Below are 72,089 nucleotides of genomic sequence, written 5' to 3'. Positions count from 1 at the left end.
TAGTCCATCATGGAACTCCACAATTATGAACCCACAATTTTCCATTTTTCTGACAGCATGTATAAAAACACATTATGTATATGAACAAGTTTTACAAAAGTTTTAAAACAAGAAAAGTACTATTATATTTTGTCTACAAGTCGTAGTCGTAAAATCGTAATCAAATCGCCCTATCACAATCAAGTTTTCTTATATATTCTTGACTGTCGTTGGTCAATTTGTTGTACGACCTTATAACTACGACTCATTGTAAACGACGCATTAAACTACATGTTTTAAGGGAAATATTGCAAATGTATTTTTATCATTTCCATACGGAATTTTCCAAGCTTTATATAGTAAATTAGTAATTGGCCAGGAACATATATTATCATTTCTTATAGTCATTACTTTAATGCCGAATTGGCTTGATTCACAGGGTATATCATACAAATATTTAACATGTGTAAGTATCTTACCAATGAAAAATATATCATTGTTCTCATTTTTTATTATATTCATAACTAAAATGTACGTATCATCTTTTAAAATGCAACAATTATTAGCAGAATTTTTACAATTTACGTAAAAACGATCATTAGATATTTGTAGATACTGCGATTTAACATTATAATTATTACATATTGGTCCATTGTTATGCAAGTGTTTACATAAATATAATTTTGTATTATTAAAATTACTTTTTAATGATAATATATTATCAACCTCTGCGTATCTTTTTATTAACTGCTGTAAAGGTTTCTCATTTTTTCTTAATTTCTTTTTTATAGATTGCATAAAGTTTTCAAACCGAAACGCACTAAAATTGTCTATTGGACCGAATGTCCTAACATCTGAACATAAATGTAACAAATTATGTACGTTATGAGATATATATTTTCTACCATATAATATTTGAAAAGACCTCACAAAATTCTCTAGTAAAGCCTCAGCAAAATCCAAAAAATATCCTTGACACAAATTTGGACATGTAAGAATCGTCATAGCTATATGAAGTGTAAGAAAGTGATTATAAATATCATTCCTTAATATATTACGTAACACTACAGGCCCTGTATATAAAAGAAAAGTTCTAAATTCTACTGCTTTCCAATGCTTAATATCGTTGGTAGACCTTGGTTTTCTTACAAACTCTTTGGGCGTTGAACTTCTAATTAAAAGCAGTAGGTGTGATATTTTATTTTTCGCTCTGCTGTTTAATCGGACACTCCAAGGTCCTTTGTGTAACCAAAGTAAAATTAATTTTTTTACAATACCTAAACATACTAAATGCATGTAATCTAATGGTGTTCTTTTTATAGGTAAGAATCCGGGAATCTTATTTAAAATACTGTAACCGATTGGAAAATCTTTGTAAGCATTGATAGCGAATAATTCATCTGTTCTTAAAGGATATAATTTTACAATTGGAAAGCAAGTTCTGCCCTTTATACTTTCTCCTTTGATAATGCATTTCGTGCAACTGTGAAATCCGGTATGGCCTTTTGTGCATAATACAAAAGATTTCGCAGGAGCATCACATATCAAAGCTTCCAAACTAATTTTTACCACACTATTATTTTAAAAATAACCCTCATTTATAAAATAAGTTAAATCGTTTACAAAAGGTTCCAAAAAAACGTTTGAAATTTCAGGTTTTTTATGACCAAAAAAAGCACCAACTAAATACACATCATTATGTGTTACATTAGAACATAAAATAGGCCACAAAGATGCATTTGATGATTTAGATACAGGAAGACCATCAATGTTCAACATTAAACGAATATGTTTACTATTACATTTCAATAACATATTTTTAATTATATTACTTAAACCCCAATAGAAATATTCGCCTCCACATATTTCTAAAACTTCTGTTTGGCGTGGAGTTTTTAATAATGTTCTTACGTCTTTGAAAAAATGACAAGGTGTGTGTTCCTGTAAAATCTTTAACAGTTTATTACATGCATTGTGACAGATATTATATTCTATACTCCATGTAGCTATGGCGTTTCTAAATGCTTTATCATCTCTCTCATCAGTTTTTGTGTTATCTATATTTCTATCATCTATATCTATATCTATATCTATATTTGGACTCAGCGATCTATTATTATCATGTTCTTCTACATTACTTCCATGTTGATAAATATTATCTAAAGTAAAGTGTATAACATCATGTGTAATAGTTTTATTGAAAACTGGATTATTTCTTTCGTCATTTCTTACGTCATTTTTTTCGACAGAACCATTTAAAAAAACATGAGTTTGTGTGGATGTTCCTGCAATATCTATTGCAGTTTTATTTGCAATAATTCGCCTAGCATGACGTTTAGAGACATTAATATTTATTTTTTGTGTATTAATCATATTTAAAAAATTAATTTGTTCATATACAATATTTTGCTGAAAAAAAAAATGGATATAAGAATATATTTATATTTATTTTTAAAATATATTTATTTTTTATTTATTCTACATTTTTTTATATTTTATACGTATATATACTAGAGCTCGGAAAAGGAACCGGGTAACAAGAGAACGGATACTGCATATCACAACTGCGAAATATCAAAAAATGTCGCGAGACTCTCGCTTTAAATACAAGTTGAATTCCGATTTATATGCTTGATTTACCAAAAGACAAATAGGATTTATGAATATAATAAATCGCAAAATAAAAATTGAGACATATCTAAAATATATAAGTTTAGATTTACTGATATTTAGAATATTAGAATATATATAGATTAAATACCATTAAACAAGACGAACATTATAAAATTTATCAAGGTGAGAGAGAGAGAGAGAGAGAGAGAGAGAGAGAGAGAGAGCGCCGTAGTGGAGATGTTTCTAATCATGTCAAGTATATGCTGCGATCCGTACAATTCTTTTATTAGCCGTGCTCGTTTAACGACTTCCAGCATTGACAAAGAACAGAACAGCCGCATACCGCTAATGTCGCGCTTTGATTAGTTTGTCTAATTAAGTTTTGAACAAGTAGCACCACTCTAACCTTAATTTCGCCAAGAAGTTCACTCGTGCGTACAGGTTCCTGAATATGCGGATACTAGCGGAACCGGTGCGGAACCGTATGTGCAAAAGATAACAGGCGGGCGGGCGGGTACCCGGTTATCCTGGTATTCTGAGCTCTATAAATCGATTTAACCTTAGTTCGTCATACTTACTGCGTAATTCAGCTACCGTTACTTCGAGCAACACCACTGATATGAAATACAGTACCAGCTAACAGTGAGCCTTCTTCTTCTTAGTTTAATTGCTCTTCTCCGAGGACAATATGGCTCTAACAGTGAGCCACACCCGTAATAATTTGACTTTGTTTTGTCTCGACTCGTCTCCACTCGTCTCGATCATCACCATATCACTCGCGGCTTGCGGCACTGCTTCCTGCCACTCGTGCCAACTTCGTAATTTCAAAATATGGCTAACATTTAATATTGCGTATTTAACACTTCCGCAAGCAGCCTGAATCATTTCAGGCAAAAAATTATAATTGTATGTCTCTATAGTATTTCTGCAATCATTTCGGCGAAATATTACAATTGTATGTCTCTGTAGTATTTCTGCAATATTACATTGTAACGTGAAATGTTGCAACGTTTCTGCAACGTAACTGAAAACTTTTGTGCTGTATGGGTGTTATGATACGCAACATATTAAAAAAGATGCTAACAAATCCATTGGCTCAACAGTTCAGCAGGGCTGGAAGAAAAAATAAACATAGTTTCAAAAACTTGAAACTGGCAAATATAATCACACGTAAGTTTATTTTGTAATTTAATTGTGCAATTTGTTTTAATTAAAATTAAATATTTTAATTAACATTTATTTAGTATCATAATAATACAAAAAATATATAAGTTATCAATAAAATTATTTTGTATTTAATTGTATTAAATTTATGAATAATCCTAAGCAACAGCTTATATGTGATATAATGTAAACATATTGAAAGTTAGCCTATATCTTTCAAATTTCAAAAAATTTCAAAAAATATATATATATATACATAATATATATATGTATACATGTATATCACAATTTTATATATATATGTATATATATATATATATATATATATTTTACGTATACTCCTATTTTTAATATATTTAATTATAATATAGCATTTTTGTATTATAGAAGCTGTTCGTACAGTACACAGACAAATAACCGATGCAGAAATCGCAAATTCTATATCGAAATGGCTGAGTCAAGGAACTTTAAGATTTCAAAGAGAAAGTTGTTCAAAGAAAAAGTACGTTTATTGTTTACACATATTTGTTCTATTTATAATATTTTAAACAAAATTTCTAATATAACAGTAACAAATGCAACTATAACGCAGATATATGTTTTATACAATTATTTCAAATCTTTGTAATGAGTTTTATATATTTTTAAAGCCTACTCTAAATTTCTGACAGAAACAATCATAGTATATAATTTCAAATTTTAATTATACTATGCATTATTAAATATAAATTATTTTGAATAGATATATAATAAAAATAAAATTTTAATTTCTTTTATTAAACATTTCTAGGCATAGCGCTACGCAGAGGAAGAGCACGAGCAAATAGCTGCAGAGGAAGAGGACGAGCAAGTAGATGCAGAGTATTTATAAGTAAAAGATAATAAAATATATGAATGAATTTAACGTAACGGGACGCGACGGACGCGAAGTAACGTAACGTGAACTTAAGAAATTACGATCGCCGTAATTTAAAAATAACCTTAATCTTAACCTTCTATTCATACCAAGCTGTCAAATTATTTCTGAAATGCACGCTGCTTCACGTTACGGCGATCGTAATTTCTTAAGTTCACGTTACGTTACTTCGCGTCCGTCGCGTCCCGTTACGTTAAATTCATCGTAATCCCGGCATTACTTGTTTACGCGGGATGAATTATCATAAGTTGCTACAGAATCTCCATTTACGTGGAGGAATTATCGTATAAGTTACTACGGAAGTAAAACGCTCGCGTAAACATAGTATACGTGACAGATAGTGTGCGTGCGTGCGTGCGTGCGTGCGTGCGTGCGTGCGTGCGTGCGTGCGTGCGTGCGTGCGTGCGTGCGTGCGTGCGTGCGTGCGTGCGTGCGTGCGTGCGTGCGTGCGTGCGTGCGTGCGTGCGTGCGTGCGTGCGTGCGTGCGTGCGTGCGTGCGTGCGTGCGTGCGTGCGTGCGTGCGTGCGTGCGTGCGTGCGTGTGTGTGTGTGTGTACTACGTTTACGCGAGTGTTACTTCTGTAGTAACTTACGATAATTCACTCGTTTACGCGGAGTAAATTATCAAGAGACACGGTAGTGTCTCGCGCCAAGTACACGCGGAGCGAGACCGACCGTGACTCTTTTACGCGACGCGACGGGTTGCGAGTACCCGAGATGTTGAGATCTCGATAACGAGTGAACGGATCAAGTTCTAAGTAGGCTTGATCGATAGCTTGGGGTCTAATTAGGGGGGGGGTTTCTCTCATAATATTCCGCTACGTGCCTTACGAGCGGAGATATTGCGACGCAAAGTCCAAATGTGAAAATTTATTTTTAAGATACTCCTCCTAACGCTCTCATTCAATATTATTATGATTATCAGAGAAACGTCCTTTTCACTTTTTCGACGCTGGCGGCGCAGGTATCGCAAGTTTCGATATCGCGCGCATATTTCAAAATTAGGTCGATAAACTTATCGGTCAGGAGGAAGATTTCTATTTAAGTAAAAATTAGGTATATATATAATAAATATTGAGTCAACGGAAAAGTAGGTTCTCTATGCTTGGCAGAAAGTGCCGCTAGGGAATTTTTAAGTCGATTCTTATGAATCAAGCTTGAATTTGATGTCTATGTATCCCAGGTTGCCGATGACAAGGTCCAGATAGTGCGCTTTATAGTTTTCGGTGTCCAGGTGTAATAATACGTTGAATTCGATGTCTACGTGTCCCAGGTTGCCGATGACGAGGTCCACATAGTGCGCTCCGTAGTTTTTGGTGTCTACGTGTATTAATATCTTGAATTCGATGTCCACGTGTCCCAGGTTGCCGATGACGGGATCCAGATAATGCGCTTCATAGATTTCGGTGTCCAGGTGTAATAATACGTTGAATTCGATGTCTACGTGTCCCAGGTTGCCGATGACAAGGTCCACATAGTGCGCTCCGTAGTTTTCGGTGTCTACGTGTATTAATACCTTGAATTCAATGTTCACGTGTCCCAGGTTGCCGATGACAAGATCCAGATAGTGCGCTTCATAGTTTTCGGTGTCCAGGTGTAATCGTACGTTGAATTCGATGTCTAGGTGTCCTAGGTTGCCGATGACGAGGTCCACATAGTGCGCTCCGTAGTTTTCGGTGTCTACGTGTATTAATACCTTGAATTCGATGTCCACGTGTCCCAGGTTGCCGATGACGAGGTCCACACAGTGCGCTTCGTAGTTTTCGGTGTCCAGGTGTAATAATACGTTGAATGCGATGTCTACGTGTCCCAGGTTGCCGATGACGAGGTCCACACAGTGCGCTCCGTAGTTTTTGGTGTCTACGTGTATTAATATCTTGAATTCGATGTCCACGTGTCTCAGGTTGCCGATGACGGGATCCAGATAATGCGCTTCATAGATTTCGGTGTCCAGGTGTAATAATACGTTGAATTCGATGTCTACGTGTCCCAGGTTGCCGATGACGAGGTCCACATAGTGCGCTCCGTAGTTTTTGGTGTCTACGTGTATTAATATCTTGAATTCGATGTCCACGTGTCTCAGGTTGCCGATGACGGGATCCAGATAATGCGCTTCATAGATTTCGGTGTCTACGTGTATTAATATTTTGAATTCGATGTCCACGTATCCCAGGTTGCCGATGACGGGATCCAGATAGTGCGCTTCATAGTTTCCGGTGTCCAGGTGTAATCGTACGTTGAATTTGATGTCTACGTGTCCCAGGTTGCCGATGACGAGGTCCACATAGTGCGCTTCGTAGTTTTCGGTGTCCAGGTGTAATAATATGTTGAATTCAATGTTTAGGTGTCCCAGGTTGCCGATGACAAGGTCCACATATTGCGCTCCGTAGTTTTCGGTGTCTACGTGTATTAATACCTTGAAATTGATGTCTAGGTGTCCCAGGTTGCTGATGACGAGGTCCACATAATGCGCTTCATAGTTTTTGGTGTCTAGGTGTATTAATAACTTTAAATCTGAATGGGTGCGTTCAGCCAATACTCCGCTAGCCTAGCAATCGTGAGCAGTTGCTCGTTTTTGCTCGTTTCTTCTCTTTTTAATCCAGTAAGTCAAAAAAGAGGAAACGAGCGAAAACGAGCGACTGCTCACGATTGCTAGGCTAGCAAAGTATCGGCTGAACGCACCCAATGTAGGACACGTAGATATCGAATTCGAGGTATTAATACATGTAGACACCGAAAACTACGAAGCGCACTATCTAAATTTCATCATCGGCAACTTGGAACACGTGGCCATCAAATTCAAGGTATTAATACACCTGGACACCGAAAACTATAGAGCGCGCTATGTGGACCTCGTCATCGGCAACCTGGGACACCTAAACATTGAATTCAAGCTTGATTCATAAAAATCGACTTAAAATTTCCCTAGCGGCAGAATTAAAATTATGTCATGACATAATAAAAATCGCTGAATTAAAATTATGTCTAGACATATAAAAATTGGACAAAAATTATGTTTAGACATAATAAAAATTGGATGAATTAAAATTATGTCTGACGTAAAAATAATTATCAAAAATATCGATACCTGAAGATATCGGTACATATACAGTTGCGAACAACATTCAGTAAGACACGCAAATAAAAATAAATAAAGAATTTTACAGTTAACGACTTATTAACATTAATCATGCTTTATTGCGATTATGTTTTATGTTGAAATTGAAAAATATATACAAGGTGTACAACTAAAAGGGTTACAGATTATTATTTTTAAAAAACTGAGCAAAATATTAAATTGTTGTTTTCTTTAGAAATAATAGTCCGTAACACTTTTAGCTTCATACCTTGTATTATATACGGTTTATGAAATTATAAGATATATTGTTTATAAGATTAAGTTGCGTAACACTACAAAAAGGCGTGATATCCGTACAAAATTACCTTTTAAAAAAAAAGGTAAAATGAGCGCCAAGTACACGCATAATAGTGTATATGTATTATGTTGTTACCCTGTTATGTTGTTACCTCGAAAAAAACAAAGTGGTAGTATTATACCTCCAAATAGCTTTATCCTGTACATACTGTTTATACAATGCGTAATATACTACAAAAAGGCGTGATATCCGCACAAAATTACCTTTTTTAAAAAAAGGTAAAAAAAGGCGCCAAGTACACGTATAGTAGTGTATATGTTGTTACCTAAAAAAAAAAGAAAGTGGTAGTATTATACCTCGAAAAAACCTAAGTAACAAGTGGTAGATCTTTATATCTCGAAAAATCTCGAAAAAATCTAAGCAGTAGTATCTTTATTTCCGAAAAATTATAACCCAAGTGATACACGTCACAAAATTATGTTACCTTATCAAAAAGAAGAGTCGCGCTTCAAGTGATCTATTACAATTACAAAAAAGAAATGATATCTCTTTAAATTAGAGCGCCAATTACAGAGAGAACATGTATATTGCCTCAAAAAATAATTGTTGCATTACATTGAAAAATCTTTACATTGTGTCAATTAGAAAAGAATGTATAATAACAATTTTATAAGATTAAAAAATTTTATTTAAATTTAACAAGGGAATACAAGATATTTAAATACAAAGTTATTTACATGTGTATTTTTTAATGGCCACAAAGAATTACAGAAGTAACAGTACAAAATAAAAATATTTTATTAAAATACATAAATTTTTCTTGTAAAAAAACTTGGCGCTGCTAGACCTCGAAATTTTAAATAAATAAATAAACTTATTCTATACTTAATTATAAGCCGCATTATCCGCCGTCCGCGTAGTCACGCACACCCATATCACTCACTCCCACATCCACGCTGATAATCATTTAATATTACTCCCATTGTATTCTTCTCTGAATTATTTTTATTTATTGTTGTTTTTATTTATTTAAAAGGTCTAACAGCGCCAAGTTTTTTTACAAGAAAAATTTATGTATTTTAATAAAATATTTTTATTTTGTACTGTTACTTCTGTAATTCTTTGTGGCCATTAAAAAATACACATGTAAATAACTTTGTATTTAAATATCTTGTATTCCCTTGTTAAATTTAAATAAAATTTTTTAATCTTATAAAATTGTTATTATACATTCTTTTCTAATTGACACAATGTAAAGATTTTTCAATGTAATGCAACAATTATTTTTTGAGGCAATATACATGTTCTCTCTGTAATTGGCGCTCTAACTTAAAGAGATATCATTTCTTTTTTGTAATTGTAATAGATCACTTGAAGCGCGACTCTTCTTTTTGATAAGGTAACATAATTTTGTGACGTGTATCACTTGGGTTATAATTTTTCGGAAATAAAGATACTACTGCTTAGATTTTTTCGAGATTTTTCGAGATATAAAGATCTACCACTTGTTACTTAGGTTTTTTCGAGGTATAATACTACCACTTTCTTTTTTTTTTAGGTAACAACATATACACTACTATACGTGTACTTGGTCGTAAGTTACTACAAAATCCCGTTTACGCGAAGGAATTATCGTAAGTTACTACAGAAGTAAAGTTCGCGTAAACGTAATGTGTGTGTGTGTGTGTGTGTGTAATTAAAATTATTTATATTTATATTATACATGTATATAATTTATTTAGTATTTATAGGATGATCGGCAGCAGGATGAGAAAAGCGGAAAAGCGACAACAATATTTCGATAGATTCGAGTATGGATGACATGCCTTTTTTAGAAGAGGATGCGTAACACTACAAAATGCCTGATATCAGTACAAAATTACCTTTTTCAAAAAAAGTAAAAAAAGGGCGCCAAGTACACGCGTGGTTGTTACCTCGAAGAAAACCAAGTGGTAGTATCATTAATCTTAATTCAAAAATAAATAAAATATATTCTAACCTAGGTGGTAGTAGCTTTAATTTTTCTTAACAAAATTATTAAATTACAAAATTGTTACTTTATTCAATCCAAGTAATATCTACTTCAAAAAAGCTTATATGCACCTATGCAAGTTTGTCTAGGTTGACCTTGGACAAAGCAGCGCCAAGTTTTTTACAAGAAAAATTTATTTATTTTATTTTAATTAAATATTTTTATTTTATAATGTTACCTTTTTAATTCTTTGTGATTAAAATAATTCTTTGTAATATTATAATTTTATCAAGGAGAATTAAAACTATTATTACCACTTGGGTTGATAGAAAGACTCTCAGGAATACAAAGATACATACCACTTGGTTTTTTTTTAGGTATATATTCTCTTTGTAATTGGCACAGTATTAAAAGATTTCACATTTTTTTTTTTTTAATAGATACTACTTGTTATTTAGGCTTTTTCGAAGTAAATATCACTTGGATTAAATAAAGTAACAATTTTGTAATTTAATAATTTTGTTTAAAAAAATTAAAGCTACTACCACCTAGGTTAGAATAGATTTATTTATTTTTGAATAAAATTAATGATACTACCACTTGGGTTTTTTTCGAGGTAACAACCACGCGTGTACTTGGCGCCCTTTTTTACCTTTTTTGAAAAAGGTAATTTTGTACTGATAATGTAAACATATTGAAAGTTAGCCTATATCTTTCAAATTACAAAAAATTACAAAAAAAAAATATATATATATATACATAGTATATATATGTATACATGTATATCACAATTTTATATCTTTATGGTTTGTATAATGTCGGGACCATTTCGGAGGTGCAATAACACATACCAGGACTTTTGGCACATGCTGGGTCCGACCCAGTAATTTTCTATATGAAGGGTAACTTATCAGGCCCGGTACTAGTTTATACAAAGATATGTAACGTAACAAAGTAGGACCATGTTTCTTTCCTAACCATTGTGAATTATAAGGACCGGTACCGGTAATTAGATACATGCAATGTAAAATACTGGGACCTTCTTATCTGAACAATTTTACTGAATTAAGTTGTAACATCATTCTTCGAGCGTATTCTTTTTTATATATAAAATCCATAATGTTTAGAGAGTCCAATCAAGCTGTTTATATACTTATTTATGTATATTTAGCACATAATGTATTATTTATTCATAATAAAGAACATCTACCAATATTTTACTATTTAAAAAGAAATATACATCAAGCTACTAAATGTACAGTGTGCTTTCTAAAACGCTATCTTTTACTAAAAATTATGTTAAAAATAATTAAATCATTGTTACTGCGTTGCTTCATAAAGTTGTAATTATAAATTTAAATTAATCAATTTAATTAAAATTAGAATTTAAATAATTAACATCAATAATAAACTAAACAATTAAAATGTTACGAGGTCCTACTTTTTGTTGTTACAGTAAAGAAATTGATTTCCATACAATCTTCTACGATGATACATTGCAGAAAAAAGTTTTCTTCACTGATTTCATTGATATAATAGCAAATAACAGGACTCAGACCAGTTATACTTTTCGAATAATTTCATGTTCGGTTACTTGAAATTTTCAAATATTATATTTAGTGCATTATTTAAGAAAAAACTCACGAAAATAATGAAAACATAAGTAAAAATTATAACTGAAAAAAAACTTTTACTAGACGTATCGTCACATGCGAGGACCAATTTCCACGATATAATGGATAATAGCAGGACCGACCAATTAAATTATTCTTCGACAAATTTTACGTATACTTCGCATAAGCATATTTTATACAACAAATAATTTAGGGATTAAAAAGCGAAAATGATGGACTGCGAGATACCAAGAGATTACAGCCAAATCAAAGTTATACTCGTATCGTTACACGACGTATCGTTACATGCGAGGAGCGTATTTATCGGTGCAATGATAAATAGCAGGACCGCCCAGTTTAACTATTTTTTAATTAATTCATCTATACGTTCGGTTATATTTGAGAACTTGCAATATTCTACTCGGTGCATTATTTAAGGATTAACACACGATGTTGGCCCACAAAATACCGACAGATTATAGCCAAATCAAAACTTATTCTAGGACGTATCGTTACATACGTCGTAGAGTGTACATTTTGATTTGGCTGTAAGTTTTTGGTATTTTTGCAGTGCACATTGTCGCGAGTTAAACCTTAAATAATGCACCGAGTAGAATATTGCAAGTAAGTAACCGTACGTACAGATGAAATTAATGGGAAATATTTAAACTGGGCGGTCCTGCTATTTACCATTGCACCGAGGGAAATCAGTCCTCACATGTAACGATACGTCGTAGAGTACAATTTTGATTTGGCTGTTAATTTTTGGTATTTCGCGGTGCAATAATTTCGCGAGTTAATCCTTAAATAATGCACCGAATAAAATATTGCAAGTAACCGTACGTGCAGATAAAATTAATTAGAAAATATTTAGAAAATATTTAAACTGGGCGGTCCTGCTATTTACCATTGCACCGAGGAAATTGGTCCTTGTATGTAACGATACGTCGTATATAGAGTAAAATTTTGATTTGGCTGGCTAAGTTCTTGATATTTCGCGATGCAACATTTTCGCGAGTTAATCCTTAAATTATTAAGACTTTAATCGACTATACTATGGCAATGATCATAATCGTGGCAACGATTATAATCGTCATGACAAATCGTCACCCCGTTTCGACTATGAATTCTGGATCTTGTTAAAATAGACGTAATTTAGATGCATATATTATAAGCATCCTAAATTTATTTATTCAGATAGGATGCTTATAATATAAGCATCTCAATTGCATCAATTTTAGAAGGAGCAGAATCCATGGTCGAAACGAGGTGACACGACAATTATAATCGTTGCCAGTATAGTCGATTAAAGTCTTAATTAGGTTAGTTATTGATTGGTATAGTAAATGTACTTATTCGGTTTCAATCTTTAAATAATGCACCGAGTAAAATATTGTAAGTAACCGAACATACAGATAAAATTAATTAGGAAATGTTTAAACTGCGCGGTCCTGCTATTTATCATTGCACCGAGGAAATCGGTCCTCGCATGTAACGATAGATCGTAGAGTATAAATTTTGATTTGGCTCTGTAAGTTTTTTATATTTCGCGATGCACCGCGAAATACCAAAAACTTACAGCCAAATCTACGACGTATCGTTACATACGAGGACGGATTTCCTCGGTAAAATGATAAACAGGACCGCCTAGTTTAACTATTTCTTAATTAATTTCATCTGTACGTTCGGTTATTATTTGAGAACTTGCAATTATCTACTCGGTGCATTATTTAAGGAATAACACACGAAAATGTTGGTCCATGAAATACGGGCAAACTACAGCCAAATCAAAATTTTTACTCTAGGACGTATTGTTATATGCAAGGACCGATTTCCTCGGTGCAATGGTAAATAGCAGGACCGCTCAGTTTAAATATTTCTCAATTAATTTCATCTGTACGTTCAGTTGCTCGAGAACTTGCGATATTTACTTGGTGCATTATTTAAGGTTTAATACACGAAAATATTGGCCCACGAAATACGGACAGACTACAGGCAAATTAAAATTCTTACTCTAGGACGTATTGTTATATGCGAGGACCGATTTCTTCGGTGCAATGGTAAATAACAGGACCGCCTAGTTTAACTATTTCTTAATTAATTTCATCTATACGTTTGGTTATTATCTGAGAACTTGCAATATTTTACTCGGTGCATTATTTAGGGATTAACACACAAAAATGTTGGCCCACGAAATACGGGCAAACTACAGCCAAATAAAAATTTTTACTCTAGGACGTATTGTTACATGCGAGGACCGATTTTTTCGGTGCAATGGTAAATAGCAGAACCGCCTAGTTTAACTATTTCTTAATTAATTTCATCTATACGTTCGGTTATTATTTGAAAACTTGCAATATTCTACTCGGTGCATTATTTAAGGATTAACACACGAAGATGTTGGCCCACGAAATACGGGCAAACTGCAGCCAAATCAAAACTTTTACTCTAGGACGTATTGTTACATGCGAGGACCGATTTCTTCGGTGCAATGGTAAATAGCAGGACCGCTCAGTTTAAATATTTCTCAATTAATTTTATCTGTACGTTCAGTTGCTTGAGAACTTGCGATATTTTACTTGGTGCATTATTTAAGGATTAACACACGAATATGTTGGCCCACGAAATACGGACAGACTACAGCCAAATCAAAACTTTTACTCTAGGACGTATTGTTACATGCGAGGACCGATTTTTTCGGTGCAATGGTAAATAGCAGGACCGCCCAGTTTAACTATTTCTTAATTAATTTCATCAATACGTTTGGTTATTATTTGAGAACTTGCAATATTCTACTCGGTGCATTATTTAGGAATTAACACACGAAAATGTTGGCCCACGAAATACTGACAGATTACAGCCAAATCAAACCTTTACTGTACGACATACACTGATTGTGAGAAAAGAAATGTTCTGCATTTTAGTAAATATTGGTTTGCATACAATTGTGACCCCATTACTAAAATAAAGAAAATTTTCCTTTTTTACATTAGTACACGTGTATTTACTGAGAGAAAAGCATACTAAAATAAAAGGAAAAATTTTTTTATTTTAATAAATAGAGTAACAGTTGTAGGCAAACTAATATTTATTAAAATGCAGAAAATTTTTTTCTCAGTGTCATCATTACATTTAAGAACTTTCCTCATTGCAATTTGTAAATAGTAGGATCGCCCAATTAAACTATTTGTTGATTGATTTCATCTGTATTGTCAATTACTGGCAATATTTTATTTGGTGCATTATTTAGAGATTCACACGTAAAAATGTTTGTCCGCTAAATATTAAAAGACTACAGATAAATCAAAACTTTTACTTTAAGATGTATCATTACATGCGAGAACTGATTATATCGGTGCAATGGTAAATAGTAGGACCGCCTAATTTAACAGAGAAAGAGAGAGAACATTAGACGCGTTCGGCAGACCAAGCCGCTCAGTAGCAGTCGAACGTGATTGGCTCTTACTTTTAGAACCAACTAATCAACGCAAAGTGTTGATTGGTTGGTTCTAAAAGTAAGAGCCAATCACGTTCGACTGCTACTCAGCGGCTTGGTTTGCTGAACGTGACCAATAAGACAAACTCAACAGTTGTGTCTGCTGAACGCGCCCAATGTTTCAAAGAATTATCTACGCGCTTGGAAGCTAGAATTTACAAATATAATAAAATAATGAATATATGAGAATTGTATTATTTCAATTTCCATATCTAAAAATACTACATATACTTTGTCTAAAAGTATATGTCAGAATATATCATAAATACGAAAGCAAGAATATTAATTCAAAAATTTCCATCAACGACGTAACGTCATATATGGGGTCCAATTTCTCCGAATAACAAAAATCAGTACCGGGCAATTAAACTATTACTATTTTAAATCTTGCCAAGATTTATGTGGTTTACACATATGAGCATATTGTTTTCATTATATAAATTAAAGAGTTCATTATCCGGTGGTAGGCTAGTTAAAAATTTGAAGATAAGATTTTAAAAATTTACATGAAAAATGTTGACTGCAAATTTTTAACTAGCCTACGAATAGACAATGAACGCTTCAATTCATATAATGAGAACGATTCGTTCATGAGACGCATAAATCTCGGTCAAATTTAATAAAAGCAATAATTTAATTGGCCGGTCCTGATTTTTGTCATTACATCGAAGAAATCGGACCCCATATATGACGTTACGTCGTTGATGGAAAATTTTGAATTAATTTCTTACATCCGTATTTATGATGTATTCTCACATATACTTTTAGACATAGTATTTGTACTATTCAGATATGGAGATTAAAATAATACAATGCTTATATGTTCATTGTTTTATTATATTTGTGAATTCTAACTTCCAAGCGTAGATAATCATTTGAATCGTTAACTTCAATAATATTTAATTAGCCTACGAAGCTAATGAATGCTTTAATTTACATAATAAAAATGATATGCCAATGAAACTTATACATTTTATTAAAAATTATCTAATAACCACATAGTTTAATCTGCTGAATCTGCTTTTCGTCGTTACATCCAAGAAATCGGATACTATAGTTGATATTATGTGATTGATGAAAATGTTTTGCTTTTTTTTATATATGCTATACCTTTGCAGAAGCTAGGATTCACAAATATATATTTGTATAGCATATATTAAAAAGCAAAGCATTTTTATCAATCACGTAACGTTAAATGTGGGGTCCGATATCTTCGATGTAACGATAAAAAGCAGAACCGGCAAATTACACTATTATTTTTAAATGATTTTTAACAAAATTTATAAGTTTTATTGGCATATTATTTTTTATATGTAAATTAAAGCATTCATCAGCTTCTCATAGGCTAATTAAATGTTATCGAATACAACGTTTCAAATGATTTATCTATGCTTGGAAGCTAGAATTCACAAATATAATAAAACAATGAACATATAAGCATTGTATTATTTTAATCTCCATATCTGAATAGTACAAATACTATGTCTAAATGTATATGTGAGAATATATCATAAATACGGATGTAAGAAACTAATTCAAAAATTTTCATCAACGACATAACGTCATATATAGGATCCAATTTCTTCGATGTAGTGACAAAAATCAGGACCGACTAATTGAATTATTATTTTTATTAAATTTGACCAAGATTTATGCGTCTCATGAACGTATCGTTCTCATTATATAAACTGAAGCGTTCATTGACTGTCCGTAGGCTAGTTAAGAATTTGCGGAGTCAACATTTTTCGTGCAAATTTTTAAAATCTTATCTTCAAATTTTTAACTAGCCTACGACCAAAGGATAAACTCTTTAATTTATATAATGAGAACTGTATGCTCATGTATGTGAACCGCATAAATCTTGGCAAGATTTAATAATAGTAATAGTTTAATTGGCCGGTCCTGATTTTTGTCATTACATCGAAGAAATTGGACCCCATATATGACGTTACGCCGTTGATGGAAAATTTTGAATTAATTTCTTACATCCGTATTTATGATGTATTCTCACATATACTTTTAAACGTAGTATTTGTAGTATTCAGATATGGAGATTAAAATAATACAATGATTACTTGTTCATTGTTTTATTATATTTGTGAATTCTATCTTCTTAGCGTAAATAATCATTTGAAACGTTGTCTTCGATAATATTTAATTAGCCTACAAAGAGCTGATGGATGTTGTAATTTAATTTACATAATAAAAATGATATACCAATGAATCTTATACATTTTATTAAAAATTATCTAATAACCATAGTTTAATCTGCCGAATCTGCTTTTCGTCGTTACATCAAAGAAGTCGGATCCTATATTTGATATTATGTGATTGATGAAAATGTTTTGCTTTTTTTTATATATTCTATACCTTTGCAGAAGCTCTAGGATTTACAAATATATATTTGTATAGCATGTATAAAAAAGTAAAGCATTTTTATCAATCAACGTAACGTCAAATATGGGGTCCGATATCTTCGATGTAACGACAAAAAGCAGAACCGGCAGATTACACTGTTATTTTTAAATAATTTTTAACAAAATTTATAAGTTTTATTGGCATATTATTTTTATTATGTAAATTAAAACATTCACCAGCTCCTCATAGGCTAATTAAATATTATCGAAGACAACGTTTCAAATGTTTATATCTATGCTTGGAAACAAGAGGATTCATAAATATATTAAAACAATAAATATATGAGCATTGTGTTATTTTAATCTCCATATCTAATAACTACAAATACTATGTCTAAAATTATATGTCAAAAATACATCTAAATACGAAACAAAAAATTAATCCAACACGATTAAATGTATTAAATGACGTAATTTAATATGTAAAGAAACACATAAAAGAGGAACTTCTGTCTCATATGTCATTTTTAGACAGAAAAAATAACACACTTGGATTTGTAGTGTACCAATAACCGGTACCTATTAGAATATATGCTATCATCTAGTCTATCTTCTTAATGTATCTTTAGAGTTCATTTTCTCCGTTTTCACAAACTTTGGGTTAGCCCATTATAACAACAAGCTCTTCAAATATCCTAATATACATTTGACGACTTTCTTCTTGTACAATTTTTAGAAGAATTGTAGAATTTTACAAATAATTTTAACAATATCTTTAGCACATAGAGAAATCTTGGAATGCAATTCACTTGTAATTTCTTTACGTTACGTATCCACAGTTTAAAGAAGTAAACTAGAATTTTTACGGTCCCATTAAATTACCATACAAAAGAAACTTCCTTTTTTTGATGTAATGTTTAATATAATGTATACAAACCACAATTAATTACGAAATACAATGTATATGAGTATCACAAAACTATGTATACTGCATTTTGAGTTATGTATATCATGTATAATCAGTTTTTAATGCATTTTTTAGTGGTACCGATAAATAACAAAGCATAAAAAAGGACTAAATTTTGATATATCTTTGTTTATAGCTTATACATATGAAAAATAATTACAAAATGTTCATTAAGATGTTGACGTATATCAATGTATACTTATGTATATGTTACTTATAGTTGGTCCTAGTATGTGTCAAACCATAAAGATATATATATATATATATATATATATATATATATATTTTTTACGTATACTCTTATTTTTAATATATTTAATTATAATATAGCATTTTTATATTATAGAAGCTGTTCGTGCAGTACACAGACAAATAACCGATGCAGAAATCGCAAATTCTATATCGAAATGGCTGAGTCAAGGAACTTTAAGATTTCAAAGAGAAAGTTGTTCAAAGAAAAAGTACGTTTATTGTTTACACATATTTGTTCTATTTATAATATTTTAAACAAAATTTCTAATATAACAGTAACAAATGCAACTATAACGCAGATATATGTTTTATACAATTATTTCAAATCTTTGTAATGAGTTTTATATATTTTTAAAGCCTACTCTAAATTTCTGAAAGAAACAATCATAGTATATAATTTCAAATTTTAATTATACTATGCATTATTAAATATAAATTATTTTGAATAGATATATAATAAAAATAAAATTTTAATTTCTTTTATTAAATATTTCTAGGCATAGCGCGCTACGCAGAGGAAGAGCACGAGCAAATAGCTGCAGAGGAAGAGGACGAGCAGGTAGATGCAGAGTACTTATAAGTAAAAGATAATAAAATATATTACATACAAATATAAAACAAAAATAATAAAACAAATAAAAATAAATGTTATAAAAAATGTATTTTTTATCTTATATATATATATATATATGTAAAAAAAAAAATAAATGTATGTGTTCAAATTGCTTTTATTTATACACATCTTTAAATTATTTATAAATATATTATTCCAGTAAAAGGTAATTATTTCATATATTGCCTCAGACATCTCATACATATTTCAACGAGTAAATATTATGAGCAGTGTACATCACAGATAAAAAGTGATACGTATAGTTGCTATGTAATTAAATATATATATATATATATTTATATTACATTTATATTAAATATATATATATATTTATATATTTAATTACATAGCAACTATACGTATCACTTTTTATTTGTGATGTACACTGCTCATAATATTTACTCGTTGAAATCTGGTGTATGACATGTCTGTGACAATTATGTGAAATAATTACCTTTCTTATAACGTGATATAATAAATAGTATATATTGCATTTCAACGTTGCCGCAAGTTTGCAGCAAAGTTGCAAAAATCTTTCGAAACTTCTGTGCAATGTTTCAGTGTTTCAATGTAATGTCACTGCAATGTTTCTGAAATCTTACTGTGCTGTATGGGAGTATACATTGCAATGTTGCTGTAATATTTCAGTGCAATATTTCTGAGGGCGGACATTTCAACGTTGCCGCAAGCTTGCAGCAAAGTTGCAAAAATCTTTCGAAACTTCTGTGCAATGTTTCAATGTTTCAATGTAATGTCACTGCAATGTTTCTGAAATCTTACTGTGCTGTATGGGTATTATTATTATGCAAAGCGGATAATAAAAATTTAACAGGAAATTGAATATAACCAATAATTAACCGCAAACATTACTTAATAATTTGTATGTTTTCTTCTTACTAGAATAGCTTAAATGTTAAAAATTACTCGTATTTCATTTTTAGATTTAACTTTTGCTACGCGGTTGTTGCAGAATGCAAAGGACTCAACCCAACAAGTACATTGTACTTTGCCCCAAGGTATGAATGATCTTAATTGTGTTATAAATAGATAAGCAATATCAAATTTCATGTGACATAATGTTAATAGTTTTAGCAAGTACCAGTAACAGTCGTGAAAAACCAGCTGTCAGTCTTGATACAAATGTACAATGTGCAGAAGGTAATCCATTAACATAGAAATTTGCATAATATTTAAATATTCGCATATGTATATATTAAGCGAAGAAATATCTAATTCTTGTTTAATCACATTGCAGGTGCACATGCATGGACCAAACAGGAAACTTTATTATTATTAGAATTATATCGTGAACATCAAACAAATTTCGTTGGTGGAAAAGGTACTATAAAAAAACATTGGAATAATATTGCAAAACTTATGCAAGAGAAAGGACATGATGTAAACGGTTTTAAATGTTCAACAAAATTTCAATCTTTAAAACGTACATACAAATGTATTACGGATCATAACAAGAAAAGTGGCAATAATAGGAAAGATTGGGAATTTTTACAGGTTAGATTATTAAAATTTATTTGTTGGTTAAATTATATGTGCTTGTGCTTAATACGATAATATATGTTTAAAATAAGTTCAACGTTTTGGTATTTACAGATAATGCAAGAGATATTTGGTGATAAACCCTGGGTAAAACCTTTGGCAGTAGCAGGATCGCACTTGGATGAAACAGAAAGTGAAAGCGACGTAAAAGACAAAAAAAAATCTTCCAGAAAAAGGTAACATAATATATGTCTTATGGTGGATATAAAATAATTGTATATGTGCATAATTATATATATTGTATATTTATAATTTCAGTCACCAAGAAGGGAAAAGTCACTGCATTAATAAATGATTACATATCATTTAGCAAAGAAGAACGCGCTAAACGAAGAGAAACTCGTACAAAACAGCATGAAGAGAAACTGCTCGCCTTTAAAAGATTGGAAAATTTATTAGAGAGACTGGTGGAAAAAGAAAATAAGTAAGGAAATGTTAATCAGTATATACTTCACTTATATATATAACGAGGTAAAGACTCCAAGAAGTGAGCGAGAAACGTGTGGTGCGATAACGACAGCTCGGACGAGTTTAGGACGGCAGCTAAGACGGCAGCTAAGAGCGGATACTCCTGGATTTTCAGCCGACCAGAAGACAAAGGAAGTGCGCGATAAACAAGCAAGGTCTGCTGGCGAAAATAAGCAGCTCGGATGAGGAGTCGTATGTGAGAGACAGCAGCAGGAAAGGTAATAGCGATCACAAGTCGCGTAAGAAGAGGGAGTCGAAGGAGAAGAGGAAGGAGAGTTATCTCGAGAAGAAGCACGAGCAGATGATTGTCAAGGAACAGAAAGCGATCGAAGAGGAAATTCTGCGAAAGTATATACTGATTATCATTTAATATACTTTACTTATATATATAAGTAAAGTATATACTGATTAACATTTAATAAGAAAACAAAGAAAAAAAGAAAACAAGATCTCAACAGATCGCAGCGTGGTAACTGCTCTACCGAGTACAACACCCCGCCAGGTACCTAAGTCGTCTACAGACGATTCCGAGTCTTGACATCGAACTCGCGAAACTCATGTTCGACCGTTAGACGCCGTGCCGTCGTAAGCGGTGAGATCCCGACGACGGGCAGAGGCGCCGTACGGCAAACCGGGCTCGTGCGACGACCAAGTCTCCCGTTTAAGGGGGACCGGCCGCCTAGTAGTGTGTCACATTGTTTTGAGCCTTTCGACTCACGAGACTCCTAGAGATATCATATCAGAGAAAACAAGATATATACTATAGTTTATAAAAGATATGTGATATCAAGAGACACGGTAGTGTCTCGCGCCAAGTACACGCGGAGCGAGACCGACCGTGACTCTTTTACGCGACGCGACGGGTTGCGAGTACTCGAGATGTTGAGATCTCGATAACGAGTGAACGGATCAAGTTCTAAGTAGGCTTGATCGACAGCTTGGGGTCCAATTAGGGGAAGGGTTTCTCTCATAATATTCCGCTACGTGCCCTACGAGCGGAGATATTGCGACGCAAAGTCCAAATGTGAAAATTTATTTTTAAGATACTACTTCTAACGCCGACGTCTGATATGATGACGTCATAATCAGAAACGTCACTTTCACTTTTTCGACGCTGGCGGCGCAGGTATCGCCTGTTTCGATATCGCGCGCGTATTTCGAAATTAGGTCGATAGACTTATCAGTCAGGAGGAAGATATCTCGATAATTTAGGTAAATTAGGTATATATATAATATATATATTGAGTCAATTGCTTCATGTTTATCTGGAGAGATTTCGTATCCTTACATTATTATTACTACCGCTGCCGGAAAAGAAGGTTCTCTACGCTTGGCAGAAAGTGCCGCTAGGGAATTTTTAAGTCAATTCTTGTGAATCAAGCTTGAATTCGATGTCTAGGTATCCCGGGTTGCCGATGACGAGGTCCAGATAGTACGCTTCATAGTTTTCGGTGTCCAGGTGTAATAATACGTTGAATTCGATGTCTACGTGTCCCAGGTTGCCGATGACGAGGTCCATACAGTGCGCTCCGTAGTTTTCGGTGTCTACCTGTATTAATACCTTGAATTCGATGTCCACGTATCCCAGGTTGCCGATGACGAGATACAGATAGTGCGCTTCATAGTTTTCGGTGTCCAGGTGTAATCGTAAGTTGAATTCGATGTCTAGGTGTCCTAGGTTGCCGATGACGAGGTCCACATAGTGCGCTTCGTAGTTTCGGTGTCCAGGTGTAATAATACGTTGAATGCGATGTCTAGGTGTCCCAGGTTGCCGATGACGATGTCTAGATAGTGAGTTCCGTAGTTTTTGGTGTCTACGTGTATTAATACCTTGAATTCGATGTTTAGGTATCCCAGGTTACCGATGACGAGGTCCAGATATCGCGCTCCGTAGTTTTCGGTGTCTAGGTGTAATAATACCTCGAATTCGATGTTCACGTGTCCCAGGTTGCCGATGACGAGATCCAAATAGTGCGCTTCAGAGTTTTCGGTGTCCAGGTGTAATTGTACGTTGAATTCGATGTCTAGGTGTCCCAGGTTGCCGATGACAAGGTCCACATAGTGCGCTCCGTAGTTTTCGGTGTCTACGTGTATTAATACCTTGGATTCGATGTCTAGGTGTCCCAGGTTGCCGATGACGAGGTCCAGATATCGCGCTCCGTAGTTTTTGGTGTCTAGGTGTAATAATACCTCGAATTCGATGTTCACGTGTCCCAGGTTGCCGATGACGAGATCCAAATAGTGCGCTTCAGAGTTTTCGGTGTCCAGGTGTAATTGTACGTTGAATTCGATGTCTAGATGTCCCAGGTTGCCGATGACAAAGTCCACATAGTGCGCTCCGTAGTTTTCGGTGTCTACGTGTATTAATACCTTGGATTCAATGTATACGTATCCCAGGTTGCCGATGACGGAATCCAGATAGTGCGCTTCATAATTTTCGGTGTCTAGGTGTAATAATACCTCGAATTCGATGTTCACGTGTCCCAGGTTGCCGATGACGAGATCCAGATAATGCGCTTCATAGTTTTTGGTGTCCAGGTGTAATAATACCTCGAATTTGATGTCTACGTGTTCCGGGTTGCCGATGACGAGGTCCACATAGTGCGATTCATAGTTTTTGGTGTCTAGGTGTATTAATAATTTTAAATCTGAATGGGTGCGTTCAGCCGATACTCCGCTAGCCTAGCAATCGTGAGCAGTCGCTCGTTTTCGCTCGTTTTCTCTCCTTTTAATCCATTAGGTCAAAAGAGGAAACGAGCGAAAACGAGCGACTGCTCACAATTGCTAAGCTAGCGGAATATCGGCTAAACGCACTCAATGTAGGACACGTAGATATTGAATTCGAGGTATTAATACATGTAGACACCGAAAACTACGAAGCGCACTATGTAGACCTCGTCATCGGCAACCTGGGACACCTAGACATTGAATTCAAGCTTGATTCATAACAATCGACTTAAAATTTCCCTAGCGGCAGAATTAAAATTATGTCATGACATAATAAAAATCGCTAAATTAAAATTATGTCTAGACATAATAAAAATTGGATGAATTAAAATTATGTCTGACGTAAAAATAATTATCAAAAATATCGATACCTGAAGATATCGGTACATATACAGTTGCAAACAACATTCAGTAAATCACGCAAATAAAAATAAATAAAGAATTTTACAGTTAACGACTTATTAACATTAATCATGCTTTATTGCGATTATGTTTTATGTTGAAATTGAAAAATATATACAAAGTGTACAACTAAAAGGGTTACAGATTTTAAAAAAACTAAGCAAAATATTCAATTGTTGTTTTCTTTAGAAATAATAGTCCGTAACACTTTTAGCTTCATACCTTGTATTATATACTGTTTATAAGATTATAAGATATATTGTTTATAAGGTTAAGATGCGTAACACTACAAAAAGGCATGATATCCGTACAAAATTACCTTTTTAAAAAAAAGGTAAAAAAGAGCGCCAAGTACACGCATAGTAGTGTATATGTATTATGTTGTTACCCTGTTATGTTGTTACCTCGAAAAAAAACAAAGTTGTAGTATTATACCTCCAAATAGCTTTATCCTGTACATACTGTTTATAAAATGCGTAATATACTACAAAAAGGCGTGATATCCGCACAAAATTACCTTTTTAAAAAAAAGGTAAAAATAGGCGCCAAGTATACACGTATAGTAGTGTATATGTTGTTACCTAAAAAAAAAAAAAAAAGTGGTAGTATTATACCTCGAAAAAACCTAAGTAACAAGTGGTAGATCTTTATATCTCGAAAAATCTCGAAAAAATCTAAGCAGTAGTATATTTATTTCCGAAAAATGATAACCCAAGTGATACACGTCACAAAGTTATGTTACCTTATCAAAAAGAAGAGTCGCGCTTCAAGTGATCTATTACCATTACAAAAAAGAAATGATATCTCTTTAAATTAGAGCGCCAATTACAGAGAAAACATGTATATTGCCTCGAAAAATAATTGTTGCACTACTTTGAAAAATCTTTACATTGTGTCAATTAGAAAAGAATGTATGATAACAATTTTATAAGATTAAAAAATTTTATTTAAATTTAACAAGGGGATACAAGATATTTAGATACAAAGTTTACATGTGTATTTTTTAATGGCCACAAAGAATTACAGAGGTAACAGTACAAAATAAAAATATTTTATTAAAATACATAAATTTTTCTTGTAAAAAAACTTGGCGCTGCTAGACCTCGAAATTTTAAATAAATAAGGACAACAATAAATAATTCAGAGAAGAATGCGATGGGAGTAATATTAAATGATTATTATCAGCGTGGATGTGGGAGTGAGTGATATGGGTGTGCGTGACGACGCGGACGGCGGATAATGCGGCTTGTAATTAAGTATAGAATAAGTTTATTTATTTATTTAAAATTTCGAGGTCTAGCAGCGCCAAGTTGTTTTACAAGAAAAATTTATGTTTTTTAATAAAATATTTTTATTTGTACTGTTACCTCTGTAATTCTTTGTGGCCATTAAAAAATACACATGTAAACTTTGTATTTAAATATCTTGTATCCCCTTGTTAAATTTAAATAAAATTTTTTAATCTTATAAAATTGTTATCATACATTTTTTTCTAATTCACACAATGTAAAGATTTTTCAAAGTAGTGCAACAATTATTTTTTGAGGCAATATACATGTTCTCTCTGTAATTGGCGCTTTAATTTAAAGAGATATCATTTCTTTTTTGTAATTGTAATAGATCACTTGAAGCGCGACTCTTCTTTTTGATAAGGTAACATAATTTTGTGACGTGTATCACTTAGGTTATAATTTTTCGGTGATGTAATACGATACTGTGATATTAAGCAACATGTATGTGCAAATTATATTAGTTCCTTTTGTTTCTTTTTTTGTTTAGTATTGTTTCTTTTACTTTAATTTAAGATCATATGTCTTCATTACATTGTTTTGCAACTATAAATTATATAAAAAATATAGTGCAAACTTAAAATAATAATAATGATATTTATATTACAGTAATATTAATTAAATGTTTTTGTGTTTTAAGAAAATATTTACATTCAATGTATAATAAGCTTTAAAGATTTGTAAGATTTATTGAAAATAACCCCTGTGTTCAAATGCAATATACCAAACTTTATTTTAATTTTTATGATACACATGTATATATAACATAAATAAACTTATAAAACATTTCCCGATAAGAAGTACATAATTGCATTTCTTTTATCTATACCTTCTGTTTGTGTGTCTTGTAACGGTTCTGCTTGTGCACAATTCTGTTCATTAACAATTACAGGAATGTCTATCATATCGTTTTGTAACAAACATATGTTAAGCAAAATGCAACATGCAATTATGTATTTAGGTATTAAATCGGGTCTATACAGTGGAAGTGTATCCAAAATGCTTCGAAAACGATTTTTTAAAAGACCTATTGAACGTTCAACCATCATTTGAGCAGACGAGTGAAGTGTATTGAAAAGTATCTGACGTTCATATAGATGACCGTTATCTTTAAATGGTACCATGATGTATTTTGTGAGACAATAGGCTGCATCACCCAATATGTGGCTGTCGTGCGGAAAATTATCATCTGTACACATCGTTTCGAAATTTGACAAACGGAAAACACACATGTCATGTACAGAACCTACTTGTCCTGTATAGCAATGTATGAATTGTAGCCGTTCATTGCAAACAACTTTTTGAAATATATGCATATATATTATATATGTGTCTATATTCTTAAAGCACACAGCAAGTAAAAACTATCAATGTTATAATATACTATAAATAATATCACAAATCCTCCTACCTGTAACTGAATAGAGTGAAACCCTTTTCTATTTATATTTATATATATATATATATATATATATATATATATATTCTATTTATAGTTTTTAAACATGTTTTCCATTTTATACATTTATGTGTGTATTCTATGTATTGTGACGTTGCGGCCCGCCGCTTCGTGGCAGCGCCCCGCCGCCGTCACAAGGCGCGGAAATCTGCGCCCAGGGACGAGCCAGAGAGGCGACGACGAGATCTCCAGAGGCCAAAAAGTCGATATCGTTTCCGCGTTTTGACTATTCTTTTATTTTCATGTGTAATTGTAATGCGTACGGCGCCTCACCCACACCACGGCGAATCTTCGAGGGAGTACCGATAACGAGAGGGGTCCGGGAGGACCAAGGACCGAGGAGGGGTGGCGAAAGCGGAAGCTACATGGATCCCGGGCGGCGAGAGCGACACGGCAGGCGTGCGGCGAATGAGGCAGCGATGGACAAGGCCGCCGATAGCGGGGCCCCAGGCGCCTGGGGAAAAACCCGGCCTCAGCAATCTGCCTTCACGGAGTACCGGCCCGCGGGGTGACTGATCACCGCCCAGAGGTCAAACCGGAGGCACACCGGCTAGAACACAGTCCAGTCCGCTGTCCAGGGACAAATCGAAGGAGTCGCTACGCCGCCGAAGGACCGTTGCGCGCCCCCGAAGGATCCCCCTTACGTCGCTCCTGCGTTAGAATATCGCGCGAGCATGCAAGCTCGCTCTCGATTGGTTGGCACGCCCCTACGGAAGGGGGTGCCGCATCGATTCCGTTATCGAGCGAATCTAGCGAGACACTCTCTGGTCGTCCGTCGGCGTGTCCGAACGTTCTCTTAAACTACGCGATAGCCGCCCCGAGTCGGAAAAATCTGTTACGCTGCGACGATTCTCCGTACGAGGTGACGGCGAGAAGCCCTACGAGGAGACATCACATCGGTGAGGTTGCCCGCAGTAATTAATCGCAAAATGTAACGCCACGACGCCGCCCTCCGGTGCACGCTCTCGTCCGGGATAACGTTGTAATATCGCGACGCGTGCGGTCCCTTGAGACCGCGTATCGAATGGCGATCGACAGCGAGAGCGAAGGGCCTCGGGATGGTATCGTGGCCGCGGAATTGAAGTAAAGACGCGATTGCGAGCCTCTGGAGATCGCGATAGATTCGTGGCGAAATCTGTTACTGCGCGTCCGTTTCGCATAATGTCCGCGCTCGTGGTTGTGCCTCGCGCCTTCCGTATTCCCGGCGTATCAAATTACCAAACATCGCTCTTGCGGCGTTTCGCATGCGTCGGCACACCCTTCGCGTTAATCGGCCGTGTGATCGCGTGTTATTATTGCTCGCGGTAATCCCGCACATGTTCCTCGCGTTTCTTCCAGTATTTCGCGTTACGCCGATTGCCTCGGCGTCTCATTTTCGCGTTCGGAAATCACTGAGGACAGTATTGTCTTTGCCCGAATGACTGGCGCTACCTTTGGTCATTTCTCGCGTTAGATTAAGTCCGTATTTTCGCGTTTGTTATAGTATTCCGCGTCTCCTTGCGATCGCGCCGAAATTGATTTCGCGTTATTGTGTTGCGTTTGGTCCTCATTACTTTGGGACGTGGCTTACGCCACGATCCATACTTGCGTTAGGCTTAAGCTAATTGGAGACAGAATTCTCGCGCGACTCCCGGCGTTGCGTTCACGCACTCCGAGCGTGAGGTATCGTCCTGTCGCGACTTTTCCTGCGGGATCTTATTTTCTAATTCCGTGCTTATTTCGTGTTTACCGTCGATGTTCCATATTACTTGTAAGTTTTGTCATACTGTTCTGAGATAATCGCAGCGCCTTCTGAGCGTTACTATACGATAACGCAGTACCTCGTTTATTCTGGTGTCCGCGCTATTACTAATTCTTTTGTTTCATTTCTGACGCTCGCGCGACTGATGATATGATTTGTCTGACCGACCGAAGCCGACTCGGCTTTTATTGGTTCACGCGTGAAATTCTAACGAATAAATGTTATTTTGATTTGTTAATTGCTTGAATTCGTGGCCTTATTTATGGCGTGTCACCCCGCCGAATATCGCGCCGCACTTCATCACCCCCGCCCCAGCCCTTAGGTCGAGCTAGCCGATTCCTCGCACATCCGCACGTCTCGCTTTGCGTCTCGTGTTGGCTTTCATTCGCGATTTCGCGGACGCGCGTTGACGCGTCTGGCGCCCAACGGTAAATTCGTTTCGCGAAGTGTCGGAGGTGCGAGGGAATCGTCGGAGAGGCCCGTCATCCCGCTCTCCTTACTCCTTTTGATCCGGCACACGTCCCGGAGCGGTCCGGGAGTGAAAAAAAGTCGTGACAGTATATTAAATATAAAATATATTAAATATAAAATTTATGTAGTTTACTTACCGAAAATGTTTTTTAAATTCATCATCTGTAAAAGAATGAACTACGTCCATATAATTTTTGCAGCGCGGTATTGAACGCGATGGTGTTACACGTATCTTATTAAGACAAAATAATACACATTCGTCTTCCTCATCTGTAGAATCATCCGATTCAGATGAATCAAATAATTCAATGACTTTAATTAAAAATGTAGGTATTAGCGCCATTATTATGTTCTGGCAGTACTGCGATGTCGTTCCGTTATAAGGTGGTAAAAGCAATGTAAGCAATTACGGCACAGATTAATAGACAGATAGCCAATGGCCCCTCAAAAGTCGAGACCAGCACTTCCGTGCCTTGATTACCAACACACTTTGCCCCTTACCGACAGACTTTGCCCCTAGGTTTGAGTCCGGGCTAAATCCCATTACAAACTTTGCCCCTGGTGCGAGTCCGGACTAAATATACCCGATTTTACTTACAGACTTTGCTCCTGGTGCGAATCCGGACTAAATTTGCAGTGATGTCAGATTTCAGTACAGTGATGTCAGATGCTCGATGCTCGGTCAGCCGCGAGCCGGCGAGAATCGTGCTAGGCTTCTTTGCTCGGCGCTCGCGCTCGCGCGCGCGCGCATATATAGGTCTTGTCGTACTTATTAATTACTTGTGATACTTATTGATTATATATATATATATATATATATATATATATATAAAACAAAGTCGGGTTAGTTACAGCACTTATAACTCAAGAACGGCTGGACAGATTTTGAAAGTATTGTATATGAAGTAGGGGTAGAATTTTCCGGAATAGCAGAATAACTATTTAAAAAAACGTTTTTCACGTAAAAAAAAAATTATTTCTAGAAAGATATCCAAATACATAGAAAAAATACATACAGGGAGAGAGAGAGGGAGAGAGGGGTGAGGGGGAGGGGGAGGGGGAGGGGGTGAGGGGTGAGAGAGAGAGAGAGCGGGAAGGAGATTAGGCGGTACGAAGTTCGCCGGGTCAGCTAGTTGTATGTATTGTCTCGGCTTCATATACAGGGTGCCCCAGAATTGTTGGTACTTTTTCATATTTAGATAAAGCGAGCCAAACTGAGTCGAAAAGTCATGTACCATTTTGCAATTTTCGCAATAGTTGACGAGTTATTAATGATTAAAAATCGACGTATTAGCCCGCCCTCCGCCAAATCCAAGCGCGCGGCGAGATGCGGCCGCCCCGCGGTCGGCGCGCGGGCAGTTGTTTACTACAAGCGGCGATGATTACGCACGAGCGGCGCGTAACGCCGGGCCCCTGTTCTAAGCGATGATATAGTTTCTTGCCTTTTTTAAATAGAAATAAAATTTTCTAACAACATAGAAAATTTTTTTGTGCGTACGTATGTACATATGTGTGCACATGCATACACAAGAAAATATCAATTCTACTGCTTAAAAAAGCGATTACTCATTTACCTTTTTTTTTTAGTAAGTAACGGTTGTCTTTAAGCAAGAATAATATTTTCATGATAATAGTCTTAAAATGTACAAATTTTAGAAAGAGTCTTTATTATGTACTCGAAAGAAGAATTCATACTTCTTCAAAGAACATAATAAAATTTTATCAAAGAAAAGTCAAAATAATAAATAAAATAATATGAGGACCCTCGAGATTAAAATAGGGGAAAGCTATGAGGGTCAGACGCAGATCACAGTGCGTAATATCAGAAATAAGTGATTTATTCGTCGTTTTGATACATTACATCGATCCGTACGTTTCGGCTCAGTTTTGAGCCATCTTCAGCGGTAGTTACAGAAATTAAGTTACACGTTCTCCGTACCGTATGGTGAGTTTACTGATTCAAAGTATCAGAAACATAGACCAATTGATCCATATCTATAAATTTGTTCAATTAATGTTGAGATATTAAAAAGATCCCTTAGGAAACTCACCATTCGGTTTGAAAAACGTGGAATACAGAGTCATGTATACATAATGAATACTCTCTGCGAGAAGACTTGACGATCTTTATCGACACGACACATGCACAGCAATGATATGAAAGGTCTTGCAAGAAGAGGCATGTCGTAAGTCAACACACCGGCGAGGATTATAACAAAGCACGATTTGACACCGTCTCAAAATGACACGGATATTTTGCATCATGCATATGTCACGGTTTTGAGCAAATTGTAATCCATGCTCATGAACTTTGGTCGTTGGCAAATCGGAATTTTACTATTGGTACATGCAATATTGTGACGGTGTCAAATCGTGCTTTGTTATAATCCTCGCCGGTGTGTTGGCCTACGACATACCTCTTCTTGCAAGACCTTTCATATTATTGTGTGTCGTGTCGACAAGATCGTCAAGTCTTCTCGCAGAAAGTAGATATTCATTATGTACGCATGGCTCTGTATTCCATGTTTTTCAGACCGAATGGTGAGTTTCCTAAAAGATCTTTTTAATATCTCAACATTAATTAAACAAATTTACAGATATGGATCAATTGGTCTATGTTTCTGATACTTTGAATCAGTAAACTCACCATACGGTACGGAGAACGTGTAACTTAACTTCTGTAACTACTGCTGAAGATGGCTCAAAGCTGAGCCGAAACGTACGGATCGATGTAATGTATCAAAACGACGAATAAATCAGTTATTTCTGATATTACGCACTGTGATCTGCGTCTGACCCTCATAGCCTTGACTTCTCCTATCAAAATAATTAGCAAATTGAATTTTTGTTTTAATTTTGTATTCTTAACTGAAGAACTGAATAATTAGAATGTAAAATATTATTTATTTTAAGTAATATTATCAAGAAAACATTTTCTGTAAAGATCATCGTTACTTAAAAGAAGAGAAAACTGAGTAATTGGTTTTCTTAACACTATTATAGAATGATATTTTTTTACGTGTGCGTATACGGCACGCCATTTTACTATTTAATATCATCTAAAAAATTCTATCAAATTAAATCGATACTTAAAGAAAAGAAATTATTATTATGTCTAGACATACTTATAATTTATCGGATTATTATTAAGCTATAATTGAAAATGCAGAATTACAATTATATGTTTAGACAAAATATTAATTCTGAATTTATTTTACGTTATAACATAAAAAATTTTCGGGAATTAAAATTATGTATATAATTGTAATTCCCGAATTTTACTTATGTGCGCAATTTTAATCCTTGAATTTCTATTATGTACACACAATCGTAATTCTGGAATTACTTTTTTTCTTTTGGTAAGTAACGGGGTTCTTTAAGAAAGAATATTTTCTTGATAATAATCTTAAAATGTATTCATCACAAATTTTAGAAAAAGTTTTTATCATGTACTGGAAAAAAGAATTTATACTCCTTCAAAAAACATTATACTATTTTATCAAAGAAAAGTCAAAGTAATAAGCAAATCAAATTTTTGTTTTAATTTTATATTTTTAATTGAATAGTTAAACAATTAGAATTTAGAATATTATTTGTTTTAAGTAAAAAGAGTGATGAGTGTATTTTAAGATTATTATAAAAATGAAATATTCTTCGCGAAGATGACCGTTAAAAGAAGGGAAATGGAGTAATTGGTTTTCTTAGCACTGGAATGATATTTTTTGCGTGTGAATTGTGCATGAATAGCAATCGCGATATAAGATCGCGAGCCAAAAAATAATTTTTTTTTTGTGGCAAGAAAATGATAGAACGCTATCATTTCCACACCTCCTTGCGGTAGAAAACATGGCGCATTTTTTTTTAAGTAGTGTCCCCAGTAGGTCTAATCCACTTTGCATTAAAATATTTTTATATTTTAATGCAAAAACTGTTTGAAGTGCTCAAAAAATATCATTTCAGTGCTAAGAAAACCAATTACTCCATTTCCTTTTTTTTAACGGTCATCTTCGCAAAGAATATTTCATTTTTATAATAATCTTAAAATACATTCATCACTTTCTTTACTTAAAACAAATAATATTCTAAATTCTAATTGTTTAACTATTCAATTAAAAATATAAAATTAAAACAAAAATTTGATTTGCTTATTACTTTGACTTTTCTTTGATAAAATAGTATAATGTTTTTTGAAGGAGTATAAATTCTTTTTTCCAGTACATGATAAAGACTTTTTCTAAAATTTGTGATGAATACATTTTAAGATTATTATCAAGAAAATATTCTTTCTTAAAGAACCCCGTTACTTACCAAAAGAAAAAAAGTAATTCCAGAATTACGATTGTGTGTACATAATAGAAATTCAAGGATTAAAATTGCGCACATAAGTAAAATTCGGGAATTACAATTATGTACATAATTTTAATTCTCGAAAATTTTTTATGTTATAACGTAAAATAAATTCAGAATTAATATTTTGTCTAGACATAATTGTAATTCTGCATTTTCAATTATAGCTTAATAATAATTCGATAAATTATAAGTACGTCTAGACATAATAATAATTTCTTTTCTTTAAGTATCGATTTAATTTGATAGAATTTTTATGATGATATTAAATAGTAAAATGGCGTGCCGTATACGCACACGTAAAAAAATATCATTCTATAATAGTGTTAAGAAAACCAATTACTCAGTTTTCTCTTCTTTTAAGTAACGATGATCTTTACAGAAAATGTTTTCTTGATAATATTACTGAAAATAAATAATATTATAATTCTAATTATTCAGTTCTTCAGTTAAGAATACAAAATTAAAACAAAAATTCAATTTGCTAATTATTTTGATAGGAGAAGTCAAGGCTATGAGGGTCAGACGCAGATCACAGTGCGTAATATCAGAAACAGTACAAAATTACCTTTTTCAAAAAAGGTAAAAAAAAGGGCGCCAAGTACACGCGTGGTTGTTACCTCGAAAAAAAACCCAAGTGGTAGTATCATTAATTTTATTCAAAAATAAATAAAATCTATTCTAACCTAGGTGGTAGTTGCTTTAATTTTTTTAAACAAAATTATTAAATTACAAAATTATTACTTTATTTAATCCAAGTGATATCTACTTCGAAAAAGCCTAAATAACAAGTAGTATCTATTTAAAAAAAAAAAAAATGTGAAATCTTTTAATACTGCGCCAATTACAAAGAGAATATATACCTAAAAAAAAACCAAGTGGTATGTATCTTTGTATTCCTGAGAGTCTTTCTATCAACCCAAGTGGTAATATAATAGTTTTAATTCTCCTTGATAAAATTATAATATTACAAAGAATTAATTTAATCACAAAGAATTAAAGAGGTAACATTATAAAATAAAAATATTTAATTAAAATAAAATAAATAAATTTTTCTTGTAAAAAACTTGGCGCTGCTTTGTCCAAGGTGAACCTAGACAAACTTGCATAGGTGCATATAAGCATATGCATAAAGAGATGGATTGGTCTATATCCTTTTGCACATATACATATAAACCAATTAATTTCTTATGAATATCGGCGTCCCAATGTAATAAGGAAAACTGTCGAATCCACGGTTTTACCACGATTCCAGTCGAACGGATAAAGATTTTGGCAAATTCTAAGAATATTTCTTCTCCTTAGGCTTCTCTCTATCGATTATACCTAAAAAAATTAAAAATAAAAATAAAATTAACAAAATGGCGTCCAAAAAACAAAAAATTTGTAAAAATTCGAGTTATTTGTTATTATAAAATTGTAGCAATATTTTTTTTCAATCTGATTTTAGGTATAATTCATGCGTCATAGTGTTTTACAATTCCTGTATAAATTTCAAGTTGATATCTCTATCGGTTCTCGAGATATCGTGGTAAAATCATCAAAAAATGTAGTTTCGAGAAAATCGCATTCAAAGTTTTGGTACAATATTTATGTTAGAACGGTCGTACTCACGCGGTTCAAAAATTTCCTCTTCGATGCAGTGAATGGCCCCGGATTATCGTCCAATTTCTCGTAATTTTTATTCACAAAATTAAATTTTCGAAGGTATCGCAAAACAACAAAATAAAATTTTCCAAGATATTGCAGAACTTAATACTTAAAAAATAATTGTGTACAGCAGGGTTGGGTACGTCCCTTCAAAACACCATCTGTAAGGTTTGGGTACGTTTCGTGCTTTACAGAGACTTTTTCAATCAATCAAATAAATCCCTCTAATTAACTGTAATACATCATAATAATCCCGTTACATAAAAAATCCGTCGAGAAATGAAATAAATTAAAAGGAAGTTTAACATCATAAGATTAACATTAATAAATAATTATAGCATTTTTATTATGGAATTTATCCTCTCTATTGATTTAAATCATAGCGGTCGTTTTTACTTTCTTAATATTAATCATTATAGTGTATACAAATTACATGGAGTTATTAAGAAGCCACATCAAGTTGAAAGCTCAAAAAACCGATTAACAAATATTCGAAATGTATGCGTCATCAAACTATAAATTTAATTAGATAGTTGTTAACAATTAAAACTTTAAAAATAATTATTCGTTTATTGACGAGAAAAATCGTGCTAGAAGGCTGTGAAGCGAACGGCCTTAATCATTGCGTATCAAAAAATTAATAAATAAATTAATTAATTTCAACACTATGCAGCTAGCACTAAATTCGGATCGTGATATTTTCTTAAAGTATACAATGCCTCAGGATTATTTTGGGATCAAAAACACGCAAGCACTTGATTTTTTGACGATTCTATAACGGATCACAGAGCGCTGCGCGCGCGCTCCATGAGTTAATTAATTAATTTCAACGCGATGCAGCTAGCACTAAATGTGGATCTTGATATTTTTTTAAAGTACAATGTCTCAGGATTATTTTGGGATCATAATCACGCGAGCACCTAATTCTTTGACGATGCATAGCGTTGAAATTAATTAGTTTATCCGCGAAACGCGCGCGCCGCGCCCTAAAGTTCGTTACTGCATCGTCAACGAATTAGCTGTTTGCGTGTTTTTGGTCCCAAAATAATCCTGAGGCATTGTACTTTAAGAAAATATCACGATTTGAATTTAGTGCTAGCTGCATAGCGTTGAAATTAATTTATTAACTTATGAAGCGCGCGCGCAGCGTTCTATAATTCTTTGCAGAATCGTCAAAGAATTAGGTGCTTGCGTGATTATGCTCTCAAAATTATCCCGAGACATTGTACTTTAAGAAAATATCACGATTTGAATTTAGTGCTAGCTGCATAGCGTTGAAATTAATTTATTAACTTATGTAGCGCGCGCGCAGCGCTCTGTGATTCGTTATAGAATCGTCAAAGAATTAGCTGCTTCCGTGTTTGTGGTCCCAAAATAATCCTGAGGGATTGTACTTTAAGAAAATATCACGATTTGAATTTAGTGCTCGCTGCATAGCGTTGAAATTAAATAATTTATCCATGGAGCGCGGCGCGCTTCGAATCATGATATTTTCTTAAAGTACAATCTCTCAGGATTATTTCGGCACCATAATCACGCAAGCATTTAATTTTTTGACGATTTTGTAACGAATTACAGAGCGCTGTGCGCGCACTCCATTGATTAATTAATTAATTTCAACGCTATGCAGTTAGCACTAAATTCAAATCGTGATATTCTTTTAAAATACACAATGTCTGAGAATTATTTTAATACTATAATCATGCGAGCAACTAATTCGTAGACGATCAGGTGACGGAACTTATAGTATTCAGCGCCAATGGCTGGTCTAAGTTAATTATCGTAATTGTTTTTTACTGTTAGAGCAATAAACTCAGATTTGGGAATATTTTGATAATATATATGTTTTCGATCATTTTAGTAACGAATACATTCATGCAGCAAGTTTTTTAAGTGTTTGTGTCGACCGCGACGGTACTGTGTTCAATATATAGTAGTATATTTAAATAGATGTTATAATCTGTCAATATTTTATCGTTATTTTAGAGCACTTAAGGGGGTAGGGTCAAGTAAATGGCCGTTTTTTTCCAAATTTTTTTTAAACAGATGGAAAGATTTATTAAATCGGAACAAAGTACATCATAATATTCATGATTTAAGGTATATTATAAATTTTTTGTTATGTCGAATCAAAATGGCGGCGCTGCAGCTGCTTAAAGTCGGCTCCTTGGATTTGCGTCGTGCAACTCAGGTGCTCTAATTAACTGAAATAAATAACCAAAGTTTTTTTGTTAAAATGCGTTCATATGCTTTGCATGAATCTGAATTTAAAAAAAAATCAAAAATTAAAAATTCAGGACCATTTTGAAAAAAACAATACCTTTAACTTTTTCATCAAAATGATACTAAATTTTTAATTTTTGATTTCTTTTTAATTGAGGTTCATGCAAAGCATATGAACGCATTTTAACAAAAAACTTTGGTTTTTTTATTTCAGTTAATTAGAGCGACCTGAGCGTTGCACAGCGCAAATCCGAGAAGAGCAGCCGCTGCGCCGCCATTTTGAAATTTTTTAATATAAAAAATTTTTATAATATATTTTTAATAAATCTTTCCATCTGTTAAAAAAAAATCGTGAAAAAGACGGCTGCGTTTACTTGACCCTCCCCCCTTAAGTAGCACTTAATTAGTACTAAATTATAGTGTACTTGTTTTTTATGTAGGACCATTTTCTGATATAGGGGGTTCAGTTTAATGGCAAACTAGACCCCCCATTTTTTACGCGATTTTCTGCTAAACGGTTCGAGTACCAAAATTCGGACTAGGGCACTTAAATAGCACCTAAATAGCACTAAATTTTGCTTCCTCATAGAGGAAGCTTTGTAATGGTGAAACAATTTTTTTTCGAGATTTTGATGGAAATAGGTTTAGAATGTTCTAAAATGTCAAAAAATCATATTAGTAAAAAATGTCCGGAAGTATGTATGTATGTGTGTGTGTGTGTACGGATTTTTGTACACGCATCTACTTCTACAATTTTTTAGATACCAGTTTGAATTTTTGCACACAAATAGAGTATCATAGAAAGTATGTCCTCCTCAAATTTTATTGAAATCGGTCTACCGGTATAGATTTCATGCAGATTTTCCTTTTTTTGAAAAATGTGTTTTACGCTGCCGCTTTCTCAATATTTGAGATAGCGATTTATTTTTAATTTTATTATATTTTCCAGTTTTTTTTCTACCCCTATATATTTCATATATAATTCATCAAAATTTGATTGATCAGATCTCGTATTACACACATTTGAAATTTCGAAGAATTCGTACATACATAGAAGCTTTATAAAACTTGATCTGATCAACCAAATTTTAACCAATTATATATGAAATAGGGGTAGAAAAGACTGGAAAATATAATAGAATTAAAAATAAATCGTTATCTCACAAATATTTATGATATCGGGCTGATTTTTTTTATCGATAAAGTATTGTTTTAGTTTTTAAGTGGACAAGTATTTTTAGTATTTTTTAGTGAATGTATATAATTATTTACGCAGTCCCCAAAAGAGTTAAGTGTGAAATCAGAACCTTTGCTAACAAAGCTTCCTCTATGAGGAAGCCATAACAAATAAATACCGATAATTATACCTCGAATAAAATAAAAACTTGCACACTTAGGAACTATGAGGAAGCAATGTGCAAGTTTCTACTTGCACAATTAAAAACTACGAGGAAACAACGTGCAAGTTTCTACTTGTTTTACCTAGTGTGAACTTGATTTGCGCTGGTGGAGGGTCCAGCTTAATAGAGGTCCATTTCTGCGCTCGCCGCAGTGACTACTGTCAAAATGCATTCTGCGCTTAGCGCTGTTTATAATGTGCAAATAAAATATACGCTCGCTCATCTATCTGAATTAGTGTCATCTTGTGCACTGTGTTCATACAAGAATTCGTACAAATGGAGTAAATTGCTACTTATATGTGCACATGGGTGCATTTATATCTTACCGTTTAGAGTAGGTACAAAATATCTATATATTCTTTAATGGGTAGATATATGATTGCAACCCATCTGTAATACAGCAGCGTGTTTATAATCCAGTAAGTAAATTAATAGTTAATTGTTGCCAATTTGGCATTAAACTCACTCACTTACAAAGAACTTTGCCCAGCATTTTTATAAAGGTTTTGGCCCCTCGCGTCTAGTAACGAGACTTAAAATGAAAGGTTATTGTTAGAGGATCAAAATATTTCTGTATAAACATAATCCTTTATTGTAAGTTAATACCGTTCAGAGATACACTCTTTGAAAAATTAGAAAAATGTACAAAATGGCTTTGTTTTATTCGATTTTTCGACGTCCTAGGCATCTGCCTGTGATTACGGATAATAAACTATTTTAACATATCAATTAAAGTACTTTATACAAATAAATTTGTACTACTGATCCAGCTAATTGCAAGTTTCTGGATGTGAGTCAGGGATATTCAAAATAATTGATTGTATCCATTACCACCATCTATTACCACGGAGAAATGTCCTGGATGCCGAGAAATCGAATGAAAGAATGCTATATAGTATATTTTTCTAATGTTTCAGAAAGTGTATATATCATCTCTAAACAATGTCGACTTAAAGGATTATGTCTGTAAAATATTCTGATCTAACAATAATTTTTTATTTTAGCAAAGTCTCGTTGTTAGACGCGAGGGTTCTAAAATAGACAGGGTTCTTTGTGACAAATCCAATTATCAAGTGAAACGTGATATAAAATAATGTAAAATCTCATAAAATGAGAGAATGTAAATGTAATGTTTTATTATAAAATAACAATAAATACTTTAAAATTAAAAAAATTTCCTACACTCATCTTCCCGATAAATCATGTAAAGGTCATCACCTGCGATAATGTTTAAAACTTCCAAAGAACTTTGTTCCCAATTGCAAATAACACTTAATATAATACTAAAAAACAACATACATATGTTTAACGCATTACATTTGTTTTGCTTTTTTACTTAACTTTTGCATATACTTACAATAATAGATTAGGCAATAAAAATAATCAATAACTCAATAACATAAATGTTTTGTCGTTTATAGATCTTCACAAGTTCGAATTCCATTTCAACGATGACAAAATCTTTTCTTGTTTATATTTTTTATTGTTTCTATCGTATATCGACTGATATCTTTTGGGAGATCGTATCTCAAAAACTATCACTGTACAGGATTCGTAAATTTTTGTTTTGTTGATAAGCAACAAACAAGATAGTTTGCTTTACTGTTCAAAAGTATAGTGATTTGGAATTAAAATACAGCTTTATTGTTTAATTTGATATTATTCGTGGGAAACAAACGCAAAAACGCAATTTTTATAAATACGACGCACTTTAAAATTGTAATCAAATGAACAAGATACGACATATTTATTTTTAAATAACATTTATTATTGTCATTTAAAAATAAATATGTCGTATCTTGTTCATTTGATTATAATTTTGAAGTGCAAAGTCGTATCTACAAATACGAGAAAATACGAGAAAATTTCGACAACTATAATTTATTTTTGGTAATCTATTTCAAGATAGGATGTAGACACTTAGCTTCGAGGTTGCCTGACTGAGCGTTTAAGCAGAAAAACCGGAAATTGTGTAAAATTGATCTCGAATTGTGTAAGATACGACTCAAAAGATATCAGTCGATATGTGGAAAATATATATTTCTTGATTAAATTAATAAATTAAAATTTGAAAAATTAATAATAAAATAAAAATTAATTTTATAAACTGAAATTAAAAATATTAGATATTAATTAAAATTTAAATAAAAATAAAAATTATAATCAATAATTTTATAAACTACTAACGGGTTACCCGGGCTTCGCCCGGAAGTCGTTTTTCTTCAAACGACTTTATTTGTGTTTCAATATCCTTAATCGAAAAAAATTCCTTTATCAGTTCGGATACCGATTCCCAAAAAGATCGGTAACGAAAAACTATACACTCTATAGCACTCCTCGGAAAATTCTACCCCTATTTTATATACTTTTGGTAAAAATTTGGTCGAATAGTTTAAGAGTGTATAAAGAACAGACATACATATAAACATTCTATTTTATATATATATAGATAAATTAAAAATATTTTCGTAACATTCTTTGCAGTGTGTGTGGAGATGGGTATAATATCGGTATTGTTAAATTGATTAGCAATTTAATTATGTGATTGTACGTTTCTCAGTTTCAGACTGCGTTTCAAGATTGAAAGTACGGCGCGTGTAGTTGACGAAGCAAAAGAATATACTTTTAAAATTCACACAAAAAATATAGGTGAACAAAGTTCAAGTTGACCGTATTTGGCAGTTTATACATATATAACTTGATGAAAATATTAATTTTATAAAATTACCAGAGAAATTACATAAAAGTTCATTTAAAATTTTAATTGATATACAAACAAAACTTTCCTACACGGTATAAATAATAAATATATATAATTAATTGAATAAGTTTATTAAAGGAGCATCGCATGAAGCGGACCAGGAGGAGGGGACGAAGGGAAGACACTAGAAGTGTGGGGAGGGGGGGTAATAGTAGTGGTGTAAGGTCGCCCAAAGGTCAGGTTTCGAATAGAATTAAAATATGTAAAGGGTTGGGCACGTCCCTGTAAAACGCCATGTAAAAGGTATCAGATAATGACTGAATGTGTATAATTATAATTGTAAAGGTTTTTGGGAACGTTTTCCTGAAAAAAACGCCTTTCCAACCGCGGGAGGGGAGAGAAATAAAGATTGAATTGAATTGAAATTGAATATTATAAAGAAGCATCGCGAATTAAAATATATATTAGCTTTATTTGTTCTTAAAAGAAATTTCTTATGTCATTTATGATTAAAAACATATAATTGATGCACGATTATTATTAACACCGAGATTAACACTGAACCTATTGCGTCAAAAAGTTGCAACTATATACATATACTATTCAGAATTTGTAAATTATTTTTTAATTATATATTCGAAATTAAAGATTTTTTTTAAATAACCGCAATATTAATCAGATGGCAAAGTTAATTAAAAATAGCGGATATTAAAAATAAAAATGATGGAATTTTTACATCCGTATCTTACACAATTCGAGATCGATTTTATCAATGATACTTTTGACATCCAGCCGCTATATGGCTCCGACATTTTGAATTTATCAACTGAATTTAACATCAGATTAATATTTAACAACCTGAAAAACTCTTAAGTTTGAATAACAAAAAAAATTTCATAGTTTCTTAATATAATGGTCTATGTAAGTCGCAACTTTGATGCAATAGACTCTATGTTAATCATCAATATCTTTTTAACTACAATTGACATAACAAATTTCTTTTAAAGGCTGAAAGTCCTAACAAAATTTTGATTACAATAATATAACTTCTCTAACACGTTATGCGGAGTTAAATATCATCTTTGTATGTAACGTATAAGTAAATGTAAGATGTTTAAATGTAAGATGTTAACCGTTTAATAATAATATTTTTCAGATTATGCGTGCGAGTTAAGTGCGATCGGGATGCTATCAATAATCATCTTGTATCCGTTTGTGTGAGGGTATTTTTGGAAAAAAGAAGGCTTTTCTCCTGCGTTTCTACGAAAAGTTTAAAAAAATTACGTTAGCAGACGAGAAACAGGATCTCGTGGATAATTTTCTAGGGAAGGTCCACGTGGAAATGGATAACGATCCGATCTGGCAATGTACATGAATATAATTATTTATCTCGCAATTGATCTTAACGGAGTGCTCAGAGACGTCTGAACTTATTTCTTACTTTCAGCGGCGAGCGTCAACCAGTTAGATTTGGCGAGTCGTGGTGGAAAGAACCGTCATGGCACGGGTATACCACAATGCGCTCTATCTAAATGAAGATGGAGATGTATATAGGGACCAGCTTTTTCACGGTCACATCAAAAAGTTGGCAAAGGTCGTAACTCATCCAAATCACAAGGACCTACACATTTTAAAAGTTCATCATTACGAATGCCACTGGTCATGGGCGCAGGCTGAATTGGCTGTGATATCGGCGTATAAGACTCCTAGGGATAAGTTGCAGTGTGTATTTTGTTGCGCGACTACCATCATGAATCTCCTCTCCATGGCGTCGGAAAGAGGCATACCTGCTGCCGACGATCTGACTCCCGTGCTGGTCTATGTCATAATCAAGGTATGCGATTGAAAAGAGAATTGTGATTTTAGCAAGAAGAGTGATTGTTAACGTGTGCTTAATTTCAGACTAATCCGCCGTCGTTGTATCGACTGATCAATATGTAGACACCTTTTACGGGAATCGATTGGAGGGAGAGGAACAACATTGGTGGACGCAGTTCTGCGCCGCGATCGAGTTAAGACAATGGATTAACAGTTTCTCAAGAGTATCACGATAAATAAGATTAGATTCGATGCTGGTGATAATGTAGAAATGTATCATAATCATAATTTGACGATTTCATAAAGAAGAAGACCAATATCTTTGTGTAAAGCTAGCTAAACAGTTTTATGCTTTCAGTATCTTAATTTAAATTCTTATATAGCCTCTTAAATAGTCTAACTGTTAGTTCTTTCGCACGTTATTATATAACATTAGCAAAGACTGAATCAGATTATACGTAAAGTGTGGCTTTATCTTTATTTGTAACTCTATTGTACAATTTCACAGGACATCAAAAAAAAAGAAACGTTTAGATATTCTATAATTTATGTGTAAACAATAAAGAACTTATAGAGATTGATAACTATTTTAGCAGGATAAACTGTGTTGGCGTACTCTTTCTACATGCGTACCTTCCCCAAGAGCCGAGACTCAAACCAGATCCGTGAAAAATATTGCCACTTTCGTGGAGTTTTTGTACAGTTTTACTCTAGGAATATCGCGAGAAAAAGAAAGACTTTGGAGATTTTTATCTGAATCGATCGACATAAAGAGAGAGCATAGTAAAGAAACTAGCTTTCGAGAATTTGAACGCATAATACTTTGTTATAATACTATGAGCGAATTAGTTTACGTCACTCTGTCAAGTTTTAATATTAAATTACTAATAATATATCGATATCGGTAGTTTAATAATAATAATACATTAAAAAGCGCTCAATTTAAAAGTAGGGCAATCCTAATAAACGACTAAAAAAAATTCAAGGTGGAACGCAATGGACAATTCGGTTTCTCTGACATGCTAACTTAAATGGCAAGAAGTACTTCTCAGCGGTAATGACATTTAAGTCTCTTTTAATTGGGTTGTGGCAGGGCGTTTGAGATAACCTGCTCTTCACCCTGCACAGCTGGTACATCTTTACAAACTTAATTAGCAACTATCGCTTATAGCTACAGACTTATTAGCCTGTATATTTATTTATTTCAGTATAAAATAATTTTTAAAACGTTCATATTAATTCTGATTGCAGACGGACCTTCGGGAACACTAGCGCCTTCTTCTTTTACCATGAATAACTAAAAATCTATATTTCGGCTAATTACCGAGTTTATAAATATTTAATTAAAATTATCTGGGTGACTCACAAACCTTTTTAATCACATTTCATATCTCTTCATACAAAATACAAACGATTCCGTATAAAAACTTTTATTAATTTATCTATTTCGGCTAAATGCATGGTGTAAAAATAATTAATTAATTACAATTAAACGAATGACTCACAAACCTTTTCAATTGCACTTCAAAAGTCTTCATACGAAATACAAACGATTTCATATATTAGATTATTTCCCGGACATTCATTTCCGGTCAAATACATACGAATTGGTCTCGTCTCAACCCGGACCTTTGGCTATCTGTCTATTAATCTGTGTCCAGACTCTTATTATAGGGACTTTATCGTAAACACGTGTGTTCCTATCCTAGTTTATTTTTCGTCACAATCTGCGCAGGTCTTAATTTTCGGCCATATTTGATTTATATGTGTATGAGTAGTGTCTGTATATGTAGAGCGAAGTAGTGTGTGACGAAGTTAGGTTCCCGGGTGTTTACATTAGTTTTAATTTGTGATTCAGTGTTTAGAAGTGAAATTTTAAACAAATTTAGTGACAATGCCGCTGTGTGCCATGAAAGGGTGCACAAACCGTTCTGGAAAAGAGAACTACCGATTTTTTCTTTTCCAAAAAAAAGGGAGCTCTGCGAAAAGTGGATAATGGCGTGTAGAAGAAGAATAGGGGAAATTAAGGAGAAAAATGGTGTGTACACTAGCCTGGTTTACACCGATTTCTTGAATTTTGCCCAATTGCAGTAAAAAATTCAGGAATTTTTTTTTCGTCGCCAAAAATTGAAAAAAAAATGCTCCGTCAGATGAAAGCCAATACAATGATTACAATGTAGATAATGAGCATATTTTTTATTTTTGTTTCAGACGACTGGTTTTCGCGAAATCATGTACACCATCCGAAAATCATAGGGAAGCGCGAAGCGGCTTAACTCGACGAGTTTTATATTTTTTGGGCAACAAAATTTTGACACGTTCTTCAATGTGTATAGTAGATAATAAAAAAAAATTACTGGTGTTTCATAAATATTTTGTTAGAAATTAATTTTTGAAAATTATCCTGAAACACAGTGGTCTAACCCCTTAATTTTTCCAAATTTAATGTTTTTGATACAATATTAAAATATGTGATAAATACAGCCTCCTGGTGAAAATTTTGTAGTACTATTCTAACAAATATTATGAAATATTTTTATAACAAATATTATTGACATTAATTTAATAATAAAATATTATTTATTTTTATATCTAATGTTTTTAAATTAAAATTAAAATTAATGTCATTAATGTTTGTTGTAAACATGCAAGTGACATTGACTCTTCTTTTATGAATAGAGGTCTTGTAGTTATTAAATTTAGATTTGACGGATGGCGTTACCGGCCGTCAACAAAGCGGTAAGAACTCGAACGAAGCAAGATACAAGTGTCACTATTGTAAGAAGAAGGGCCACAAGGCCGCGGACTGCTTCAAGAAGAAAAGGGAAGCCCAAAGTGCGAATACCGCGAGTGACGTTTTTTACGCGAACAAAATCTCTAATGTCTCCGCGAGTGGATCGTCATTATGTGACGAGTCAAAGGTGGTGTCTCGACAGCGGATGCACGTCGCATCTCTGTAAGGACGCCAAGTTATTCGCAAGAACGTACAAAGCTGAGAATGGTATAAAGTTAGCAAATCAGGCAACCTCGTGCGCGACGGCCAAGGGTGACGTGAACGTGACAGTCTCGAACGGTAAACGGAACAGGGAGGTTACGCTCGCGAACGCGCTATACGTACCGGACCTTCGAACGAACCTATTATCGATCGCGAAAATAGTCGATAAAAATCATATAAAGTCCTGTTTACCGAAAAACACGCATACGTGAAAGACGCTAACGGTGTTGTGAAAATGGTGGCTGATCGTAAGGGTGATCTGTTTTTCTTACGTAAGGGACATGACACGGCATGCATAGCTACAAGTACCTCGAATAGCGCGATCGAATGGCATCGCCGGCTTGGCTATTTGAATTGGAAAAGGTCAACGACGTGCTTCTTCCGTGCGATGTCTGCGCCACCGGAAAACTCACGAGAACACCTTTTTCGAAACGTGACAAAAGATCACCTGACTTGCTCGGAATAGTGCACACGGATCTGTGCGGTCCCATGCAAACACACTCGCGGGGCGGCGCCCGATATTTTCTTACATTTACCGACGATCATAGCCGTTGGACCGTGATTTATTTTCTGAAAAACAAATCCGAGGTGGCATCCAAGTTTCTGGAGTATAAAAATTACGCAGAGACGCAAACCGGTAAGAGAATCAAAGCATTGCAGTCAGATAACGGGAAGGAATTTTGCAACGCAACTATGGATAAAATACTGGCGGAGGCTAGCATTCAACGACGGTTAACGACTCCGTATACACCCGCACAAAACGGTGTAGCCGAGCGGAAGAATAGGACACTCGTCGAGTCTGCTCGCTGTATGTTAACGGAATCCGGACTCCCGACATCTTTTTGAGCTAAAGCTGTTGCAACCGCCAATCACGTGAGAAATCGGTGCTTGACTAAAATTCTCGGTACGAAGACACCCTTCGAGGTGTGGACGGGCAAGCGCCCCAGCATTAAATACCTGCAGAAATTTGGAGCCAAGGTGTACATCTTAGATAAATCTCCTGAAAAGGGCAAGTTTTCGCAAAGAGGAATCGAAGGAACTCTCGTCGGATATTCCGAAACGTCCAAGGCCTATCGCGTTTGGGTGCCGTCTGAGATGAAGGTCTATGTGACGCGAGATGTCAAGTTTTTCAACGAGCTCCAGACCAGGGAGGGCCAGCAAGATCCTGTCCATGGATTCTCGGGGAAACTTTTTTCTGTTTCAGATAATCAGCAGAACCTAGGGACGAGCGGCGAGACTGAAATTGGCGGAAACACACACCCTGATGCCGGCGTTCTACCAAACGATGAGAAGCCAGATCGGGGCGGTCACAATGAGAACCCGCCAATTAACGCCGCGAACGATGCCGACCAAGGGGAACCGGATCCAGAGGACGATCAATTACGACGTGGTCCCGGTAGACCGCGCAAAATATTGACGGGCAAACCGGGTTGACCCGCCAAAGGTTACAACATTGTGCCGGCCGTCGCCGAACCACGGGAAACAGAAAATCAGGTCGAGTCAAGCGAAAATGAGACGTGGGAAGATGCCGAATTCGCATTCAATGCATGCGAAATCCTTTTTCGCGAGGCGATATCCGGACCGGATAAGGACGAATGGCTTGACGCGGTGTATTCAGAAATCAGAAGTTTAGTCCTCAACGACACTTTTGACATCGTGTCGAGACCTACTAAGGATGGAAAAGTCATCAAATGTCACACGGTTTTGAGAAATAAATTCGACGCCAACGGAGCCCTGAATCGAAGAAAGGCACTCGTAGTCGCGAAGGGGTACGCTCAACGCCCAGGCATCGATTTTTTCGGGACTTACGCTCCGGTCGCCCGCCTAGGTTCGCTTCGACTGCTGACGGCATTGGCTGCCAAATTTGACTTGACAATTTCCCAACTAGACATTGAGACTGCGTATCTAAACGGAAAAATCGATACCGATATATACATGGAATTGCCGGATTTGTTGCAGTCAACTTTCGAGAGGATGGCCCACCAAGAGCAGGATCCTGAGATTCTGAAGCGATTTTACGCCATGCTAAGGGACCTCAAAGGCCCGGATAGGGTATGCAAGATAAAGAAGGCTCTCTACGGCCTGCGTCAGGCCGGACGGCAATGGCACGAGGAACTCGATAAGGCACTTCGCAGCCTCGGGTTGATTCCTACCAACTCGGACCCATGCGTTTATGTCGACAAGGGAAAACTTACTTTTGTGTGTGCGTGTGCGTGTGCGTGTGCGTGTGCGTGCGCGTGCGCGTGCGCGTGCGCGTGTGTGTGTGTGTGTGTGTGTGTGTGTGTGTGTGTGTGTGTGTGTGTGTGTGTGTGTGTTCGCGCGCGCGCGCGCGCGCGCGTGTTTGTGTACTCGTATATGTTGACGACATTCTGATCGTCTTCAACGATCGAAATATGGAAAATCGAATCAAGGGAGGGCTCGCCAAGCTGTTCAAGGTTAAAGATCTTGGCACCGCCAAATACTGCCTCGGTATCGAAATTCGGCACGACGGGGAGAGCCGCGCGGCGTTGCCGCGTTTATGGATTCTAGCAATAGGGCCTGAACCTGAAAATGCTTTCTGGCCGGCCGTCCGTAGCAAAAGGCAGTAACGTATCAAGGCTAATAAGCACCCGCTTTTTATAAATTACATATATTCTTATGCACACATGTGCGTATATATATATAATATGTATCTAATTATTATGTATATGTTTATAATTGTCTGATGACAAATAATAACAGTAGCATAATTGAGAATGTGAATTAGTATACATAGTATATGTCTTGACGCGGGTACTTATTAGACACTTGGCAATTTACTGCATCTCTTGCACCTCTAATAATTTTTTTCTTGTAATGTAAATGAATGATGTAAAACTCTTTCAAAGAATCTATCCATTTTTGATGGGGTAAAATAATAACTTCTATAACAAATGCAATAAGTATTAAATTTATAGTATTGATTTATATAACTAATTTTATTCTGTCTTTATATAGAAAAATATACCTCAGTCTTACAATTAGTATCAGAGTAGAGCCCAGCAAACGAAAAAAGATTAAAAGATATTAAAATTTTTTAATACCTTTGAATCCCTTTTTTGGCGGAATTAGATGAAATTAAATGGGATTCGAAATGAGATAGTCCAATCCCATGGAATCCAAAAAAGAAATTTTCAATTCCATTCAATTATGGAATCCGTAAAGGTTATGGAATTGCATGGCATTAGATGGTTTAGGAAATTGTTTTAAATTTCTCCCGAAATGACCACACACACACAATTTTATGAAAATAGGAAAGGATCAATGCTTTTAGATAAACGTTTATTTTTGTAGTCGGACGACTGGCGCCGTGTGGGCTTAGAGCTTGGGAACTCTTGCCTTAGGCGACTAGCGCCTGAAAATATCCAAAAATATCTTATTCGGTCCTGTAGGGAGTCTCCCTATATACCTGTCGGTGCGGAATTTTGAACTCGAGAGAATGTGCGGGCGATGCGACGCCAAGCGGCGTTGATGCGAACTACCCATTTTCCGCGAGGGCGTGTATCACTGGTGGCGCGTACCGCCAAATTGGTTTAAAAGAATATTTCCTTGATAGAAGCCATCTAAGAAGTAATTTTCTTCAAGAAAGTAAAATTTTGTCATTAAGAAAAGGAAACGTTATAACCCACAAAAGTCATACTTTATTCAAGAAAATGATTTATTACATGGCTCTTAAGAAATTATTTCATTGGATTTAAATATTTATTTTCTTAGCGTATAGATTTTATATCACACTTTTTCTTAAAAAAAAATGTTACTACGTAGAACAAAATTATTTTCTTGTTAAAGAATAAATGTTTACTTATAACAAGATATTAAGTGTCAAAGAGCATATAAATTTCAACTAAAAAAATTGTTATTTTGATTCTGATATCGTACATTTTTATTTAAATTAAATAAATATTTACTTAAATAAAAAACATAATTTAAAAACATATTTATTTGGTTTAAAAAAATATTTCCTTGGTAGGAGCCGCCTAAGAAGTAATTTTCTTCAAGAAAGTAAAATTTTGTCATTAAGAAAAGGAAACGTTATAACCCACAAAAGTCATACTTTATTCAAGAAAATGATTTATTACATGGCTCAAGAAATTATTTTATTGGATTTAAATACTTATTTTCTTGGCGTATATATTTTAAATATTACACTCTTTCTTAAAAAAATGTTACTACATAGAAAAAAATTATTTTTTTGTTTAATGTTTACTTATAACAAGATATTAAGTGTCAAAGAGCATATAAATTTCAACTAAAAAAATTGTCATTTTAATTCTAGAAAACATTTTCTAAGATGTAATTTTTAAAGTGAAGAAAGTTAGATTTCTCATCTTGAAATAACAGTTTACTTTGTTTAATAAATAATATTCTGTATTTTATGAAATCTTTACTTAAATGTAGAAAATGTAATAACTTAAAATAATTTATTTAATACAATACACATATTTACTTGGAATTAGATATTTTTATTTAAATAAAATGAAAGGTAGATTAGAATACAATTCTCCTCATCGAGCTCACGCTGAAAAACGAAAAATAATATAATTTATTTTATTGTCAACTTAATTGTATATATATTTGCAATAAAAATTGTCTAATATGATTCTTGTAAATAAAATGTTTTATTTTAATGTAACAATACCGACTGTTGAATATTTAAAAAATTTAATGTTTTACATTAGTTTGTTTATCCCAAAGTTACCTAAAATTAAACTAATACGGAACTTTTAAAATTACAATTAATTTATAAGAATGGCTTTCAATTTTGTAAGTGATAGGGAATGACATATTCAATATATATTATAGACTCAAATAACGATGGGATAAAACTAGGAATTTAACGTATTATACTCGTTTTTCAATCTTAATTTGGAATAAAATGGAATTTGTTCTGTTGTAAATATCGTCAAAATTCAATGGAATTTGATATATACATATTGATTTCCAAATTTGGGATTCAATGGTATATATTTCATTGTCGGAATAGTCGGAATTCAATGGAGTTCAACACGGACACTTTTCAATCCTTATCCTGGCATTCAATGGTATTCATTTTATTGTCAGAATAGACGGAATTCAATGGAATTCAATACGGAAATTTTTAATTCCTAGTTTGGCATTCAATGGTATTCATTTCGTTAACGAAATCAATGGTATTCAATGGAATTTATGACGAAACTTTCCAATCCCTAACCTGACATTCAGTGGTATAATATTTTTGTGTCGGAATTGGATGGGATTCAAAAAAGACAAATTCTTTCCAAAATAAAGAATTCCATGATATTGAAACTATTTCAATCCCTTTTTTGGACACAATGGAATTCGGAAAGTCCTTAATTGAATTCCTGGTAATCCCGTTTTAATTCTTTTCAATCTTTTTTCGTTTGCTGGGAGGGTAACGGCAGCTGATGAACAGTATAGATAACAAACTGAATAAAAAACTTAATTATTATAACATAATTCCATAGTAAACCAGTTTGTAACTGTTATGTAACTTATTTAGGGAGCACATGGAAAGAACAACTCTTCATTTATATAGTACCTATACTTTACTCCTGTAAAAGGATTTTGCGATCTATAACTTAAAGCCGTTTCAAAGAACGAACTTTGACAGATATACCAATGTCGTACAGATGCCTCGTTAGACAAGGACAGATATCTCTTGTATTATTCCTTTCTCTCCTATGTATGTAATTTGCATGCACCCATTTATTCCTCTTTCTCTCTCTCTCTCTCTCTCTCTCTCTCTCTCTCTCTCTCTCTTTCTCTCTCTCTCTCTCTCTCTCTCTCTCTCTCTCTCTCTCTCTCTCTCTCTCTCTCTCTCTCTCTCTCTCTCTCTCTCTCTCTCTCTCTCTCCCTCTCTCCATCCTTATCCCTCTCTCTCTTAGTACACTGGGTAGCGTACACTTATAGCGTTTTTCACTGGCAGAGCCGGTGCGCACTCAGTGCACATTAAAGCCGTCGTACACAAACCAACGTAAAGTGTATGTTTAATATAATTGGGTTAAATCATGAAATTCTCAATATTCTTTATTGCACTATTTGGTAAAATATGTACTGAGTATTTTATCAGTCGAAATATTTGCATTTTACTTTAAATATTAGAGACTAAATCAGTGTACACAACGGCTTTAATGTGCACTGAGTGCGCACCAGTTCTGCCAGTGAAAAACGCTATTAGTATGGTAAAATCAGGATTTTTTGGAAGTGTGGTGTTAGGATTCTAGGGTATATTTGAAGAAAGAAAAACGGTAATGTTATTTAGGACAAGAAACTTTATTTACTATTTCGTTGATAAAATGTTGGGAAATATAAACGAAAATACATATATAAATGAAATATATATTATGATATATAATATATATTTTTTTTTTATTGTTACTGTCGAAAGTAAATAATATTACATAAAACCAGTAATGCAATTGAACATATAGATATACATATACACACGCACACGCATACGCAATCGCACATACATACGCATACGCACATACATATTATTTTTATTATTTTTTCTGTAGGCCCCAGGCCCCGTCCACGATGACGATATCACGGACATGGGACGTCTCCAGGATTATGCTCCGATTACTTTGTACTAACAATAAGAATAATTCTGCATAAATGTTTTTCTATTTTGTGCTTTTATATCATATGTATTTTTCAAGCATAGCATCCTTGCAAATAAAGATGTCTTTTTTTATTTCAATTTCTGTTAAAAAAAAAATGTTTTTTTTTAATATATAATACTTGTCATAGTGATTGAGATACGTGTCGGCAGAACGCGCATAACGTGCAGTTTACGCCGAAGCGGCTGTCGCGAGCGATATGTTTCGTCGACGGATGATTAGCTAATTATGATTGTATACAGAAAGTGGATATTTGCGTAAAGTAGACGTCTATTAAGCTGGACCCCCCACCAGCGCAAATCAAGTTCGCACTAGGTCAAAAATTTAGTGCTATTTAGGTGCTAATTAAGTGCCCTAGTCCGAATTTTGGTGCTCGAACCGTTTAGCAGGAAATCGCGTAAAAAATGGGGGGGTCCAGCTTGCCATAAAGCTGGACCCCCCCCCATATCAGAAAATGGTCCTACAGAGAAGATAAATACTATAATTTAGTGCTAATTAAGTGCTAATTAAGTGCTCTAAAAAAATGATAAAATGTTGACAGATTATAACATTTATTTAAATATACCATTATATATTGAACACACAGAACCGTCGCGGTCGACACTAACACTTAAAAAGATTGCTGCATGAATATATTCGTTACTAAAATGATCGAAAACATATATTTTCCAAATCTGAGTTCATTGCTAACAGTAAAACAATTACAATAATAAACTTAGACCAGCCGTTGGCGCTGAGCACTAAGTTCCGTAATCTGATCGTCTACGAATTAGTTGCTCGCATGAGTTGCTCCGTTATCCTTTTTCGCCCTCGTCTTCGTTTTCATTGTCAGTATGCGACAGCCGTTACTGCACTCCATGAAGGGTATCATTGATTTGTCAAATAATTCATAAGCAAAAGAGATGTCTTTCCTTGTGCTTAGAAATCCAAACAGATAAAAACAGTTCTGATTTTGAGAATCATAAAGAAATTGTATTGTGTTACTTTCTTTCCATCGCGGCGAGCGACGAGTAATCGTTTTTATACATTTATAGTTTACAAGTATACATAGTACTTGAAAAGAAAAAGGTGATCGTCGCGTTTTTTTTTTCACAGAGACGGGCAAACGTGAAACTGATTGTGTTCACGTTGCCCGACTAAATCAAAAACTCGGATGCTACAAGTATCTAGTTTTTATCCATCGGGACTTTAGGATGACGCGAATGCTGATATCAAAAATAATTATGATTTATCTTAGTGGAGTACGTACATCTTTTCGGCTTAGAAACGAAGACGATGACGACGATGACGATCAAACGAACGCTTCCGTTCTTGTCCCAAAATTGGTTTCGTTTTCTCTTGTAGCGAATGTTTCGAGGAATTTGCTTATGACGGTTTGTTAGCATATGTCTCGCGGTAATTAACGATTATACGGAGCTGTCATATTTTCCACAACGCGTAGGGAAAAAATTGAATGGTTTTTAATATGTATTCAGAGAATGTTTTTTCATCATATTATTCTTTCAAACTTGCTTTCCTCCTTTTGAAAATTTACACCAAGATTACTTTATATTGATTTTTTTTAACATCTTTATTTCTTAAAAAGAAAACGAAAACCGTAGAAGAAAATTATTAAACTTATCTTTATCGTGTTGGGAATTCATTCAATTTTATCGCTACATGTCTTAACTTCTTTTGTTAAAAACAAAAAACTAATTTATAGCTTTTGATTTTACATATAATTGTTAAATTTCAGTTTTGTCAGATGCGATTTGTGCGAGCTTATTTCGTGGAGCAAATATTTTGTTGCGTTTTCGAGAGAGTGTTTATCCGATCATTAGCGAAGCAACGCGATGCATTTATATTCGATCACGAGGGACTATGCGCAAATTTTCGCATTGTTTGCGGATTTTTTAACTTTATTGACGAATATATGATCTACGATCTTTTGCATAATTGATTTACGATTAAACTCGCGCTTTATTGAGGCTCAGATGTACACCCGTCTGTATCACGTCAATAAAAATCTGGCAGCAAAACGTGTATGAATTTATTCGTTTAGCAAAGGATGCGCGTTGACCTAAAATGCGCACTTGGAATTTCATCCGGAGGGAAAAAAACTTTGTCGCGTTTTTTTAATCTTTCTGATTCTCAAAGTAAATTCTTCGTGTATATTTTGCTTCCTCATAGAGGAAGCTTTGTTTTCGTAAAAAAAAAAATTTTTTTGTTTTTCTGAATGTGTTTAGAATGTTCTACTCTCTGTTTAGAAACGTCAAAAAATTGCAGTTTTAAAAAAATGTCTGCATGTGTGTGTGTGTGTGTGTGTGTGTGTGTGTGTGTGTGTGTGTGTGTGTGTGTGTGTGTGTGTGTGTGTATGTATGAAAATTAAAAATTATAAAGCTCTCGTGATTAAATCGATTAAAGAAAAAGAGGCAGTAAGAGCCGGCGCGGTAAAAAGGGCGCAAGTTGTATATATTTCTTATCGTCAATACATAAAAAATTCACGAACGTTTCGACCATTTTTTGTGGTCATCTTCAGCGCAATAAATTAGAAACGTGTAAATTAAAAACTCTATTGTAACGCGGTCATTGGGCTATTGTATACTCGCACGTTGCACGTTCCTTTTTCCATGCGGTCATTCCGGTGTGTGTGCGCTACTCCATAGGCAAGCAACCTAGAGTCTCTCCCAAGTTAGAAGGCCAGGAGGACTATGCTGATGCATTTGGTACTTCATTATATGTTACACGATACCTGCGTACATACGGAGCGACACACTGATTCACGGTTCACATCGATATAAAATTGAAGTTACTTACAATGAAATCGTGAACGGTATAGCGCACAAAACGATAGACAACAAACGCAAGTTATCTTGACATTGTTTCGAGAGATAATACTTGATCGTAGAACGGTACAGCGCACAGATAACGGACGCAAGCTGTCTCGACAATGTTTCAAGAGGTAATGACCGATCTAATATGTTTCGCTTGTCTCGAGGTTAAAAGATCGATGTATAAGAATTCGGTGAAAAACAAATAGCGGTAATGCCAGTTGAGAGATCGATGTATAAGAATATTCGTTGCAAAACAAATAACGGTAATGCCAGTCGAAGACCTTGTAACACGGTAATCTATATATGTATAATACAGATTCACGCAATAATATAATAAATAAAGCGTGAAACGCGGAGCTCTCAAATTTTTGGAAGTCCCTCGATCACATCGAGATAGTTCTCGGGTAAATCCTCGGTGTCCGTCTGCATATTCAGACCATTCTTCTGTCTTTTAATACATTATCATTTCAGATATTAACCGTTTACTAATATATGGTTCGCTGTCCAGAATTTCTACCGCATTTTACTCGAAATTATGACCAAACTCTAATCTATGCTCTGTGATTACTAAGCGACTGGTTGTGTTTTTTCTTATGTGGGCCTGATGTTCTTTAATTCTGGTTTGTAGTTGCCTACCAGTCTGACCCACGTAAGAAGCATCACAGTCTCCACAGTTAATCTTATATACTACGTTGCTATGTGCAAATTTCGGAAGGGCGTCCTTATGTGCTTTAATACAATTCTGCATTTTATTCAGGCTATAATATGATAGCCTCAACTTGTGATTTTTTAAGATGTTTCTATATTGGTCATTAATATGCGGAATATACGGTATCGTGAAAAAGGACGCCGCCTCTTCAGGTTGCACCTCAGGAGATCTATCTGTCCCAGAACGCAATCTGTTAATGAGAGACTTAATGCGCTCGTGGAAAATTCTAAAAATGAAATCTAGCGGGTAGCAGTTGTTAAGTAAAATTTGTACAGCTAATTCTAAATTTTTTGAATGGAATGATGGGTGAGACAACAAAAAAACTCTATCAATTAAACTTGTGACCTCTCTATCCTACCTACCTCTCTTCTGGCAAACAGGATGTTGAGATATGAAATTCAAGTACCTGCCCGAAAACGTTGGTTTATGAAACCAATCAAATATTATCCGATTGTTTCGACGAATCATTGTAATTTCCAAGAAGTTCAACCTCCCACCCTCCCCAACCTCTACAGTAAACTGGAGCCTTGGATGGAAGGAGTTGAAGACCTCCAACGTGTGGTCCAGTGAGGAAGAAGGAGTTGCGAGAACAATGTCGTCGACGTATCACACAAAAAATGGGGGTGTGTATTTTAATGTTGCGAGGGCACTGGCTTCTAAGTCCTGCATACCCTGGTAACCATATCCGATAGAAAACGATTAAAAACGGCTATATCTGTATCGTTTTTAATCGTATCTTATCGGTTCTATCGTTGCATATTTAGAAGACAGATAAAACATTAATCGAATCGAATCGGTTTCTATCGTTTTAGGTCCGAATAAGAAAATAACTATACAAATTTTATAGTTATAAATCGTTTTCTATATGTACGATTATTGCCCATCTGAATCAATCGTATATACACGATATAATATGTATCGTTATTTATGGTAATAATTTTACCGTAGGCATTAATACGGATATATAAGAATAAAATGATAGACATCTTATCGATATTTATATGACTTAACCGAACCGATACATCTATCGTTTCTTATCAGGATTTTCCGACATACAACTTATCATTTTCTGTACGGCAGCAAATCGGTTCGTTTTCTATCGTATATTAATTATATAAATTGAATCGTTTGAAAACCTTCTACTTTGCATATGTTTTTATAAGGTTAAAACGATAGACATCTCGTCGATATTTATACGACTTAACCAAACCGACACATCTATCGTTTCTTATCAGGATTTTCCGACATACAACTTATCATCTTGCTGCGTGCGTGCGTGCGTGCGTGCGTGCGTGCGTGCGTGCGTGCGTGCGTGCGTGCGTGCGTGCGTGCGTGCGTGCGTGCGTGCGTGCGTGCGTGCGTGCGTGCGTGCGTGCGTGCGTGCGTGCGTGCGTGCGTGCGTGCGTGCGTGCGTGCGTGCGTGCGTGCGTGCGTGCGTGCGTGCGTGCGTGCGTGCGTGCGTGCGTGCGTGCGTGCGTGCGTGCGTGCGTGCGTGCGTGCGTGCGTGCGTGCGTGCGTGCGTGCGTGCGTGCGTGCGTGCGTGCGTGCGTGCGTGCGTGCGTGCGTGCGTGCGTGCGTGCGTGCGTGCGTGCGTGCGTGCGTGCGTGCGTGCGTGCGTGCGTGCGTGCGTGCGTGCGTGCGTGCGTGCGTGCGTGCGTGCGTGCGTGCGTGCGTGCGTGCGTGCGTGCGTGCGTGCGTGCGTGCGTGCGTGCGTGCGTGCGTGCGTGCGTGCGTGCGTGCGTGCGTGCGTGCGTGCGTGCGTGCGTGCGTGCGTGCGTGCGTGCGTGCGTGCGTGCGTGCGTGCGTGCGTGCGTGCGTGCGTGCGTGCGTGCGTGCGTGCGTGCGTGCGTGCGTGCGTGCGTGCGTGCGTGCGTGCGTGCGTGCGTGCGTGCGTGCGTGCGTGCGTGCGTGCGTGCGTGCGTGCGTGCGTGCGTGCGTGCGTGCGTGCGTGCGTGCGTGCGTGCGTGCGTGCGTGCGTGCGTGCGTGCGTGCGTGCGTGCGTGCGTGCGTGCGTGCGTGCGTGCGTGCGTGCGTGCGTGCGTGCGTGCGTGCGTGCGTGCGTGCGTGCGTGCGTGCGTGCGTGCGTGCGTGCGTGCGTGCGTGCGTGCGTGCGTGCGTGCGTGCGTGCGTGCGTGCGTGCGTGCGTGCGTGCGTGCGTGCGTGCGTGCGTGCGTGCGTGCGTGCGTGCGTGCGTGCGTGCGTGCGTGCGTGCGTGCGTGCGTGCGTGCGTGCGTGCGTGCGTGCGTGCGTGCGTGCGTGCGTGCGTGCGTGCGTGCGTGCGTGCGTGCGTGCGTGCGTGCGTGCGTGCGTGCGTGCGTGGGTGCGTGCGTGCGTGAGTGCGTTCGTGCGTGGGTGTGTGCGTGCGTGCGTGCGTGCGTGCGGGCGTGAGTGCGTGAGTGCTTGAGTGTGTGCGTGCGTGCGTGCGTGCGTGCGTGCGTGCGTGCGTGCGTGCGTGCGTGCGTGCGTGCGTGCGTGCGTGCGTGCGTGCGTGTGTGTGTGTGTTTTGTTATTAAGATTAAAATAATAAAATATTTTATTTGTATTTTAGTGCAATTTTAAATAAGACGTTTCTAATTTAAATGTTGTTTTTATTTCTCTAATAACCGTGAAAATTTTGGCCCTTGGCTTCCTGGTGCTGTTGTCGCAAAGGTGGAAGCTTAATTATTTCAAAAAAAAAAAAAATGCAGTTCTTTCTTTATCATAAAAAGATCTTTGATACGGTTTATTTTTCTTTTACACGGTTATAATCCGGTGGCATGCAGAGTAGCAAACATCTAAAAATGTTCTGACTAATTTGATATATAGCTGAGAAATTTCAAATTTTTCCAATTTTTTTCTGACACGGCATCGTAAATAAACGGTTCACTATTAACCATATTAAAAAGACAATTATAGCTACTTTAATACCATTAAAAATTATAGAAACCGATGCACCACTAATAAGAAATTTAGGATGCAAGCCCATGTGTATTGTATCGAGAATTTCTTATAGAGTATCGTGAATAAACGAAACTTCAATTATGTTAAAAACTGATTAAGACCGATATAAAGGTAATAAGAAATTTCCGATAGAATCCCAAGTATTTTGCAACGTGAGTTTCTGATAAAATACCGTAAATAAATGATTCACTAATTATATTAAAAACGATAGAAACTGATATATAGCTGATAAGATATTTACAATTAGGATTCCAAGTATTTTGTAACGTGAGTTTCTGATAGAGTACCGTAAATAAACGATTCACTAACCATATTAAAAACGATAGAAACTGATGTGCAGCTGAGAAGACATTTACGATAAGATTCCAAGTATTTTGTAACGTGAGTTTCTGATAGAATACCGTAAATAAACGATTCACTAACCATATTAAAAACGATAAAAACTGATGTATAGCTGATAAGACATTTACGATAGGATTCCAAGTATTTTGTAACGTGAGTTTCTGATAGAGTACCGTAAATAAACGATTCACTAACCGTATTAAAAACGATAAGAAATTTTTTTATCGTTTTCTATCGGAGATGGTTACCAGGGTAACTATATCCACAGTTGTGGGAGAAAGAGGAGAGCCCATTAGTGAGCCAAAAATTTGTTAGTAAATAATACTATTGAACGTGAAAAAAGTTGAATTTAGAACCAATCTCACCGCTATCAGAAATTCAGATCTTGGAATTTTGCATTTTTTAGAAATTAAGTGCCATCTAACGCAAATGCTGTCTAGGACCATTTCTGTCGGTACGTTCGTAAAAAGCGAGACTACATCAAGTGAGATCAGTTCAAAATTGTCGCTTAAATGTATTTTTGAAAGTCTTTCAACTAATTTGAAACTATTAGCGACATGACTGTGAGCGGCCGCACAGTGGGGCCAAATCGTCAAAACGTGGCCAAAAGTAAGAAAATTGAAACCGTAAATAAAACATGTTATGTACATACAATTAATAGAAAACATATCCATATGTACGTTTCTGATACATATTTGTCATTTTTACTGTTGCTGTCATTGTTATTATTTATCAAAGCTTAACCTTTAAGGGGTTAGTCTACTCGAGAATGGTCAAAAAATCGATTTTTTTTTATTGGCTTAAAAAATCCTTTGAACCCTCTAGAATGAGGGACAAAAGGTCTTATACCTGCCAGAACTCGTTTTCATTGAAATTTCGAGCTCCTACCCAAGCGCTCCGGAGTGCTCCGAAACGCCTATCTGCTGCAAATCGTTATCTGTTCGGCGGGTACAACATAACGATTTACCATTCAATTTTGAATTTCTCTAATAAACTAACGACGCCAACAGATGTCGTTAAAAATACTTTATAGTCAGTCAGAAGTATTTTCAACAGACAGCACGCCAGTATTGCATCATTTTGCTCTGAAACGAGTGTTTAGTGGCGCGAAAACCGTGGAAGTGGCATCGTATTTTGCAGCAAGCATTTTTAATCATGGGTACGAGAGTATTCTACAAATGATGGACGTCCTGAACTTACAAATTGGGCCAAATGCCGTCGAAATGTGCGATAAAGCGGATGAGCTGCGAATTGCAATTGCTGACAAGCGGTCGTTCGAGACCTCCAAACAAGAAAGAATTAATAGAAGAATAGCACAATCGGCTCTCGAAGAGAATTTTTACGAGGTGGAAGGTTTACAGTATGACGCAGGAATGGCTGATTAACGGTAATACGCTTAAAATGCAATTTTTCACTCAAAAAACTAGTACCGAAATTTTAAACGCGTTTTTCTCAAAACTATGTTTTTCAAAACGGTGTACACGATATCTCGAGTTCTAATCGATGAATCGACTTCAAATTTGGTACACATATTCTATGGAATAGTAGTTACGGAATGACGAACGATTTTATCATTATAATATTTTGTTCAATAATTATTAATAATAATAACACGTAATTTGAGTCCAAAAATGCAGCAAAAAATTCAGGAATTTTTTTCTTGACGCCAAAAACAAGGAGAGAAAAAACGCTTCGTTATTCCGTAGACAATACAATATAGTTTATGACTATATTTTTTTTTTTTTGGTTTCAGACCATCCACATTCCAGAAACCATGTACACCGTTTGACCACCTCTAAAAAACATAGTTGCGCGCGAAGGAGTGCCTCATCGCCATTTTAAAATTTTTCAACGCATAAAAATTTGGACATGTTCTCGAAACTTTAACAAAGAAAATAAAAAAAAAACATTCATTTATCACCGATACTTCGTCTAAAATTAATTCTTGAAAATTCGCCTGTTTTTGGCTCTCTCGAGTAGACTAACCCCTTAAGCGAACCGTTTATACCTTTATGTAAGATACGTTGTCACTTCGTTTTATAATATATCTCACAATTGAAAGTTTCCCAGATCATTCCAGCATGAAAACGATGTCTCCAGGTATTTTAATTATATATTTATATAAATAGTTGTTTTATTTGTTATTTTTATAACAAGTAGTATATTATTTTAGTTTGATATAAACTTCTTACTAGAATATCAGAGATTTTTTAATATTTATTATTGTTCCCGGCTATAAATTTTTTTTTGTTACTTAATACATTTATTTGTCTGTAATATCGTGAAAGAAAATATTGCGACTTCGTGCGACTTTTAAAATTATTTAATATTTTATAACTAGAGTCCAACCGAAATCGAAACCGAAACTTTCATGGAAATCCTAAAAAAGCCATATGTATACGCGCTCACATATATGTATACTATACACTTTCTTTATATATATATAAATATATTGTTGCGCTCGACCGCGCGTTCGCCGCACAATCACTCACTTTCACACTCGCGGCGCGTGTCACGACACTCTCGCACAAATAAGATGACTCGTTTAGAAAATCAGTAGCTCTTTATTACGACTCCCGGTATAATAAAGGAGCTCGGGACGACACGTCCGAACGAGACGCGTCCCAGAGTAAATCCGAACATCTGGTATAACAGGAAAATCAATAGATAATAGAGCATCACGCAATCAATATTAGTAAACAAGCATCCGTCACTAAGGACGGTTCGCGACGCGACATCAAATGACGGGCGACTCGCATATACGCGCGACACGAGGATAGCACGGGCGCAACACTACCCCCCCTCTTCCAAGATTGTCGCCCCAGACAATCCGGGAGGGTAGTCAACGGTAGCTTCTTTTGTGCGCCCCAGGGCGCCGAAACAGTCCTTGCCCTCCTCGAGCTGCTGCTCCAAGTTACCGGGCTCTGCTTCTCTTGGCCCCCGGTAGCCGCACGCCAGTCTCCTCCCGAACCTCTTTTGGGGCGAGCTGGCCAGGCTCCCCCTCCACGGTCCGAAGTCGACTTCTGCTCCGCTCCCCCGGCGTATCCCTCGCTGTCGGCTTCCCACGACGCCGACCCAAATCTTCAGACAAGGGGGGGGAAACTCGCGTGGACCCAACGTCTTTACAGACACCCCGAGTCTCTGCCTCAGCATTTGCTCAACGTCCCATGGGAAAACCACGCTCAAAAACCGTGGGCGAGGCAGTCTTCTTAAAAAAAACTTTTTTCGAGGAGTCTTCGGCCTATGTTCTGCCAAGGTCCCCTCTTCGAGCACCACTGACTCCCTCTAGGAAAAGAACATTAAACGCAGTAACGGAAAACCAAACATTAAAACATTAAAGAAAAACCAAAACCCATTTCCTCAGAATATTTATTAATCATTCATTTCAAAAACTTTATAATAGAAATCTTTTTTAATGTTAGATTCAAAATGTTCAAAATGAACAGTACCGACTTTCGGGGAATTTTCCACAAAAGTTGAGCCCACCCCACAAAGCTCAACTAAATCGCGTTTCCCTCAGGGCATTCTGACCGGAAATGCCCGGTTTTTCCGCACGTCCAACACTCCCCCCGGCCGGCGCCAAATTTGCTGCCTCGCCAATTCCCTTTCGGGCCCTTTCCCTCCTTATTCCTTTCCTCAGTCTTCCCTCCGACATCGCGTTCCTCATTCTTCACCAAATTTCCATCTCCCTTTTTCACAAAATTCTTGTTTAAATTCTCCCTGTATCTCTCCGAATTATCCCCCTGGATAACTTTGAGCGCTTTAGCCCTTTCAACGGCCAGAATTAAGGAGGTTATTCCCTCCATTTGAAGCGCTCGCCGAATAAAATTATCGGAAACGGCCGTAATGAATTGCGCACAAGCGATTTTATCGCGAAGCTCATATGGGCACTCGGAGTACGCCAGGCGTGAAAGTTTGTCAATTTCGGATCCGAATGTCGCCAAATCCTCCCCGAATTTTTGTTTACGGCTCGTAAACACGACGTAACAATTCTGTGATTGTCGTCCCTCCCGGAAGCGCAACTCAAGTTTCGTTTTAAGTTCCGCGAAATCTAACCGCTCGACATCTTGAACCGTTTCCAAAACCGAGCGTGCCTTTCCCCTCAGACTCGAAGCCAACGCGATCGTTTTTGTGGCGTCATCCCAATGGTTCGCACGCGCGATCAAACTCAATTGCGAGAAATATTCCTGTAACGGGGTCGTTCCGTCGTACGTGTCGGGTTTTAGTTTATACCCCAGGTCGGCACTCGCGACCGCGACACTATCACTCGCGTGTATTCGCGTTCCCACGCCGCTCGAGTTCAAGTCTCTATCCCCCGCATGCGCGACTCGCGCTACCACGGCGCTCGGGATCGCGTCCCCCTCACTCGCGTGCGCGTCTCGCGCTTCCGCGCCGTTCGAGATCGCGACACTTCCGCGTATGACCCGCGCCCCCGCGCCGCTCGCGACTCGCGTCCCCGAGTCCCCAGTTACTCTATTATAAGAGTGACTTAGCTGAGTGTTGTTGGAGATAATCCCGCGGAGACGGCAGAGCTCCTCCTCCTGGCGGCGGAACGTCTCCGCATAGTCGCGCTCTCTACGTGCGTGTTCCTCGCGCATCAAACGAATCTCTCCTATGACGGCCTGGAGAGTCACAATTTCCGCTGACGTCTCCGTAGCGCCCGACTGCGGAGTCGCTTCCCTCAGCCGCTTCCTGGTGCTGGGCATGGCCGTCGTATCCTCGCTCGTCCGATCCTCGCTCGTCCGATCCTCGCTCGTCCGATCGATCCGTTCGATCCCGGACGAGCCCCCAAAATGTTGCGCTCGACCGCGCGTTCGCCGCACAATCACTCACTTTCACACTCGCGGCGCGTGTCACGACACTCTCGCACAAATAAGATGACTCGTTTAGAAAATCAGTAGCTCTTTATTACGACTCCCGGTATAATAAAAGAGCTCGGGACGACACGTCCGAACGAGACGCGTCCCAGAGTAAATCCGAACATCTGGTATAACAGGAAAATCAATAGATAATAGAGCATCACGCAATCAATATTAGTAAACAAGCATCCGTCACTAAGGACGGTTCGCGACGCGACATCAAATGACGGGCGACTCGCATATACGCGCGACACGAGGATAGCACGGGCGCAACGATATTATAATATTTAATTATTAAAATAATAATTACACATATTATGAAAATCCTACTATTACAATCCTATTGAGTTCGACCGAAACCGAAAACTGAAACTTGGCCTAGAGTCCGACCGAAATTACAGGTTGTGATAATAGAATTGTGTGATAATGTATGTAATTATTATTTTAATAATTAAATATGATATCTATAAAGAGAAAAAGTATATACATGCACGCATATTATACATATGGCTTTTTTAGGATTCCATAAAAGTTTCGGTTTCATCAATTTTGGTCGGATTCTATTTATAATTTTCTTTACAATTTTGTTTTATTAAACCAATTTTCATGATTATATATTTTTTTTCTCTAGGATCGGACTTAACAGAATTAAATATTTTAAGAAGAGATTTATTTGATATATTAGAACAATCTAACAATACTAAATTCGAAAGTAAAATTGAATATCTTGAAAATTATATCATTAAACGTACATGTTGTTCAGTATCCAGTCTTCCTGACCTACATAAGAGACTTTCACGTTTTACATCCGACTTAAAAAAAAAATGGTCAGAATCAACTAGGAAGAAAGACAAATTTATTGCAAAAAATAAAACATGGCTTGAAGGTACAATATCTTTCCCGAAATATCTAAATAAACAGAAATTGATTGGTCGTCCTCAACGAAGTTTTATTAATTGCTCTGAACGAACCAAGCGACGAAGAACACAAAATTTGCGAGCTAAATATTCTACAGAAGAATTATCTTATGTCGCGCAAATGAGTTTACGTTCATCAGGATCAGTGCAAGCTTCTAAACTCGTACAAGAAATAACATCAATATCACCCATGATACTTGAAAAATATAAAACTGCTTTAAAACAATATGAACAAAATCAATTAAAACTTTCAGGGGAAGAAGCTCTTTCGATGATTGTTGATGCTAAGCTTACCCGCCATCAATATAATATAATAAGATCCAAGGATAAATTTAAGTTTCCATCGTATAAAATAATACAAAATATCAAGAAAACTTGTTATCCTAGTAAAGAACATATAAAAATTACTTCAACTTCTGCTGAGATTAAACTACAAGCATTGTTAGATCATACTATTTCTCGTTTATTAGATTTTCAAAGGGAAGTTATTGAAATTCAAAGTCCAGAAAAACTACGTAACTTATATTTAATATCTAAATGGGGTTTCGATGGATCAAGTGGACAAAGCCAATACAAACAAAAATTTGACAGCGAGATTCAAGACGATGCAAATAGGTTTTTAACATCGCTTGTTCCTATGCAGCTTGTAATTGGTGAGCCAGCTGTAAGAGAAAATGTTATTCTTTGGCAGAATCCACGAACTTCTTCAACACGATTCTGCAGACCAATTAGATTCCAATTTATACACGAAACTGCTGAAATTTCAGTAGCCGAGAAACAATATATTACAGCACAAATTAAAGAATTAAAGCCCACGACATGTACTATTAATAATAAAATAATTCAAATTAGGCATAAATTACTGTTTACCATGATAGATGGAAAAGTTTGCAATTCAGTGACAGGCACGAAGTCTACTCAACGATGTTATATCTGTGGCCTAACATCTACTGATTTTAATAATCTGGAGAAAGTATTTGGAACAGAAGCTGATATATCTAAACTGGACATGGGTCTTTCAATTTTGCATGGCTGGATTCGTTTTTTTGAATGTCTATTGCATCTTTCATATAAACTTCCATTAAAAAAGTGGCAAGCTCGAGGAGAAGAACAGAACAAAATTGTAGATATTCAGAAGAAATCAATTCAAGCTAAATTTAGAAGTCAGTTAGGTCTATTAGTAGACAAGCCAAAACGAGGATTTGGTAGCACGAACGATGGCAACACTGCTAGACGTTTTTTCGACAATGCGGATGTTTCTGCAAGTATAACTGGCATTGATGTTGAGATATTAAAACGGTTCCATATTGTGCTGCAAACTATCTGCAGTGGATTTAAGATAAACCAGGAAAAATCAAGAGACACGGTAGTGTCTCGCGCCAAGTACACGCGGAGCGAAACCGACCGTGACTCTTTTGCGCGACGCGACGGGTTGCGAGTACCCGAGATGTTGAGATCTCGATAACGAGTGAACGGATCAAGTTCTAAGTAGGTTTGATCGATAGCTTGGGGTCCAATTAGGGGGGGGTTTCTCTTATAACATTCCGCTACGTGCCCTACGAGCGGAGATATTGCGACGCAAAGTCCAAATATGAAAATTTATTTTTAAGATACTCCTCCTCCTCCTCCTCCTCCTAACGCCGCGATCTATCAGAGAAACGTCACTTTCACTTTTTCGCCGCTGGCGGCGCAGGTATCGCCAGTTTCGATATCGCGCGCGTATTTCGAAATTAGGTCGATAGACTTATCGGTCAGAAGGAAGATTTCTATTTAGGTAAATTAGGTATATATATAAATAATATATATTGAGTTAACGGAAAAGAAGATTCTCTACGCTTGGCAGAAAATGCCGCTAGGGAATTTTTAAGTCGATTCTTATGAATTAAGCTTGAATTCGATGTCTAGGTATCCCAGGTTGCCGATGACGAGGTCCAGATAGTGCGCTTCATAGTTTTCGGTGTCCAGGTGTAATAACACGTTGAATTCGATGTCTACGTGTCCCAGGTTGCCGATGACGAGGTCCTCATAGTGCGCTCCGTAGTTTTCGGTGTCTACGTGTATTAATACCTTGAATTCGATGTCCACGTGTCCCAGGTTGCCGATGACGGGACCCAGATAGTGCGCTTCATAGTTTTCGGTGTCCAGGTATAATCGTACGTTGAATTCGATGTCTAGGTGTCCCAGGTTGCCGATGATGAAGTCCACATAGTGCGCTTCGTAGTTTTCGGTGTCCAGATGTAATAATACGTTGAATGCGATGTCTACGTGTCGCAGGTTGCCGATGACAAAGTCCACATAGTGCGCTTCATAGTTTTCGATGTCCAGGTGTAAGAATACGTTGAATATAATGTCTACGTGTCTCAGGTTGCCGATGACGAGGTCCACATAGTGCGCTTCGTAGTTTTCGGTGTCCAGGTGTATTAATACCTTGAATTCGATGTTTAGGTGTCCCAGGTTGCTGATGACGAGGTCCAGATAGCGCGCTCGGTAGTTTTCGGTGTCCAGGTGTAATCGTACGTTGAATTCGATGTCTAGGTGTTCCAGGTTGCCGATGATGAAGTCCACATAGTGCGCTTCGTAGTTTTCGGTGTCCAGGTGTAATAATACGTTGAATGCGATGTCTACGTGTCTCAGGTTGCCGATGACAAAGTCCACATAATGCGCTTCATAGTTTTCGGTGTCCAGGTGTAAGAATACGTTGAATTCAATGTCTACGTGTCCCAGGTTGCCGATGATGAGGTCCACATAGTGCGCTTCGTAGTTTTCGGTGTCCAGGTGTAATAATACGTTGAATGCGATGTCTACGTGTCGCAGGTTGCCGATGACAAAGTCCACATAGTGCGCTTCATAGTTTTCGATGTCCAGGTGTAAGAATACGTTGAATGCGATGTCTAAGTGTTCCAGGTTGCCGATGACGATGTCTAGATAGTGAGCTCCGTAGTTTTCGGTGTCTACGTGTATTAATACCTTGAATTCGATGTTTAGGTGTCCCAGGATGCTGATGACGAGGTCCAGATAGCGCGCTCGGTAGTTTTTGGTGTCTAGGTGTAATAATACCTCAAATTCGATGTCTACGTGTTCCAGGTTGCCGATGACGAGGTCCACATAATGCGCTTCATAGTTTTTGGTGTCTAGGTGTATTAATAACTTTAAATCTGAATGGGTGCGTTCAGCCGATACTCCGCTAGCCTAGCAATTGTGAGCAGTCGCTCGTTTTCGCTCGTTTCCTCTCTTTTGACCTAATGAATTAAAAGGAGAGGAAACGAGCGAAAACGAGCGACTGCTCACAATTGCTAGGCTAGCGGAGTATCGGCTGAACGCACCCAATGTAGGACACGTAGATATCGAATTCGAGGTATTAATACATGTAGACACTAAAAACTACGAAGCGCACTATGTGGACCTCGTCATCGGCAACTTGGAACACGTGGCCATCGAATTCAAGGTATTAATACACCTGTACACCGAAAACTATAGAGCGCACTATGTGCACCTCGTCATTAGCAACCTGGGACACCTAGACATTGAATTCAAGCTTGATTCATAAGAATCGACTTAAAATTTCCCTAAAGGCAGAATTAGAATTGTCATGACATAATAAAAATTGCTAAATTAAAATTATGTCTAGACATAATAAAAATTGGACAAAATTTATGTCTAGACATAATAAAAATTGGATGAATTAAAATTATGTCTAACGTAAAAATAATTATCAAAAATATCGATACCTGAAGATATCGGTACATACATATACAGTTGCGAACAACATTCAGTAAGACACGCAAATAAAAATAAATAAAGAATTTTACAGTTAACGACTTATTAACATTAATCATGCTTTATTGCGATTATGTTTTATGTTGAAATTGAAAAATATATACAAGGTGTACAACTAAAAGGGTTACAGATTATTATTTTAAAAAAACTAAGCAAAATATTAAATAGTTGTTTTCTTTAGAAATAATAGTCCGTAACAATTTTAGCTTCATACCTTGTATTATATACTGTTTATAAGATTATAAGATATATTGTTTATAAGATTAAGATGCGTAACACTACAAAATGGCGTGATATCCGTACAAAATTACCTTTAAAAAAAAAAAGGTAAAAAAGAGCGCCAAGTACACGCATAGTAGTGTATATGTATTATGTTGTTACCCTGTTATGTTGTTACCTCGAAAAAAACAAAGTGGTAGTATTATACCTCCAAATAGCTTTATCCTGTACATACTGTTTATAAAATGCGTAATATACTACAAAAAGGCGTGATATCCGCACAAAATTACCTTTTTTTAAAAAAGGTAAAAAAAGGCGCCAAGTACACGTATAGTAGTGTATATGTTGTTAATTAAAAAAAATGAAAGTGGTAGTATTATACCTCGAAAAAACTGAAGTAACAAGTGGTAGACTTTTATATCTCGAAAAATCTCGAAAAAATCTAAGCAGTAGTATCTTTATTTCCGAAAAATTATAACTCAAGTGATACACGTCACAAAATTATGTTTCCTTATCAAAAAGAAAAGTCGCGCTTCAAGTGATCTATTACAATTACAAAAAAGAAATGATATCTCTTTAAATTAGAGCGCCAATTACAGAGAGAACATGTATATTGCCTCAAAAAATAATTGTTGCACTACTTTGAAAAATCTTTACATTGTGTCAATTAGAAAAGAATGTATGATAACAATTTTATAAGATTAAAAAATTTTATTTAAATTTAACAAGGGAATACAAGATATTTAAATACAAAGTTTACATGTGTATTTTTTAATGGTCACAAAGAATTACAGAGGTAACAGTACAAAATACAAATATTTTATTAAAATATTTAATCCAACGAGGGAATACAATTTGTATTTAAATATAAATTTTATATATGTATTTTTCAATAGAATAAAATATTTAATCACAAAGAATTACAAAGGTAACAGTACAAAATAAAAATATTTTATTAAAATACATAAATTTTTCTTGTAAGAAAACTTGGCGCTGTTTGACCTCGAAATTTTAAATAAATAGATAAATTTATTCTATACTTAATTATAAGCCGCATTATCCGCCGTCCGCGTCGTCACGCACACCCATATCATTCACTCCCGCATCCACGCTGATAATCATTTAATATTACTCCCATCGCATTTTTCTCTGTATTATTTTTATTTACTGTTGTCCTTATTTATTTAAAATTTCGAGGTCAAACAGCGCCAAGTTTCTTTACAAGAAAAATTTATGTATTTTAATAAAATATTTTTATTTTGTACTGTTACCTTTGTAATTCTTTGTGATTAAATATTTTATTCTATTGAAAAATACATATATAAAATTTATATTTAAATACAAATTGTATTCCCTCGTTGGATTAAATATTTTAATAAAATATTTGTATTTTGTACTGTTACCTCTGTAATTCTTTGTGACCATTAAAAAATACACATGTAAACTTTGTATTTAAATATCTTGTATTCCCTTGTTAAATTTAAATAAAATTTATTAATCTTATAAAATTGTTATCATACATTCTTTTCTAATTGACACAATGTAAAGATTTTTCAAAGTAGTGCAACAATTATTTTTTGAGGCAATATACATGTTCTCTCTGTAATTGGCGCTTTAATTTAAAGAGATATCATTTCTTTTTTGTAATTGTAATAGATCACTTGAAGCGCGACTTTTCTTTTTGATAAGGAAACATAATTTTGTGACGTGTATCACTTGAGTTATAATTTTTCGGAAATAAAGATACTACTGCTTAGATTTTTTCGAGACTTTTCGAGATATAAAAGTCTACCACTTGTTACTTCAGTTTTTTCGAGGTATAATACTACCACTTTCATTTTTTTTAATTAACAACATATACACTACTATACGTGTACTTGGCGCCTTTTTTTACCTTTTTTAAAAAAGGTTTAGAATTTACACGCGGAAAACAGCACAAGTTTTTGTTGAAAAATATCCTTGGTATCCTATGCCACCAACCGTACATAAAATATTAGTGCATGGCCCTGAAGTAATTGACTATGTTTTACTTCCGATAGGACAACTTAGTGAAGAAGCGCAGGAGGCTCGTAACAAAGATTTTAAAAAGTATAGAGAAGGATTCTCTCGTAAATTTTCAAGACTTAAAACGAACGAAGATATTTTACACTTATTGCTAATTTGGTCAGATCCATGTATATCAAGTATCAGATCATTACCTAAAAAAAAAGTGAGCAAATTATCAGGTGAAGTAATTGGCATGCTGGAATCTCCAGAAAACGTAATAAATTTTGAGAAGATACCAGAAGGTGAAGATTCTGAAACAA

At 35.5% G+C, this 72,089-nt stretch overlaps 6 protein-coding genes and 1 long non-coding RNA gene across 7 annotated transcripts in view; 3 read left to right on the top strand and 4 right to left on the bottom strand.

Moving 5' to 3' along the window:
• The window catches only part of LOC143894234 (uncharacterized), a 3,099-nt gene extending 3,091 nt beyond the window's left edge, over positions 1 to 8 (bottom strand). Inside the window, exon 1 of the mRNA XM_077400377.1 lies at positions 1 to 8. This exon is cut by the window's left edge and continues 6 nt beyond it. Coding sequence (XP_077256503.1) covers positions 1 to 8 — 8 coding nt within the window.
• Positions 1 to 2,347, bottom strand: part of LOC143894215 (uncharacterized) — a 2,690-nt gene extending 343 nt beyond the window's left edge. Inside the window, exon 1 of the mRNA XM_077400360.1 lies at positions 1 to 2,347. This exon is cut by the window's left edge and continues 166 nt beyond it. Within this exon, the coding sequence (XP_077256486.1) occupies positions 262 to 1,275 (1,014 nt within the window). The 5' untranslated portion in view covers positions 1,276 to 2,347 and the 3' untranslated portion in view covers positions 1 to 261.
• A 6-nt stretch (positions 2,348 to 2,353) lies between these two features.
• On the bottom strand, positions 2,354 to 3,383 carry LOC143894217 (uncharacterized). The gene is made up of 3 exons (XR_013256021.1): positions 3,226 to 3,383; positions 2,999 to 3,134; positions 2,354 to 2,388 (listed from the first exon to the last, which is right to left on the bottom strand). It is a non-coding gene; the product is annotated as an uncharacterized LOC143894217 (long non-coding RNA).
• Positions 3,384 to 3,532: 149 nt separating this feature from the next.
• On the top strand, positions 3,533 to 4,682 carry LOC143894216 (uncharacterized). Its single transcript, XM_077400361.1, has 3 exons — positions 3,533 to 3,762; positions 4,144 to 4,258; positions 4,547 to 4,682. Exons 1-3 carry the CDS (start codon positions 3,636 to 3,638, stop codon positions 4,581 to 4,583), a joined length of 279 nt encoding a protein of 92 aa, XP_077256487.1. The 5' UTR covers positions 3,533 to 3,635; the 3' UTR covers positions 4,584 to 4,682.
• Positions 4,683 to 19,711: 15,029 nt separating this feature from the next.
• On the top strand, positions 19,712 to 21,743 carry LOC143894223 (uncharacterized). Its single transcript, XM_077400368.1, has 5 exons — positions 19,712 to 20,334; positions 20,405 to 20,476; positions 20,574 to 20,830; positions 20,930 to 21,051; positions 21,126 to 21,743. The coding sequence occupies exons 1-5, from the start codon at positions 20,229 to 20,231 to the stop codon at positions 21,301 to 21,303; spliced, it is 735 nt and encodes a 244-aa protein (XP_077256494.1). The 5' UTR covers positions 19,712 to 20,228; the 3' UTR covers positions 21,304 to 21,743.
• A 21,126-nt stretch (positions 21,744 to 42,869) lies between these two features.
• On the top strand, positions 42,870 to 43,906 carry LOC143894222 (GTPase-activating protein and VPS9 domain-containing protein 1-like). The gene is made up of 3 exons (XM_077400366.1): positions 42,870 to 43,120; positions 43,201 to 43,587; positions 43,656 to 43,906. The coding sequence occupies exons 2-3, from the start codon at positions 43,252 to 43,254 to the stop codon at positions 43,692 to 43,694; spliced, it is 375 nt and encodes a 124-aa protein (XP_077256492.1). The 5' UTR covers positions 42,870 to 43,120; positions 43,201 to 43,251; the 3' UTR covers positions 43,695 to 43,906.
• Positions 43,907 to 62,236: 18,330 nt separating this feature from the next.
• LOC143894221 (uncharacterized) lies at positions 62,237 to 65,453 on the bottom strand. The gene is made up of 2 exons (XM_077400365.1): positions 63,461 to 65,453; positions 62,237 to 63,296 (listed from the first exon to the last, which is right to left on the bottom strand). Exon 1 carries the CDS (start codon positions 64,715 to 64,717, stop codon positions 63,512 to 63,514), a length of 1,206 nt encoding a protein of 401 aa, XP_077256491.1. The 5' UTR covers positions 64,718 to 65,453; the 3' UTR covers positions 62,237 to 63,296; positions 63,461 to 63,511.
• Positions 65,454 to 72,089: the final 6,636 nt, after the last annotated feature.

The sequence above is a fragment of the Temnothorax americanus genome, unplaced genomic scaffold (assembly GCF_048541705.1).
Source record: "Temnothorax americanus isolate GAGA-0224 unplaced genomic scaffold, ASM4854170v1 Scaffold132, whole genome shotgun sequence".
NCBI classification, from domain to species: Eukaryota; Metazoa; Arthropoda; class Insecta; order Hymenoptera; family Formicidae; genus Temnothorax; species Temnothorax americanus.
This window is presented reverse-complemented; position numbering and strand designations above follow the sequence as displayed.

Excerpts from the sequence above, each read along its gene's own strand:
- LOC143894223 (XM_077400368.1), top strand. The coding sequence starts at position 20,229 with ATGTTAAAAATTACTCGTATTTCATTTTTAGATTTAACTTTTGCTACG. Across the intron at positions 20,831-20,929 it reads AAGATTGGGAATTTTTACAG|ATAATGCAAGAGATATTTGG; the intron begins GTTAGATTATTA and ends TGGTATTTACAG. Across the intron at positions 21,052-21,125 it reads AAAAAATCTTCCAGAAAAAG|AATTTCAGTCACCAAGAAGG; the intron begins GTAACATAATAT and ends TTGTATATTTAT.
- LOC143894221 (XM_077400365.1), bottom strand. The coding sequence starts at position 64,717 with ATGCCCAGCACCAGGAAGCGGCTGAGGGAAGCGACTCCGCAGTCGGGC.
- LOC143894216 (XM_077400361.1), top strand. The coding sequence starts at position 3,636 with ATGGGTGTTATGATACGCAACATATTAAAAAAGATGCTAACAAATCCA. Across the intron at positions 3,763-4,143 it reads ACTGGCAAATATAATCACAC|AAGCTGTTCGTACAGTACAC; the intron begins GTAAGTTTATTT and ends TTTGTATTATAG. Across the intron at positions 4,259-4,546 it reads GAAAGTTGTTCAAAGAAAAA|GCATAGCGCTACGCAGAGGA; the intron begins GTACGTTTATTG and ends AAACATTTCTAG.
- LOC143894222 (XM_077400366.1), top strand. The coding sequence starts at position 43,252 with ATGGCACGGGTATACCACAATGCGCTCTATCTAAATGAAGATGGAGAT. Across the intron at positions 43,588-43,655 it reads TGGTCTATGTCATAATCAAG|ACTAATCCGCCGTCGTTGTA; the intron begins GTATGCGATTGA and ends GCTTAATTTCAG.